Consider the following 63,605-nt stretch of genomic DNA (forward strand, 5'->3'; position numbering starts at 1 on the left):
TTGTTGTGGTTGTTCTTGTCTCTGTGTTTTAATTTGAGCTGTCTGTGTTATATCTGAAATATGAAAACTGCTGTAACATTTTACTCCCTCCTGTTTTTATGGGAATAACCTGACCAAGAAAGAGCTGTTATTAAAGAGAGGTTTTTGAAGCACAAGGAAACTTATACATGTAGATTCTGGTTTTAACTTCTCTAGCTCTTTTGTAAGAAAAAGCATAACTAGGCCAAAAGGCAAAGCACCTTGTTTTGAAGCAAGTTCAAAAGCAAAGACTAATTATATATATATATATATATATACCTGTAGCAAAAACACATGTTCTGAAAATAATACAAACTTAATGGGTTAAAGAATAAACAAAGCTGCTACAATTGGGCCTACAGACTTCACTTTATCCTTCTCTTTCTGAATGGGTTTAATAAAGCGCTATTTATAGTCTGGAGAATGTCCAAACCCCCTAAGAATCTTACCAAACTTGGTTTAAACATTGGCTTGCACTGTTCTTTTATGAAAGCACACCCATTTAATGAAATACAGTCACTGCATTGCATGAAAGCTAGTTTTTAATCAGGCTTTTAATCAGGCTTACATTTGTGCAGAGACCCTTATACCCTTTTCATTGATTTAGTCCAACTTAACGTAAAGTTACACCACAACACTATAGAGTAGCCCTGTCCTACACACCTGTATTACACTCCCCTCAGTGTACTCTCTGTATGTATTACACTCCCCTCAGTGTACTCTCTGTATGTATTACACTCCCCTCAGTGTTCTGTGTGAGAAAGAGAATGCCATTTTATTTTACTCAGAGGAAATAGATAACTGTCTTTACAACAGCTGCAGTACAACAAAAGAAGGAAAATTGCTCTGAATGGTATGATTGGGCTTTTCACCAATAATTAGGTAATTGTCTCCCTCTCGTGGTTAAATGCATTTGTGTTTAATGACACTTCTAGGCATACGTTTTCATTATGTGACATTCCCCCCTGATTCCTTTAGTTCTGTGTGTGAAGGAGTCAACTGGAACATTCGTAACCTTATTGTTTCCCAATCAAGGTTATTGTACAGCGTCCTGGTACAGTGTTGGATATATATACCTGCAGTTTGTGTCCCAGACTTTGCTCTGGTAAATGCTCAATGATGTAAAAGCATATTTGAGGTAAGCCTGCCCCCTGGTGGAGGTGAAGGGTTAGGTTTTAAAAAGACATGACAGGTCTTTCCCAATATGGAATTCTTCATCTTTCCCTGGATTCCCTGGAAGCTGGCCTTCACAGAGGCTTGGAAAGGTAATGAGGGTAATCGTTACATTGTGAACTGCCATGTAGAAACTCCACTGCACTGCACTCAGAAGGACGAGCTGCGAGAGGCTAGGCCAGTGTGTGTGCTTCACTATATTTACTACAGGAGATGAGTGTATATTATATAATGGAGCACTAAACTGTATATGAAAATAATAGTAACATATTTAAGAATATTCTTATGACCCTTTGTTGGAAATACCAGTTTTCAGACCTTGAAGATAGATTGTTAATTATATTTTTTATTGATGGAAACAGTATACTAACAGAATTTATTTTTTAGGACAAAAGGTATAGTTTAAAGTGCATTATTTTAATTTACGAGAAAGATGAATAAATATACAACACACAATACAAGAGGTCACTTTTACAAAGTTATAACTTCAGTATTTATTCTAAAAATAAAATACAGTTTGCTATTCAACTGCAATGAAAATGTTCTTGACTGTTGTTAAAAAAGCCAACAACAGGTCACTTTATTAATAAACATATTATTTAAATAGCTATTGAGTTAAAGGAATACAGTACTATATACATTCTAAATGTGTACAAGACATTTTTAAATCTGTTTAGTACTATCCTACGATAACTAGTAAACATCGTTTGGGTATTTGGCATGTTTAATAAAGTCTAAAGTCACTCACATGTTTGTAGGGAGAAAGACATTCCAGATGTAAATCCCGAGTGGTAATTTAAACAGTTACAGAAATACCACCATACACAGGCTTGCTCAGAGGCTGCCTGCTTGGAGGGCACATGCAGATCAAGAGGCTTAAAATCTTTCTTAAAACTTTGTGAACTGGGTCCTACATATCATTGTAAGATGGTCAGGTTGCAATTTGTTATTACAATTAAATGTTTGTAGATCACATTAAGGTTCTTCGATGCAGAGAATTTCACATCACCTGTAAAATATGAATGAAATAAAAATAATTAATTATGGTTTGCCAGAGCTCTGCAATAAATTCTGTTTTATTTTTTAACAAGTTGCCATGGGAGATTCTAAAATGCGCAAGATGCAAAACAAAAATGATACTATGTGTCAAGTGCATGCAAAGTTTGTATTCTTTATGTTGATGCTCCCTGTTGTCACGAGGTCAGTAGTTTCCATGCCGGCCCCCTTACTGCATCCTCCATGGCTGGATTTGTATAAATGGAAATGAACAAAAACAAAGCATCCCGGGGACATGGTGCAAGGGGAACGTCATATCAGATGAATGCTTTGTAAAATGCACAGACATGCTGAATGAATCACAGAAACACGAGGTGTGATACCCCAATAGGAGTCATACAGCCCTTCTCTTTCTCACAGGCAATACATCAAACATACTGTGTACACTGGGGCTGTACAAAATCAATACAAACACCTGGTAGAACATTGACAATAGGACTTTGGATAGCACTGGTTCAATGTGATTAGTTTGCAAGGTGGAAGTGTGGAAGTGATTCAAGTGAAAATAAGAATAAAAGCTCGGTCACTTACATGGTGTATGTAGTTGTGGTTTCATCATCAGCAGGTTTCCCTTCTAAAGAGGAAGAAAAAGAAGGTCTTGTCACATATTCAGTGCAGTGGCACTTCACATTACCTTTAGCCTCTGAGGTCCTCAGCTCTACCCACAAGCTCTAACCACTACCAACCTGCACTGCTTACCCGTTGCTGTCCTTTGATGTCACACGCTTCTCTCCCAGTCTCTAATTTAAGTCAAACCACAAATGAGCATCCTAAAGATGCCCCTGGTATCCAGGAAGTATCAGCAGACTGAATCCTGCTTACTCAAAAATATATTTTACCGAATAACACAGGGAACAGCAATGATATTTCTAGTGGTAAAGAGATAAGAAAATGAAACCTTTATGACCACTGCCTATAGAGCTGGAGTCAAATAGGTAGACTGTACTCACTCAGACACTTCTGGAACCTCTCCGACCTCTTCAAGAGCAAGTAAGTGAAGCCGAAGACGATGATAATCCCAAAAAAGCCTCCGATGGCGCAGCCAACGATCGTTTGATTGTGGTTATTATCTGTGAAGAATGCAGCAACTCTGTTCAATCAGCTGAAACATCTTGGCAGGGACGGAGTCAGGTAATCATAGCAATTAAAGCTGCTGTTGCTTGTGCATTTTTTGCTGGTTACATTGCCCCCAAGCATTAACCACTATGCCACACTGCTTACCTCCCAGTCCCTCAGCATTAACCACTATGCCACACTGCTTACCTCCCAGTCCCTCAGCTTTAACCACTATGCCACACTGCTTACCTCCCAGACCCTCAGCTCTAACCACTATGCCACACTGCTTACCTCCCAGACCCTCAGCTCTAACCACTATGCCACACTGCTTACCTCCCAGACCCTCAGCTCTAACCACTATGCCACACTGCTTACCTCCCAGACCCTCAGCTTTACCCACTGTGCCACACTGCATACCTCCCAGACCCTCAGCCTTAACCACTATGCCACACTGCTTACCTCCCAGACCCTCAGCTCTAACCACTATGCCACACTGCTTACCTCCCAGTCCCTCAGCTCTAACCACTATACCACACTGCTTACCTCCCAGTCCCTCAGCTCTAATCAGTAACCCCCAGGAAAAGTAATAACCCTACCATATACAAAAAGGTAGGCTGCAGTGTTTTTTATGCCAGGGGCATTGCAGATCACCATGGTCTCGTTGTCAGACATCAGAGCGATTGCGATTCTCCAGCTGGCCTCCAGCGTGTCACCATTTTTCTTGCATCTGCCTTCAACGTTAGACACCATTGTTACATCGTTAGTGCCACCCTGGCACTTCAACATGTTGTAGTTTCCTGCGCTCTTGCTTTTGAACCCAATAGCCAATGAGTTATTCGTCTGGGAAGCTTTCACAGCACAGGTGAAAAGAGCCGTGGTGCCCCTCGCTATAGTCATGTTCTGTGGGCTGTTCAAGAAGCTATTCTCTGTGAAACGACAATAAAATAAACAAACTGGTCAAATTAAAGATCATGTGCTTTTTCAAATTTGCTTTTCGTTTTGCTATTTTGCTGAATAAGGATATATATATATATATATATATATATATATATATATATATATATATATATATATATATACTATTTATTTCTTAGCAGACGCACTTATCCAGAGCAACTGGACGGAATGGCAGTGGAGTTACTTCATGCTCTCTGGTGATAGTAGTGCATTCTAGGACTAAATGTGTCTCATATTTAATCATATACAAATAAAACTGGTCCCTTTTGTTTAGCACAGCTCTTTAGTGTATGTTTTGTCTCTTAAATGTCAGGGGTAGGGTCTTATTTTTAACATGAAAGATTTACCACCATATTGTCTCACATAACACAAGTTCAATTTCATCAGGATTCAAAAGCTACATAGGGTGTTTATCTTAAAAAAGCAGAAATAATTAAAATAGGGCCCAGTTTTCCAAAGGAAGTGCATCTTGCAGGAAAAGCACACATTTGCTTTAACCTTCTCACCTCTCCAGCAATGTCTTTAGCAATGACTTCACTTGTCGCTCTCTCAGACTGACACTCTGTATTTGCCAGTGAAATGGCTGATTTGTGCTTCTACAAACTTAGGTTAGGCCATCTGAGTTAGCTCTACAATACCCTGACTCGAATCGTATTCCTATGATACAACATTGCATTTCAAACTGCAAAGAATATTAGGCAATAAACCCTTTGAAGATTTTAATCTTTTTTCATCTCAATGCTATCTAATAAGAGGCATGGAAATTGATTGGTTTAGCACTCCTTGAAAACTACCGAACTGAACTTTCCAGTTCTACACAAAACAATCAAGGAAGTTATTTTATTTTTAAGTTTTCATATTTGGGCACTAGTTTATACTCAAATTTCGCCACATGTGCAACTCCAAATAAAACAGTGTCAAAGTGAAGCTGGATGCTTCTCACTGTGAAACATTCAGAATTAAAGTGAAGCTGGAAGCTTCTCAATGTGAAACATTCAGAATTTTAAGTGAAGCTGGAATTTTCTCATTGTGAAACACTCAGACTTCAAAATGATGATGGATGCTTCTCATTATGAAGCACTCACAATTATTTGTAATATATTCAATTGATGAAATTCTAATCAGAATAGCACATACAAAATGAACTCCAATAGGGTAAGCAAGGGGATGATAAACAGCACACAATGCCCTGTATTTGGACAGAGGAATGAATGCAGAATGACCGGTCTAGTATTTGTTTCTCTCAGACCCACTTTAATTTAACATCATGTGTACCTTAAAGACAATGATTTCCATCTTCAAATGCATTCAATAAATTATAATAAGCACTCTGCTCCACATGTGTGATGGTGGTACTAATTTACAAATAACTACCAGCGACTGAAGGGAAAGCATTATATTTTTTACATTTCTGTACGGACTGCCCCACAATATACATTATAATGAAGCGGTCCACTGCAGTTTAGAGTATATTTCTTTCTGCACCCCTTTAGCCAGATTGACACATTGATATCAGGGCTAAAAAAACACTCCTATATACTGGTTCAGATTTATTTTTATTACTAGTGTGTTACAAGTTATAGTCAATTGATAACAAGTATGTTTTAGTGCCTATTTTAAAAACCCATTTAAATGAATAATAATTGCTGCTGCTCTTACCTGCTGCACTGCCAGCACTGTAGAGAAGCAGGGTGGAACAGAGGGGAAGCCAGAGATCCAGAAGAGGGGGTACTGCCTTCATCTTTGAGCTCCCAGTCCAGGGGTTACAGCAATCTTCTTGGCTGAGAGAACAAGAGTTATTGATTTCACCCAAGAGAAATTTGCAGGAGAGCTGAATAATTCAAAACCAGCCCAGCTGTTTGACAAGAGGAAGCCTCCAACATGCGCTGACCAATCAGTATGTTGAGGTGACAGAAGGAGGAGGAACCAGGCAAGCAGGATGGATTCCTCTCATAGTTTGACTGCCACAGTTCAGATTAGAGCCAATACAAGTTTGTACCTTGTACTCTTCCTGTTATTATTTCTTGCAAATAGGCTCATGCTGTTGTCTCTTTCCCAGGGTATTTCCCTTACAAATTGACTGTGTTTTGCTTACAGCTGCCAGATGGTAACTCGTTTTGTTTGTATTTTAATTGTTCCTATTTGTTTGTGGGAGTTTACCACATGCCATACATACTGTAACCCCTTTTGATAAATTAATGATAAATAAAGCCACTGTGTGCATTGATGAAGCTAACTCTAAATCCAAGCCAATGAATTTCAACTCAGCCCAATCTCTCTGATTCTATTTATTAAAATAGTGTGATCCACTGTATCAAAAGCTGTATATACTGTACAAGAACAGCGCCAGGACTAAGAACCATTTCTTACCATTCATTTTATAATGTAAGCCCTTGTATAAGTAAACATTTAAGTTCAAACTTAGAACTAATAAACTAAGGGGTCAATTTTATCACCCAATGTCCTGCTGGGAAAAGTTCTGCTGTGTGTGTTATAACATTTCACAGCACCAAGGAAACTACTTATTTTTAGGGATAATCTTGGTATAACCTGGCTAATTGGTTAGTGCATTCCAAGGTGATTCCCCAGCGCTGTATGTTTTTCTCTGAACCAATGTGTCATCCATTACAGCTGATAGTACTGCTGGGTTTCTTCGCAACATTCACAGGTACTGTGCTTCCACCTGAGTTCAAGCCTGGGTTAAGTCATATTAAAAGTATTCATATTAAAGAGCTGTAATTTCCTGAGCAAAGTACAATCTATATTAAATGTCATTTCTTTTGCAAACATCTTGCTTAAATGTGATCATATTGCTTCATTCTACCACCAATATGTTAGTGGAAATAGGCTGCCTTTTTTGCATCGTTGAACTTTCAATGACATTTAGTTTTGGTTCATTCAAATAAAGGGATTTGCATTGTCGTAAGTTTTAAAAAAAAATTATATCTATATATCATATGCATACCCCCGTTATGAGACCCTCCTCAGAGGTTTCTGTCTTCATGGGCCGCTAGTGCACGCGCAATTTCTTCTTTGTTAAAGATTTGCAAAGGCCCTTTTGATACTAGCATAATTACAGAAAGTCTCTAAGCAAGCTCAGGCTTGCTCAAGGACTACTCAAAGGATAAAATGACTTTATTAAACATGCTAAATATCCATGGATGAGGAAAGAGTAAAACATGAGAATTATGGACACATGTAACAGAAAAGAGTGTAGAGGTATGCATTTAATACTGTTTTACACTTTTATACTTTACACCACAGTCCAGCCCTGTATCCCATTCCATTTTCTTGCAAGTAAAGACGCAGGACACATCTCATGTTTAACAATTTAATTAAATTGGTATGGATTTAAAATACAAAAATAATAATAATAATAATAATAATAATAATAATGTGAGAGTACATGATGTCCACAATTAAAATCACACTGTGTAATAACAACAGGTTTGCAGAGACACACCCCACAACATCAAGCATAGAGAATATTTACATGAAAAAATAAAAAACAAGGTCGAGTGACCCAACATCCAGTGTGCAAAACGTGCTCCATTATAACATTCAATCATTTAATTAAGGTTTGTTTTAAAATAAATTAATTGCATAGCAAACTTTGTTTGGTCCTAGTCATAAAACAACATTGTACTCAAAATGTAGCATTGTGTAGATAAGGCACTTCATATTTTTGTTCATGTAATAAAAGAGCCCTAATATTTATTGTATCAAACAGACAGTGGCCTGGAGTTCATTCTCAGATGAGGCCACCATTTAAAAAATAAACAGGAAAAGGATCAACATTGAAAATGGAACACATTTTGTCATCCATGAACACTAAGAATCTAGTAAGAAGTTGATCTTTTTATTTAGATTTTCAAACTTTTAGCCTTCTTGTTTTGTCTCTACAAACAATTTAAAACATATTTTTATTGTACAGGTTTGGAGGCCCAGCTAATGTTATCTAAGTATTGTATTAAAACTTATAATTGGTCCCTCCAATCTAGTCCGTAATAAACATTCTCACAGGAAAGACAGGGGGCTAGCTAGCGTCTTGCAGGGTTACCAATCCAGAACCTTTCATGAGCACCAGAATTCATCCCAGAAGTTAAACAAACAACACTGCTAGCATTGTGTAAATATTAATAAGAATAGCAGTAAAAACAGTGAACCTCAGAATTACCTTATTTAATAAGTTAAACAAGATACTTAATATCATCTACATTTACATACCTTTGCAAGTGTAATATATGTGTTTTCCAGCCCATATGTTATTTGTATCAGTGTCTACTATAGTTTTAAGCAAAAGCAAGAAGTAAAAACACCACAAAACAGCTGGGCTGCTTCTGAAAAGACTTCCAGAGCTGTTGTTCTGAAGGGAGTTGGGGACGTATATAAGTGTGGGAATCACAGCCTAAGCCCCATTGGGGGTGCATCATTAAAATACTTCCCCTCATTCCACAAGCAGCCCATGTGGCTGTAAAAAAGGATTAGAAATAATGGTTTAAGCAAAAACAACTGTAGAGGATGTACAGAGCACACGTGAAAGGATATTGAGAAAGGAAATATTAGAAACATCAATTGTTATCAACAATTATACCTGTACATATCTCACAGTTGAATTGTACTTTGATCCCAGCCCTTAAATTCAACTCCCTAACCATTAGAAAAATCCTCAAAACTCAATGCTGGACAGGTAAAAGAAACTAACACTATAAAGAAGTTTCATTGGTTCCCCTCAGCTTGCTTTCTCACACGCTGTCCTAAATTATATTAATCCTACCAGTCTGTGGAGAAACTGGTAGTTTGTTAGGCAGGATCCTTTCATTACCATGACCTCTCCTGATTTCAGTTCAATCTCCTTTGCAGAGTAAACTCTTGATCTATCAAGCACATGCATCATATCAGTCAATCAGATGCAACCAATTGTCTCTCTAATTAAAACACAAACCATAAGATCTTGTTCTTAGTACCTCTTACATTATTGATTGTTGCTGAAACTGAAGATGAAAAGAAAAGAAAAACAGTACAGCAGCAACTGTTTGATATCCTGCCAGAGACATGTAGTGTTTTCATTCTTCTACAGCATTGTACTGTAGGTGCTGTCTCTCAATGGCTTTAATGCCTGGGGCTATGTGAGGGAGCTTAAGAAATAGAGTGAGGAAGCTCTGACATTTTCTCCCTTGTGATCTAAAATAAGGAAATGACTCATGCGGTAGGGTATGTCACACAACCGGCCTTGCAATATAATGAAGATGGAACAGACCATGGCTCAACAAACACACAATGAAAAGAAAGAAAAGAAAGGTGATAGTATGAATAAAAGGCACGAGATCTGAACATGGAGATGGCCGCAGAGAACTGAGATTCTCTGTAAATCCTTAATTTCAAATTTGAAGTCACATATGAAGTTCCAGCTTCTTAATGGAAGTGGCCATTGGTTTCATTGTGCTATCCCATGCTAAACACTCCACTGCTTTGAGAGTACGTCTGAAAAAACAAAATACAAATGTCACAACATAAATCTGAATAACTGGTTGCTTTCAGACTGCAAAGGACTCACTAATCTGGCCCCTTGTAGTCCTAGTTTACAGTACCTGTATTTCACACCATTCCAGCTACCATAATGAAATGCATGCTGATAGCAGCTGCAGAAACTCCTTCCCACACACTGTTGAATTGAAATATTACTGAAAATAGTGACCTTCACATCTCTAGTACAGTGCAGGCCATCATTTGAAAATGAAAAAGCTAAGAGCCTTTACACTGCTGAGAATCAAATGCAGAGAATAGATGAGGCACTGTTAGAATGGTACAGGTCAGCACATCCCAGCGAGTCATTCATCTGCACAGAGTCCACTCACAACTGGTTTGGATTGGTGATAGTCTCCTGTATAATAACATTTCCATGCAATTTTTATCATGGCACATCAGAGGGCACCTCTGTTCATTTACAGTGGTCATCAAATTTGCTGTAGTTTGCTGAAATCGAACTGTCAGGTGCAAATGCAATGTTGCCATTTTTAAATGTTCGTAGTAAACTTTATTCAAGATCAACATTAAGGAGTGCTTACCCGCATGGCATTGGAGAGCCACTGGTGGAACTGGTTGACCTGGGTGTAAACTCCTGGTTTCCGGGGCAGAGCACAGCCGGTACCCCAGCTCACCACCCCGCACAGGCGCCATCGGCTCGTCTTTGAGATACTGTCCTCACAGACAAAGGGACCGCCACTGTCACCCTGACAGAGAGACAGGGAGGGATGGAGGGAGACAAAGACAAAGAGAGAGTCACAGAGACAGGGAGAGAGAGAGACAGAGAGATACAGAGAGAGACAGAGAGAGGGGAGAGAGATACAGAGAGACATGGGCGAGAGATACAGAGAGACAGAGAGAGACAGGGACAGACAGAGGGGACAGAGATACAGAGAGACAGAGAGAGATGAGAGAGATGCAGAGAGACAGAGAGAGACAGAGAGGCAGAGAGAGAGGAGAGGGAGATACAGAGAGAGACAGATAGAGAGACATAGAGAGGGGAGAGAAATACAGAGACAGAGAGAGGGGACAGAAATACAGAGACAGAGAGAGGGGAGAGAGATACAGAGACAGAGAGACAGATAGAGAGAGACACAGAGAGAGGGGAGAAATACAGAGACAGAGAGAGATACAGAGAGATAAAGAGAGACAAGGGAGAGACAGGGAGACAGAGATAGGGGAGAGACATACAGAGAGACAGAGACAGGGGAGAGAGATGCTGGTAAAAATAGGCATGGCAGTAAAATACATCCAAGTCCTGGTGCTATAATTATAGTATCATGGCAGTAGATCCCCACAACCTATAGTCTGTGACATGGTACGTCCAATCCGGTCACACATTTAGTGTGACATTTACATGCAAGGCTGAGACAAATGTGCATTTTGATTTTCGAAAGTATTTTGAGGAACGCCATCAAACGACGCCCTTAAATTGGCCTGAAGAATATTTTTTCCCCCTTCATATAAAAGTTTGCTGATTCGATCTGAGAGATGATCCAAACAAAGGTGACCAACAGATTTACCCTGTAATGCCATTCCACTACCAGTAGGTGGAAGACAAATTGAACTGCCTCTTAACTATGGCTCTGGACAAATGTGTTTCAAAGGGGGGAGCACTGTCGATCATAAGCCTCCACTGTATGTACCTGGCATGCATCAATGCCTCCGTCTGCGAAGCCTGCACAGAACATGGAGTTGCTAATCTGGTTCCCATAGTACTCATCCCCATTGCAGACACTGTTACTGATGACCGGCACGCTGGCTTCCTGAAGGATTACAGATGGCTGACCTGCAGATACAATGAGATGCTGTCTTATTTGATTTGTGCATCACCTGCTATCCTGCACAGATTCCCTCAGTATCAGGAGTACATGCTCTCAGAACCTCCCACCACGTTCTCATGGATATCAAGTCTATCAAGCACTACAAGCTTTCAGCCTGTCCCCTATTTGAGATCAGGTCTACCTTCCAGTATGATATAGAGGGAAAGACTGCTGCTCAATGCTGTGGCATAATTGGCCAAAAAGCAGAATAAAGATCCAAGCGGTTTGCCTTGATTCAGTTTTTATTCAAATAATTTATTGGTATGTATTAGGGACACTGAAACCCTTGTTAGTAAGAACCTGTCTGGCAGATTGAAGGACACACTCACCATAGTACTTCGTGTTCCCCCACCCTGTCACAGTACATACTTTCCCATCAACCAGGGGCTGCCTGTGGGCAGGGAGACAGATTGGTTGAATGTAATCTGTAGCAAGGATAAAATAAAAATAGACATTTTAGTATGCACTATCATATGAAACTAAATGTAATTTGCAATGCATTCTGCTGATCACAGTGATATATACAGTGGTCAGGGTTCAGGGGAAATCAGTGCTTGAATGTGCTCTTTATTCCACTGTGCGAATCCCATGTTATTCTGGGATCTGACCACTAGATGGCACCACATTAACTCTGCAGCCTCCACAGCTGGTAAAACAAGGTCTTTGTTCTGAAGCTTAACATGAAACCTGAAACCTTGGTTTCTATGAGTCTCTCTGTTCTACTTGGTTGGCAACTATCCACATGTCTTGAAATTCTTTCTCTTTTCGTGTTATCAGTTGTAAGTTCCAGGAAGGTATGGGATTCCGAGTACTGCTCACTCCAGGCTTCTCTACAGTTCACATTTTAAATTCGATTGTCAGTTTACCAGGTTTTATAGTGTGGTCATGCAAACATTGGCCTCTGTATTATGGACATGTGTGGTATTTCTTTACATGTAAATGTTGTTTTTGACAGACAACACAGATGTTATGCAGCAGGGGGTGTCATGTATATTTTGGCTGTACTGAACATTTAGCCATTCACAATACATTTATCAGTCACATATCAGTCCATTAATTTAGTGCATCCTGCATCAGCTTTTAGTTCATTTGATTGCTGGACATGCTGGGTGCCACTGAGTGAAGTAGGCTGATAATTACCTGAGAAGTTCAGGGGTGTGGCCAGGTAGATGACTGCGATGTCGTTGCTGTTGTCATCGATATTTGGGTCTTTGAAGGGCTGGTAACCTGAATGGTAGACGATGGTCTGAACTGGCATGGAAACCCCAGAGGAGGCCTGCGAGATGGAGCCGGTGAACACCTGCCACCTGCTCGTCACCCTGTTCCTCCTGATGAGACAAGAAAGCAGGCAGGCAGCTTCAGCCATACTCAAAATAAACAGGATGCCTCCAAACCGGTTATCTCCCTGAATGACATGCAAACCAGTTATCTTGGACTTGGTCTTGGTGGTGCCAGTTATCAATACATATTGAAGCAGTGCTTGTTCACACATCTCAGCTCTAATAAAGCAGATCCAAGCTTGACCTGGGCCCCTTTCCCCTGGCTTAACCTGGCCCTGCATACTCTGGGAAGCAGTGGGCGGCGGTGATGATCCAGCGGTCAGAGATGACCGAGCCACCGCACAGGTGGCTGCCGTCGTAGCGCAGGCTGGCCTGCCACGGCCACTTCCCCAGGCTGGCGTCCTGTCCTCCTACGATCCGGTCCACGGGCAGCCTGCGCCGGCCACAGTCTAGGAAGAGAGGCCAGGGTTAGAAATGGAGGAGCTAGGGGCTCCCAAGTGGCACATCCAGCAAAGGCATACCACGTGGACTGCAGGATGCACCCTATAACCTGGAGATCACTGGTTCGAGTCCAGGCTATTCCACTGCCGAACATGGATGGGAGTTCTCAGGGGGCGGTGCACAATTGGTCGAGCTTCGCCCAGGTGGGGAGGGCCTAGGTCGGCCAGGGTGTCCTCAGCTCACTGCGCACCAGTGACCCCTGTAGACTGGCCAGGCGCTGCGGGCCTGCTTGTAAGTTTCCCAGAGCTGCGTGCTCCTCTGACAAAAAGAAGCAGACGGCTGACGGCACACATTTCAGAGGATGCGTGTGTCCGTCTTCGTCTCTCCCGAGTCAGCGCAGGGGTGGCAGCAGTGAGCCGGGTTGAAGTAAAAAATAATTGGGCTTTCCAAATTGACAAAATGAGATTATGATAGCTGATTCCAAGAAAAAAAAAAGAAATGGAGTAGCTTCCCCAGTGCTATCATCCATAACCTTCAAATACTTAAAAAAATACATAAAGAATTCCGCAAATTGACAATAAGTAACTAAAGGGTGCTTTTTGCTCCAATCCATGGCTGGTTAATCCTGATATTATATGATTATTTGCAACTATTAACATTCCCAACATGTATTTTGTTGCAAAGTGCAAACTTGAAATAAGACCCCTTCATTTCTTTATACAGCAAGCTCACAATACAATATTCTGTGATATTGGGTTCAACTCTTCCACTTTGATCTGAACAGCTTGAAGGGATTTGCTTACCTTGACAGTTGACACTCAGAACCCTGCCACTCTCGCAGGCACTGCAAAAAAGAGAAACACAAAGCAGTTAGGTTACCCAATCCTGTCCAGTACATGCAGATACGAGCCGATAGCTTCCTGTAGGGCTGGGGCTGGCACATGAGATTTACTGTCCAGTACATGCAGATACGAGCAGACAGCTTCCTGTAGGGCTGGGGCTGGCACATGAGATTTACTGTCCAGTACATGCAGATATGAGCAGACAGCTTCCTGTAGGGCTGGGGCTGGCACATGAGATTTACTGTCCAGTACATGCAGATACGAGCAGACAGCTTCCTGTAGGGCTGGCACATGAGATTTACTGTCCAGTACATGCAGATACGAGCAGACAGCTTCCTGTAGGGCTGGGGCTGGTACATGAGATTTACTGTCCAGTACATGCAGATACGAGCAGACAGCTTCCCGTAGGGCTGGGGCTGGCACATGAGATTTACTGTCCAGTACATGCAGATACGAGCAGACAGCTTCCTGTAGGGCTGGCACATGGGATTTACTGTCTAGTACATGCAGATACGAGCAGACAGCTTCCCGTAGGGCTGGGGCTGGCACATGAGATTTACTGTCCAGTACATGCAGATACGAGCAGACAGCTTCCCGTAGGGCTGGGGCTGGCACATGAGATTTGGCAGGAGGACCTCTGACATGTTAGGGTGACACAGCCTATCACACAACAAATCAATGGACAAAGGAAAAGTAAACAAACAGTCAGGGTGTTGCCCCTTTAACCTCAAACCAAGTTTGCTCCCCTAAAAAACAACCTGATATTCTCAAATAGGCACGAAACACACATCAGGTAGGCTAAGTTAATACATTTGCAGCTTTCTTGTTCAAATATTTTATTAATTTCAGACAAATAGGTCAAATTTTGTGCTTGCTGCAATAACAGACCTAATAGTCATTTAATCTGGTTGCCAACAGTGGCTCTACATGCAGTTCCTGAGTGCTATTGGTGACTGGAGAACGATCCCTCGATGATTCCTAAAATAAATTCAACAGGCAATGTGTTTACTGAGACCAAAGTACAACAGCACAGGGAGAGAACAAACAAGCCTGGAGGTCCAGCGATAACACACGCTGTTAAAACCCAACAGTGCAAATCAGGGCCATGAACAAACAGGACCCACACACACACCAAACCCACAGGCGGGCAGCCAGGCTGCTGGGTCAAAGGTCAAGGTCAAGGCAATGGACGACTGCAGCAGACTGGGTCTTGCAGCTTGTTCAAAAAAAGACATGTATTGTACAGCTGCAGTTATTATACAAATGAATCTGCTTTTCAGACAGGCCAAACAATGAGGTTTATTTGTTTGTTTCTTTTTACAATTCTTAAAAATGTTATCCAATAAGACCATTGTTATTTCCGTGATCAATATACGACTGTGCCTTTGAAGTCATGTACGCTTCCAAAAGGAAACACACACATATTACACATCTGGATCCACATTGTGCACATTGTGAGGTTTTTGGGGAATTCAAAGGGTTTTTAAACAGATACACAACATACCCAGAACACAACTGAGAAATCAACATCGGAATGAAGTGGAAACACTAATGCACAGCAATGCAGTGGAGAGCACAGCTCTTACCAGGCTGATAGGACTTCAGTGGAAACACTAATGCACAGCAATGCAGTGGAGAGCACAGCTCTTACCAGGCTGATAGGACTTCAGTGGAAACACTAATGCACAGCAATGCAGTGGGAACACAGCTCTTACCAGGCTGATAGGACTTCAGTGGGAACACTAATGCACAGCAATGCAGTGGAGAGCACAGCTCTTACCAGGCTGATAGGACTTCAGTGGAAACACTAATGCACAGCAATGCAGTGGAGAGCACAGCTCTTACCAGGCTGATAGGACTTCAGTGGAAACACTAATGCACAGCAATGCAGTGGGAACACAGCTCTTACCAGGCTGATAGGACTTCCTGGATCTTCCTGCCATACTGAAGCTGCTTCTCATCGACACAGAAAAATCCAGCAGAGCCGTTAGCCGCCACCATACTGCTAGGGCGTTCAGAATAGGAGAGCGATCTGTGAAGAGGGAACAAAAAGTATACAGGGATTCTGATGAGGAGGCAGAGAAAGGGTCTGCAGTTTGTAAAAAGTGATGTTCTACCACACTAGGTGATGTGAACTCAAGAAAACCTTCGGTTTAACTGGAGAATGCAGAGGAATACTTCAGGGGAATACATGACAGTCCTGTATGAATAATACCTGACGAATCCCATCTCCTCACAGCTGATCTTGGCAACGAGCTCGTTGGAGCTGGAAGAACAGACAAACCTCCACTTCCCCTCGCTGCGGTCAAACACAGACAGGCGCAAGTCTGCTGAGTTAATCTGGACTGGAGAGAGAGGAGAAAGTTGCACTTTCCAAGCTTTTAACTAGGATCCAAAGAGACATGGATTAAAGAGAATTGCAAACCTGCACAGGTTTTCTATAGCTAGTACTTCAAAACTGTATCTGAGACCCACAGCATAAATAGAAGTGCACAAAAGGCAACGCCTACACTGAATTTAGAAATCTGTACTGCACTGTACAGCTAAAACTGATATAGCAATTCCCAGAGGGAGAGAGTTTAACACACCTAAATAAAAAACACACCTACCATCATATAAGCCAGGATTTTCAGCCTTGAATAAATAAGCAACTGAAACAAAAAAAAGTTAGAAATTAAATAGGTTTTTTTTTTTATATTTACAAATCACAAAAAATTAAAGAAAAAACTGAGGTTAAACTATAAATGAAGTAGACACATGTTTCAGCCAATCCCTACACCAGTGTTCACAAACACACACTCTCAGCAATGTTTACTGTAATATACATTTAGAAGCATTACAGTACATTTAGAAGCATTCCAGTACATTTAGAAGCATTCCAATACATTTAGAAGCATTACAGTACATTTAGAAGCATTCCAATACATTTAGAAGCATTCCAATACATTTAGAAGCGTTCCAAATCTAAATAAAAGTCTCCTATAATAGACCGTTTTACAGAAATACATTATCATCTAAAAAAACTGACTTAATAAACAATAACAAGTTTAGTTATAGGGAGACGCAACCCACTCCCTTCTCAGCTCACTCCAACAGCTAACTCACTCCAACAGCTAACTATAGCGAGTAGCAACCCACCCCTTCTCAGCTCCTGGCAGTGATGTGAATTTCTTACCAATGGCCCAGGCAGCTGCTCCGATCCCCCCTATAAACACCAGGATGCAGAGTGTGAGGACAGTTATTTTCGTGGGAGACAGGCAGCTCAATTTGGGGCTGTCTGGAAGAGAACAAAAGAAAAACATCTAATTACAGTATTTCTTATGAAATATTCACAGGGAAGGTCCTCATTGAGATTCACAGTACCCCTAGCCCCTGATGTTACAGTATTTCTTATGAAATATTCACAGGGAAGGTCCTCATTGAGATTCACAGTACCCCTAGCCCCTGATGTTACAGTATTTCTTATGAAATATTCACAGGGAAGGTCCTCATTGAGATTCACAGTACCCCTAGCCCCTGATGTTACAGTATTTCTTATGAAATATTCACAGGGAAGGTCCTCATTGAGATTCACAGTACCCCTAGCCCCTGATGTTACAGTATTTCTTATGAAATATTCACAGGGAAGGTCCTCATTGAGATTCACAGTATCCCTAGCCCCTGATGTTACAGTATTTCTTATGAAATATTCACAGGGAAGGTCCTCATTGAGATTCACAGTACCCCTAGCCCCTGATGTTACAGTATTTCTTATGAAATATTCACAGGGAAGGTCCTCATTGAGATTCACAGTACCCCTAGCCCCTGATGTTACAGTATTTCTTATGAAATATTCACAGGGAAGGTCCTCATTGAGATTCACAGTACCCCTAGCCCCTGATGTTACAGTATTTCTTATGAAATATTCACAGGGAAGGTCCTCATTGAGATTCACAGTACCCCTAGCCCCTGATGTTAATTAGACAAACTAAACAACTGGTGGCCTGTATAATTACATTGGCATAAGGTCATGTTTTTTGGCAAAGAATACGCATATAAGAAACACACACACACATGCCTAAACGCTACCACAGAAGAATAAAAAACAACGGTTCCCGTTAATGACACGTCTAAACAGTTCAATATTAACACGACATCCCAAACTTGGTTATTGCATTAGCAAGGATGTCACACAGATAACAAGGTTGGAACGAGCGCGACCTGGTGCTTGGGTACAAATGCGTTTTCATTTAAGATCGTATTACTGGAGGCATGTATAGTGGTCTGAACCCCCCCCCCCCCCGCAATACCACCTACTTCAAGCAATTTTCCTGCTGACTGACATTGTATTAAATATATGTATTCTTCAGTCTCAATAAGACATCTCCATTGGAGCTAAACTTTACATTGTTAAAGTATAGCTCCAATGGATACATTCTTAATACCCCCACACATTGGAGCTATACTTTAACAATGTAAAGTTATGCTCTTAATACCCCCACACATTGGAGCTATACTTTAACAATGTAAAGTTACGCTCTTAATACCCCCACACATTGGAGCTATACTTTAACAATGTAAAGTTATGCTCTTAATACCCCCACACACTGGGAACTCTGCTGCATTCACTTAATAATAGCTCAAGGGCACCCAGGTGACTGACATAAGGTGATTGACACCAGCAGGCATATCATTTGCACTTCTGATCACATCAGAATCAGAATTCAACTTCTTTATATATCCAAGCATTTTGTTGGCCTTTTTTATAGAATTTTCTTTTACCCCATTAAACCTTTAGGAAGCTTCTGCAAAGAACATCTAAAGGTGTAGTAATATAAACACGCAGTAAAATGCTATTACTAATATATATGTGTGTGTGTGTGTGTGTGTGTGTGTGTGTGTGTTTATAATAAGGAGTTTCAAGGGCTCCTTTCCAAGTGATTGAAGATTGACTCCCAACTAGCAGAGTGCAATGCCAGGAAGCTTGAGAGGGAACACAAGTCTCAATTGTTTCAGTGAGGAAGGAGGGGCTGCAGCTCTGCAGAACTCAGAAGAAAGCAGGGAGCCATCAGTTGTAGAACAGACCAGCTTAGGTGTGTCTTATTAAACTCACAGTGAAACCAGGAATAGATAAAACTGCTATGCAATGGGAGTTTTGATTTCCATCCCTGAGCTAACATCCTTTTAAGAGTGGATTTGGTTTGTACAATTTTATAGAACACAAGACAGCAAGAGCCGACATGGAGCCTGGGAATAGAAAGATGCAGGATCGGCCTGTTCCTGCATCCTCACAATCTCCAACCTGAGTGTGATGCTGCTGGGCGTGGCCAACCGACCGAGTCATGTTGGAGGAATGCCCTCCCCCCCCCCCCCCTCCCAATGAATGAAGCTGAAGAGAAGAAAGTCAAGAGCACGAGCAGAAGAAACACAGGTGAATGAAGCATCTCAAACAATATCACCTGCCTGAACTGAACTGCACAACAACAGAAACAAAGCAAAACTGAACGCCATTCAAACTGGACCGAGGGGGGGTTACCCATCGACCGGTATGGGGACCGTATGAATTCAAGTGCAGTCTGTACACTGTGTGCTATTCGCTTGCCCAAGTTAAATTCCATTAATGTTTAACTTAAAAGAGTCGGTTTGATGCTGTGAGACCGTTCTGTTGCACTCACCCTGTTTCTCTTGCATGTCTCAATAGTTAATAATCCACCCAAAGCACTGGACTTAGTATCCCATGGAAAAGATTGATTCTTTTTTCTGCCAAGTTCTGGATTTTGCTATTTTTTATTTATTTTTTATGTGACTTTTTCCAAATCTGTAAAACAACAACAACAACAATAATAATAATATTAATAATAATAATAATAATAATAATAATAATAATAATAATAATAATAATATTGTAAAAATACTCAATGCTGCAATTTCAAAATACATGGGTTAAGTACTTTTAAAAAAAATGTATATGTATTCCTTTGGTGTTTGTTATTCATCATATTTATAAAATACTCTATACTTTCTAAATCACTCTATTAAAACAACCATCTAAACATTCATCTAACCTTTACTTCTTTTTAAATAGAAGATCCTGTTTTACTCACCTTGGCGATCAGAATTCAACTTCAGCCCAAAATGTAATTCAATTCTGTTTAAAAGTTCAGAAACAGGAGAGGTTAAGAAATCCACCTCCAATACAAAGTGCCTGCCAGACAAACAGCCAGCCGTAGCCAGAATTGATCAATAAATAACAGGCTAAGGTATAATTGAAGTAGTTCGTTATTTCTCCTAACCGAGCGTTGCCTTTTGAGTGAAGAGAGAGAGACGACTTCAGAAGGTGAGCTGGCAGCAGATTGTTTCTTTGTTCTTCAGAAATACACCTTTAAGCTCTCTGAAAAAGTGACCGGCTAAAGCACTCGATATATTTTATTCTTTATTTTACTGTACTTAGCGTCCAATGAAGCAGGATTCATCACCTTCTGGTAAAGGGCTGTTTGTGATTCGCTTTGACCCAAAAAAGCAAACAAGAGACAGAGAGGCTGACGTAATTCAATCACCACAGCCGACAGATAAAAGCCCCCTCCCCCCGTTCTCCTGTCTCCGGAAAACACTGTCTACCTGGAATAACCGGGGGCCCCTTCACTGAATTCACTGCAGTCACCTACAGATCATGTCAGAACTTAAAGCGAACCACTTCAAGTGGACGTGGAAATATACGATCACAACTAGCCAACTAATCGTGTTATTCCACACATGTAGCTTAACACTTGATCTTGACCATAAACAGTCAAATGGTAAATTGATAAAGAAGACATACTTTATTTTGCTGCCGTGTAGTGCTTTGAAAAAACGCTAATAATACTATGACTAATAAAATAATAATCTTTAGCCCCTGGATAATATAAGGTTGGCACGTCATAATGGCATTAATGTTGATAATATGCATGAAGTTATAGTATAAAGCCTTGGCTAGGACTTCATCTTCTTCTTCTATTATAATAATATGACAGTTTACAGTATGGACAGAAGTAAACGGCTAGACTGCAGTGTACGCAGAGGATTGGGCAGGATGAATATTCAATGCAACAGCATACCACTTCCCACCTGGGAAAACTCGTGTTATATTCCTTTGAAGGGCAGATTCAATATCTTGGAATATCTGAGCATTGGAGTTGATAAGCTGGGAATAGACAGTTGAAAGCATGGAACAATGTTGGTGATTGCACTGCAGTACACTGTGAAAGTATGCCAGTGTTAGTGATTGCACTTCTTACAGTACATTGTGAAAGCATGGCACAGTGTTAGTGATTGCACTTCTTATAGTACATTGTGAAAGCAAGGCACAGTGTTAGGGATTGCACTTCTTACAGTACATTGTGAAAGCATGGCACAGTGTTAGTGATTGCACTTCTTATAGTACATTGTGAAAGCATGGCACAGTGTTAGGGATTGCACTTCTTACAGTACATTGTGAAAGCATGGCACAGTGTTAGTGATTGCACTTCTTATAGTACATTGTGAAAGCATGACACAGTGTTAGGGACTGCACTTCTTACAGTACATTGTGAAAGCATGGCACAGTGTTAGTGATTGCACTTCTTATAGTACATTGTGAAAGCATGACACAGTGTTAGGGACTGCACTTCTTACAGTACATTGTGAAAGCATGGCACAGTGTTAGTGATTGCACTTCTTATAGTACATTGTGAAAGCATGGCACAGTGTTAGGGACTGCACTTCTTACAGTACATTGTGAAAGCATGGCACAGTGTTAGGGACTGCACTTCTTACAGTACATTGTGAAAGCATGGCACAGTGTTAGTGATTGCACTTCTTACAGTACAGTACATTGTGTTTATGCATTTTAATCATTCTGTGTTGGCACTAAATTAATATTTGCTTTGGGATAGTTTCAAAATTGGGATGTTGGAAGTGGAAGTAATTATTATTTAGACTAATATTGCACTAATATCATCTGTTTTGCTGAATTCAGCTAGTTCACTACTTTACTTTCTCATTGAAGTAATAAGAATACCTAGTCTCACAGCGACACCTTGTGGAAGAATGGAAAAACAGCTTTACTATTGTAATGCAGGATTATGAAACTGGTAAGAAATATTGTACTGTATATACTGTACCTGAATATTTAATTGGATCCAATTAAAGTTCTGTAACTAAAATACTGGGTTCCCAAATCAGTTTTTGTGTGAAATGTAGCCTAGATTAGACCATGCTTAAATAATATAAAACCATTTATTCAGTATTGGTAAATGATCTTTAATTAGTATTTCACAGGATAGGAGCAAGGGCTGTGTGTAGGACACAGCCCTGTAATACAATCCTCTACGACTTCAGAAGGAAGGGAAAGCCTGTTTCTGTGTGGAGAACCGCCCTGCAGAACATCCTCTGCCTACAGACATACAGATATGTATAAGCCTGGACCTACATTATTAAAACTGATGTACAGTATGAAGGCACTTGGATGGATCAGTGGGAAGCTTTCAAGACATCCTCTCCCTGTCCCCTGGGATTGTGTCACCAGGGGGGGCAGTGGGAGATATGTCACTGGCTTCTTGTGCTGGGGAATCCGCCCCCGCTGGTGGATCAAGCTTTTCCGGAGGAGTCAAGGTCGAGTTAAAGTTCTGTATGAGATGTTGAAGGTACCCGCTCATTGTGGTCCCTGTTAGAGTTCTGTATGAGATGTTCAAAGTATCTGTTCATCATGGTCCCTATGCTCCCAATAGCCTGGACAAGAGCCTGCCGCGTCTCTAGCTCTTCATTCTGCCTGCTGGCAATGGCACCCAGGAAGGCGCTCTGTTTCTCCTCCATTCTCTCCAGGACTTGGCGGATTGCACGCAGTTCCTGCAGTCGAGCCTCCTGGATGGCCTCCATCGTATAATTCCGCTCCAGAAGAGAGCCTCGCTCCACTGCAGATCCAGGGTCATTCTGGTGGGGTTGAGGGCTTGATCTCTTTGCTCCCAGAGCCCCATGCACCCCATACCCCTCCTGGCCCTCACCTGATCCCCTGACTCTGCCCAGAGAACTCTTTTGTTGGCTAACTGTTGCTTGCGCAGATTGAGGTCTTGCTGCAGAAGGCGGGTTGGGTGAAATCGTTGGTTGCGTCGGTGTGTTCCTGGATGGAGGACGACTTCTTTTTGTCTGTGGTTGGCCTTTTAAGTTCCAAGCTGGTGTTTTGTGTTCCTCTATTTGTGATAGGCATTGCCTGGGGTGATGCGGCTCCTGCATTAGCTCCTCATTGCACAGACTCGGAGCCCGGGTGTTGGGGGAATGTGGGTTGTGAGGTGCATCGTTTACACTGGTGGCATCTTGGTGTGGTGCATCCATGGAGAAGCTGGTGTAAAAGTTAGCAGGACTGCCCAGTGAAGGGGGTGGTGGTGGTGGTGGTGGTTGTAGTCTCAAAGGGGTATCTGTGGAACAAGGACAGAAGAGAAAGGGAATGGCTCACATTAGGAGGTCATTTATTCTGCAGCACAAACATATTGCTGCCAAGGACATAAGAAACACATAATAAGTTAAGTAGGTCATAATGACAGTCATTCACAGTGTGTGGAAAAGCTAGTTGTAACAAATGTCAATGCAAAAGTTACACATTACAGCAAACAGCCCTGAAGATATAACCTTGCTTGTTTCTTCAGTAATTATGTTACTGTGAATAGCTTGTTCGATACAAAGTCTTATCACAATTGGATGCATAGCCAAGTGTGGCACGGAACAGGTTAAAACATGTTATAGCACACATGCGCACGCCTCCACAAAGTAAAGCTGCCCGTCAAACGTTTCTGACAGTGCAAAGCAATAGAATTGTAGTCTGCTGTAGTAATGTTTGCATTTGAAACTCTTCTGTGACAGCTGTTCCTCACCACGCCACTCCGTGAGGATGTCCACAGCATTGGAGACTCCCATCATCAGCTCTTCCTCCAGGGGTGTCAGCTCATCAGAGGTTGTGTCTGGAGACCTGCGGCCGTTGGGCACAGCGGATCCCCGACTCACTCCTCCCGTAGCCAGACACCCTGCTCTTGACCGCAGTTTATTTCTTATAAATTCAAAACGGCGCCGGACATCATCTGGCTTGCGCCGGTGTTCGGCCACATTGTTAACATGGCTGGCAATCTCCTGCCACAGCTTCTTCTTTCCTCCTCTCCCCAGCCGGCAGCTTTCCCTGCCATACAGCTGATTGTGCCGGAGAGCAACCGCCTCCTTCAGCACGATGTCCTCTTCCTCGGAAAACCTGTGCCGTCGCTTCAGATCTGTGGGCAATAAACCGGAAGAGCGATATTCACAAGAAAGCTTTGAAAACTGCAGAAAACAAATATTCAAGTATACTGGTCATTAGTCAACAGAGGCAGGAAACCGCCAACTCCTTGCCACAGATTCAGCAGGACATTGTATCAGATAGCTGCCCATTCCCAGCATGCTGCAGCTCTCATAGAGCTCCTCGTGGGCCTCTCAGGCACTTCAGAATAAAAACGTAAGAAACATGAAACAGAATGTAACTACCTGCTTTACAGATCATCAAGTAAACTTTATAAACAATTAAAGTAAACATGTTGTTACATAAAACACATATCTATATGCACAATTTAATATATATATATATATATATATATATATATATTAAAAAACATTGTAAATGCACAAATATCACTTTGTAACATAACTGCATTTCAGCTTAACTTGCCCTTTATATTGCTCTTGGGAGTCACTGCTCTTGCTCTCTGATCACTGGCAGCTGTCAAGTTTCCTCTTCTCACACACACGTCAGGGAGGAGGCGGTTCCCCTGAGCTATTCCCAGTTCAGGCACCTCCTTCTCAATGGCAGTGCTCACGTCTCCACTCAACTCTTCCTGTTCAATGCGTGCTGGTTCCAGATCAGATTCCTCTTTTTTAATGAACACAGATTCCCACTCAGGGGCTTCCTGTTTAATGTACACTGAATCCATTGCAGGACATCCTTTGTTACCCAACAAAGGGGCATTCACTGAACCCTGAAAAAGAAAATACAAAAAAATAAAATCAAATAAAAACACACACTCTCAGGCTTGCATTCAGACAGCGGGTTTTAAATATCTGGTTATGGTTTATTCATGTATAATCCCACCCCACGCTGACACACAGTAATTACATACAATTCTATATTTGTATATTGCAGTTTTAATATCCTAAATTGATACTTTACATCGCTGACATTTTCACAATTTTCATAACAGTTTGATATCCTATTATGTGTCGGTTCCCTATCATTCTGAGCTCTATGGAGTCTACCTGTGCAATGCATTCTGCACTCAGAGTTGGCCTGTCATTAAAAACACACAGCAAAGAATGCCCCGATAAGGAAATAAACAAACATCCCACAACGAAATATGTGGCACAAGTATATGGAGTATCGTAATCTAGGTAGATAGAGTAATACACAGCCTGCCCTCCAGGTACATGTCACATTTACAATATTAAACTACAAGTAGCGCTACAGCAGGGATTGCAGAAGACCGTCATACCCGCCTGCTGCTACAGTATTAGCGGTTCATTTGAATTGAAGTCAACTCCAGTGTAGAAAATCTGTAAATCATAGTAACAGAACCTACCTGTAATCTAACAAGAGCAAGCTAACAACTCTAACGTTACCCTCTAATGCACACGTCACATATGAGTGTACCTACAACTAAAGCCGCAACACACATCGATCGGGGCGTAGTGTACACACACCAGTACAGTACTAGGTCGATCCCTGCTTACCAGACACTCATAGTAATTACACTCTCATTTTATTGTGAACACCATGCAGCGCTCAGTTGCGACTACGTCAGATCCGGTGCAACAGAGCCCTAGATAAAACTAGTATGCCAAGCCATCATGAAATCTATCTGACGACTTTTGCTGCATGCCAAGTGATCTAAACATAATAACAATACATCCAGAAATATATAGAGTCCAGTTCAGTTGTGAGGCGGATTACCTGCTCGGCGCTGGCTGCTGTCCTCCCGGTTTGATGTAAGAAGCGCTCCGAGCATACAGTCAGTAGGGTTTAACGCTAGTTTTACAATCTGAGTCTCATTTCTGTATTCTAAAACGTATAAATCAAAAAACGCAGTTCAAATAAATATATTTATATACCCAGATGCAATGTTTTCTTCCTCATTGTCTCGCAACACAGGACCTGCCTGAATACGCTTTAGAGCGACAAGACTAACAGCCAATCGGGATTTCCAGATACAAAAGTCTTGGTTTTTGAAGGCTTTGATTGGTGGACATCGGTTTGTCCTCTGAGCCATAGCTGGAAAGGCAGTGTTCATTATTGGCTGAAAGTTTTATCCTAAAAGCCTGATTGGATGAGCGCCCCGTCAGTAGGTGTAGATTAAGGTTGGTCAAAGTAAAGATAGCGGTGACGCAGTGAAAGCTGGGGTTGGACAAATTGTTACTGAAAGCTACCCAATAGTAATATAATTGGATATTGTAATCCAAAATAGCTACCCTGTGCAACTGTCATATAAAAACTATGAGAATTGCACAGCTGGAATTTAGTAAAAGATGATGCACAACTGGCTGGTTAAAGGTTCAAACGTGATCCCTGGGTAGTAAAACAATCTGGCGGGTTTGAGGTTTTTGCAACGTTGCTGTACATAGCTTTACAGTTTCTAACGACTTAGCGCCCTCTAGAGTGAAAAGCTGGTTAGCTAACGGCATTCGAACCAACCTATTGTGCTGATAATTGTGACGACTGATTTCGCGTCACTGCGGTCGGAACGTGCGGTTCTGCACTGAAACGCCAGTTATTGCTCCACTGCTTTGAAACAGTTCTGATTAGCCTTTCTGCAGAGATCTGTCAGTAATTAATGATATTATATCCTGAAATTGTGACTTTCAATTAAAATCGAAGTAACAGGTGAGCAAATCAAATGTCTCTTTACTGCTTCAATATAAAGGTGCAAATTATATTGCAGTGTATATTGCAATCATATTGACTCGGAGTGAAAGAATAAAACACCGCGGAGTCTGCTTAATGAATGGAAACAGCGGCGGACCGAAATGCAGACACTATTTAAATACAATAAAATAGAAATGTATTTGTATATAGCGCCCTACACGCCATGGCATCCCAGAGTGCTGTGCAAAGTTTAAAACAAAACAAGATAGCTCATATATATATATATATATATATATATATATATATATATATATATATATATATATATATATATATATATATATATATATATATATATATAGCACAATATGTTCTGACAAATGTACAATTAAAGATACACACGTATCTGAACCAGAGACACGGTGCTAGAAGTGTGTGCTCTGTGCTCGTCTCTTGCTTCGGAGTGATACGCTCCGCTGTCACCAGAACTGACTTCCACAAACACACGCAGACACACACACTCACAAGAAATCTCTTGGCAATTTCATAAACTGTGTATTATCCCCTGTGCGTGTGACTAATAATGTGGAGAAAATGAATAATTATAGCGACAATAGTTTGAGAAAAGAAGAACGACAGTAATATTGTTATAAAAAGGAAGTTTCAACATTGCATATCTGCGCAATCACATGAGGAAATTAACAGTTCCCAAACCAGACAAAGACTACACACAGTAAACTGGCTACACACAGCTTCCCCTTGACCACACCACTGAGAAACCCTTTTACCCTCCCCAGCATCCTGTTCATGTTCATGTTTTCTGAGCTCAATCCTCACCCGAACACCCCCTGCATGACATTCAGTGTTGGGTTTCTCTCATGCAGCAGACATGCTACAGGTGTCTAATTTCTCAGAAACTTTCAACACTTCACAAGATGCACCTGTTTCCACTCCAGCAATGCACTGGGAGATAAGCATTTGCAGGTTTGATACTCCAATCCCGTCTGCAGGAGGACCAATGAGTTTTTCCAGGCTTCCAGAGAAGAAATCTTGACCAAAGCTAAATGTATTATAATGATACCATGCCATGACTTGCCCTTGGTCTCCCTTGCGCATGATTATTATTTGTTTATTTAGCAGATGCCTTTATCCAAGGCAACTTACAGAGACTAGGGTGTGTGAACTATGCATCAGCTGCAGAGTCACTTACAACTACGTCTCACCCGAAAGACAGATCATAAGGAGGTTAAGTGACTTCCTCAGGGTCACACAATGGGTCAGTGGCTGAGGTGGGATGATGACGTGTTTGTCATACACATCGACGGTAACCACTTTGGCGCAGGACACAGCTTTGCTCCTGTCACGGGTTTCGTTCTGCACTGTAACCAAATATTTCAAATAGGGGGGGGGGGGGGGTAGATATTACTATCAATGTGTGGACAAGATTTGAGAAAATGTCCCCACAAAGATAGTAACTCCTGAAAAAACGACGTTGTGGGGACATCCCCACTTTGTAAAACACTTTTTAAAGAACTAAACATGCCTTTAAAAAAAGTGTTTAACAACGTCAGGCTTTGGCATAAAGTGCAACAGCATCCTAAAGACCTTGGCATATTTCAATGTGTCTGACAATTTTGTGTTTGACATCATGCATTACATCTTGGAGGGGGTAGGACAGTATGAAATAAAAATGCTCTTTGAATATTTGGTTAAAAACTTCATCTCAAGGGAGAACTTGCTCTGTAGAATTTATGCATTTAACTATGGCTATTTCGAGAAAAAGAATTGTCCAATAAAGATAAACTTGCAGCAGGCTGGCAATGGTATTGACCTTAATGCTACCCAAACAAGTGTTTAATTACAAACCTCTCTTATATTTGGAGATATTGTGCCTGAAGGAAACAGACATTGGCATTTACACCACACTGGGGCAGCAGTGTGGAGTAGTGGTTAGGGCTCTGGACTCTTGACCGGAGGGTCGTGGGTTCAATCCCAGGTGGGGGACACTGCTGCTGTACCCTTGAGCAAGGTACTTTACCTAGATTGTTCCAGTAAAAACCCAACTGTAAAAATGGGTAATTGTATGTAAAAATAATGTGATATCTTGCAACAATTGTAAGTCGCCCGGGATAAGGGTGTCTGCAAAATAATAAATAATACTATTGTTGTTGTTGGACATAATCAACATTGTGTTCTTCCCAAGTGTTACAGAAGGAACGACTATTTACCTTAAGCACCTTATTCAAGAGCATCACAGATTGTTTAAAGAGTTGTACCCTGTCAATAACCTAATTCCAAAGCATCATTTTATGATACATTATCCAGAGTGCATACGCAGAATTGGTCCTTTGCTACATGTTTGGACCATGAGGTTTGAAGCGAAGCACAAATTCTTTAAGAACAGCATTAAGAATTTCAAAAACTTGACCAACTCGCTTGTGAAAAAACATCAAATAGCCTTAGCCTACCATTGGGAGTCAATGGCCATCAAAGGTATTGAGTGTGGGCCAGTTAAAACACAGCGGCTGAATGAGATGGATAACTGTGACTTGATCTCCGAAAACCTACAATTTGGTCTTTTAAGCGAGATACGTCTTACATCCTGGGTCAGATGCAATGGAGTTGAATATCGCATTGGTCTTGCAATTTGTACAGACATTAAAGATGAAATGCCGGTGTTTAGCAAAATAATTGATATCTTTTTGCAAAGCGATCAGATTTTTTTTGTGGTATTTGAGCTGAAAACTTTTTTGTTGAGCAGCTTCATGCATTTAATGTTGTGGAAAATGAGGAGAAACAGGTGTCAGTGGCCAAACAGGTCAACTTGAGATATTATAAACCGTCTGATCTACAGATGTCATATAGAAATGACTCATTTTTTATGTTGTTTCAGTTTGTTGCCTTGTGTAATATTCAATGTACACTAAGGCCTGGATTCAAACAGCCAAATTTACAGAGAAATGTATTTTTCAATTACTCTGAAACTAAGATTAGTATTCTAAGAATGATAAGTCATATGCTTGTTCGGCCAATGAGGCCAATTTGGTCAAAAAAGCAGTTTAGGTTAAATAGGAAGCCAGGAAAAATGTTGGTCTTAACATTTCCCTGGGAATTTGGCTGTTTTAAATCCAGGCTTAAGTTAATTTTACCATTGTGGCTGATACCCTGATACCTCACCATTTATTTGAGTGATCTCTAGAATGCTATTGACTCGCTGTGGATAAGTGAATATGGTCAAAAGCACTTGAACTGATTTTTAAAAATGACATTTGTGCAGACATTGTAGATATGGCTTAAAATGCAGAATTGCAAAAAATCAGGACTTAAATGTCCACCATCTCATGTCATATATTTTGAGGATTAGTGCACCCCAATGATCTTTTGTGCAGACTCCGTTTTGTGTCAATGGAACTTCTATGTTATGTTTCAACATGACATTTTATGCAATTCTGCCACGGTTCATAATAAATGTCTTAATTATTCCACTTGTCAGTTTTCTAAATTGTAACTTGTGCAGTGTTTTGAACTTAGCTTTTAGAATATCATTGACCAACTGGCAAAAGGTAACATGAATAAGGTATTCACTTTGCTGGTGTTAGTTACACTGGAATTGAGTAAAAATGTAACTACAAACAGTATTGAAAAACACGCCATATTGTCACTTTATTGGTGTTGGCTACACGGTACAGGGTAATATTCTAACTCAATGTTCAGAGACATGCTCATTTTTCACTGTGCTAGTGTTGTTTACACTGGTACAGAGTACATTTTTGACTCTAGCTAGTGTTGGGAAAATGCTGTGTTGCAACACTGAGCATAGTGCTATTAGCACAGATGTGGTGTTTATGTCCAACACTCAGTGTTAGAAAATGAACTCTGAGATGGTGTTAGAATTTCAACACTTTTAAAAGTGTTGTGTAAGACAGCAGGGAGTGGGTTAAATCCTCCCTGCAGAAAACATGTGCATAGGCACATTTGTTTAGTCTAATTGTTTATTGTTTAATTTTCAGTTAATTATTTGATTGTTAATTATCCCCTGCACCTGGTGGTAGTTGTAAATCAGAACCAGGTGCAGGGTATTTAAGAGAGGCAGTCACTCTGCTCATGATTGTTGTTAGAAGGAAGCAGAAGGTGGTGTGCTGTGTTTCCAGGCAGTCACCCTTGTATGAAGTGGTTAGAGTGTATTCTGTTGATGCCAGGTAAACGGCTTTGCTGTCCTGCAGGATAATCAGGGACCTGCATACAGTTTAGTTAGTGCTCCAAAGGAGCTAGGTGTTTGTTTTTTGTTTGTTTTTGTATTTGTTTATTAAAATTAGCGCAACTGTGTAGTAAAAATGCATTTATTGTGTAGTAAAAATGCATTTATTTATTACAATTTTTAAAGGGGCAGCGAACGACAGTGAGTGACAACTCGTTTACAGTTGATTTAACACTTTTGTGGTGGTTCCCATATATACACTTCAAAAGTGTTGAATTTAACACTGTGTTAAATTCAACACTTCAAAAGTGTTGAATTTAACACTCTGTGTTAAATTCGCGGATTCAAATTTGCTGTGTAAATTGTTTTAGGAAATGGAGAAATATCTGCAAACCACTTCAATCCTGAAGTAGTTCTACAAATTTGAGTCGGTCAGCACTGACTGTCTATCCAAAGATATCTAGCAGGAGTGAGCCTAAGCCTTGGTTATTGCTCTTCATCTCAATCAAACTGGTGAGTAACATTCCCTTGTAATGTTTCCATAGTGTCAAATAACATGGGGCACTTTTACATGTTGCATATTTTATGTTTTCTCTTGTTGTTGGTATTGTGATTTATGTATTATTGCACAAAGCAGCACGAAGCCTGCCGTCTCTACTGCACTTGGACACAACTGTCTCCTTTGCAAGGATACAAACTTTGACTAGCCTTGGCTTGTACTCCCTAGGGCAGGGGTCTCCAACCCTGGTCCTGGAGAGCTAGTGGGGCTGCTGGTTTTTGTTTTAACCATTCTCTGTTACTTAATTGAACCAATTATTGGCTTAATTAGTTAAGATGAACAGGTGTTCCTGGTCTTTAGCCACTGATATAGCAAAAGACACCCATAAAACCTGCTGGTTAGGGGCTCTCCAGGACCTTGTGCACCCTATATTTACTGATTTAAGTACAGATGACATACAGTATGGGGGGAAAATGTTTATTTATTTAGGGAAGGTAAATGCTTACCACAACAGAATATAAAATTCAATAGGATTTAGACTAATACCTGTCACCCTGTTTAGGGCTTTTTAAATTGTAGTAAATGTTTATTAACTTGCTCACTTACATATGAACACATGTTTATTTGAGAAGTGTTGGCATATATATAGTAACCTATGTACATTAACATAAAGTCCCTTTTTTGGAATTGTCAGCTCCAAGTACATGATATCATTGAAATTGGGTTAGTTTTCAGCAAATTAGGTTTTTTTTTTATTAAACATTTTTTTTATTGCTTTGCAAATATGTTAATATAGATTTACTAACTATTAACACCAAATGAGCATCCTCTGTTGTATTTGAAATAAACTGTAACGGTGAATAAACTAAACAAATTACTCTGAAATAAAGTAGAACCATATTTGACTATTTTAAATATACATTAATACAGTATTAGACTACACAGTATTAGACTATACAGTATTTTACACTTGCATTTCATTAAGGGTATATTAGGAGATATATTATCATTTAGTGATTTTGAATACAATGTTTAAATATAAGATACATACAGGAATGTACATTCATTGTATTGGTTGTGTAATTACATTACATTTCTTTTGTTTCTCTATCAGAATGAAAAAACAATACACATAAAAATCACAAACTGGAACAAGCAGCAATGTTTGTCAAAGAAATATTCTGCACATTAGTGACAAGTCTTTTCATTGTGCCTGGTAAGCCTACTACTTCTATACAGTATGTATTAGAATATAATATTAAGGACAGTATTGTGTGTGAATATTTAAAAACAATGCAATAGAAATGTATATTGTATTGAAGGAACATTCTCGATATGCAAGTGTTTAAAACTTGGTTGTGCCACAGTGTTTTTAATAAACTCCATGTACCTGGTGTCTGTTTAGCACCCCCTCCGCAGTGCAGCCTCCACTGTTCAAACCCGTTCACACTGACACTCTGTAAGCCTGTTGAGCTGCAGGCAGCTCCTGCTAGCACTAGCGCTGTTAAACATGTTTAAACTCAGTAAGAAAAGCCCTCATTATCATGGATCTTGGTTCATTGACAATGTTACCCTGGCATGGCACTGATCATCTTCAATTAAAAAAGAAACCCATTGAAAAGCAGGATGTGAGTCCTGCCTTCAAACAGCGGACAGCGTGTCTGTGGAATACACACAAGAACAGCACCCATTTAACACATGCAGTACTGTCTTGTGCTGTGGAGCTTTACAATCAAAAACAGACATAGCATTAGATTCCTTGAAAACACGACTGCATTAACAACAATGCTGAAGCTTTGCTTTACCATTGAGAGCTTCCCTAATCTGAAATGCACACATAAACCGCGTGAGTGAATATCAACATGAAACAAGATCTCAAGCAGCCACTGTATATCCTTAGTGTTTGATTTTAATTCCCTGGCTTCAGATTCAATAATGTGTTTATGAATAGTCTTGTGCAGGCAGTAGTTCTCAGCAATGAAAGATAAGTCTGGAAATCTTTCCTTTATCCAATTGATCTGAATTATTCTACTGTACTAGACGCACACAACAGTGTTTTTTTTTTTTTTTTTTAGTAAGCATGTTAAATGTTATTCCATGTTCGCAATGTAATCTTTTTCAGCTGTTCAGGGTGATGACTGGGGAGTGAATTATCCTCCGCAAGAGATGTGTGCATTGAGAGGATCCTCTGTAGTCATACCCTGTACATATGATTATCCTGAACGCTTTACAAATTTAACTGTAGAAACTGTGAAGTGGTTCAGGAGTTCTTTTCCTGGTATTTCTGATCGAGACACATACGTGTATCACAGCACTGGGATCAATGTGAGTCCTGAATATAAACACCGGACAGAGTATCTGGGGAACAAAGTGAAGAACTGCACGCTACAGATACGTGATCTGCAAAGCAGTGACACTGACCGATATTATTTTAGATTTGAAACAAATCTACAACATGTTAAATGGACTGGTGTCTCTGGTGTGTCCCTTTCAATAACTGGTGAGTGTTTTTGAGAAGTTTCCTCCAATAACATGTTTTAATAAACTTTGCCCCAAACCATACTGAGCATGTATTCTGTTTCATATCACTGAAAATATCTTGTCAATGTGTGCTTACTGGGCTGAGATTTCTTGATCTGTTGTGTGTGTGTGTTTGTTTTTTTTTTTTGTTTTTTTTTTTTGTTTTTTTTTCTCTGGTTTTAGAATTGAGTGTTTGTTATTTAACCAACATGTCTTTTTATTCCATGAAGAGCCCAAGGTTACCCTGGACCCTCCTGTTCCAGATCATACTGTGAAAGAAGGATCTTTCATTCACCTGACCTGTGGCTTTGACCGCTGCACCCTGAGTGAGAGCAGCTTTGTCTGGTACAGGGAGGGGCAGCCAATCAGCAACGAAAAATTAAACAAACTTCAGTTTAATGTTTCTTATGAGCATTCTGGGAAGTACTGCTGTGCTGTTGCTGAGAACAGCAGCATTAAATCTGAAGAAATTAACTTGATTGTGAAATGTGAGTATAGTGAACAAGGGCTCTGAGGCATTTTAATGAACACTATGATATACTGTATTGAATACTTTCAATAAGTCATATTCACACACAGTATACTCCAACAGCACTGTTATTAATCCATCAATCCAGCAATAAAAACAGTAACCAAGACCAGAAAATGAAGTTTAAAAGCGTAGGTCCGGAAGGGAAGACTGCCCCTGACGCACATCACTCATGCAATTGTAGAAACAGCCTGCTAACTCACGCCTCTATTGGGTTTGACTCATTCACATCCCTCTGGCTCCCCGTTATCTCTTCCATGTCTCATGTTCTTTGTATTACTTTAGCACCTACTGCTCCACTGCTAGTGCTGTGCACAGGATCAGCCTGACATGCACAAGTCATTGCTACCCCTTTAGCTCTCGCACTACTGCAAGAAAACAGTGATGCTTTAGAATATTGAGAACCTGCTCCTGAAACACACTTATTAAGTATTTAATCATAAAGATCTGCTCATTCTGTGCTGACTTTCAGACTCCCCAAAGAACACCTCTGTCTCAGTCAGGGCTCCTGGTGGAATAGTGGAAGGGAGCTCAGTGACGCTGACCTGCACCAGCAATGCAAACCCTCCAGTCAGCAGCTACACCTGGTTCAAGAATCAAAGTAATGTCATGAAATCAGGGAGTGAACAGAATCTCATCTTTGCAAACATCAGCCTTTGTGACAGTGGAGAGTACTACTGTGAATCAAGCAATGAGATTGGAAGACAAATATCTCCGGCAGTGCAAATACGTGTAAAATGTAAGTACTGTCTGTTTGCCTGCACAAGGACTGTGTTGCACTTTGTATACACTATGCGCTCTTTTTTTAAAAAAAACAAAATACCCAAGAACAGTTTCAGCATTTGTAAAAAGTGTTATCAGCTTTGGCGATGATGCTCTGTTTAATTCAAGTACTGTTTTTTACACTGTTTTTTACACAATAAATAAATAAATAAAACATACATCAGTCTCAATCAATCCTCTTCCTGTTGACTAAATGGAAGGTAAGTTATAGACAAGGTACCAGTATTGGTACATTGAACGTTCATTATCAATCTCTTTCACTACAGATGGTCCAAGGGACACCTCAGACTCCAACCCTGGTAGGCTATTCCATATATTTATAACTTTGTGTAAAAAAAAAAAAAAAAAAAAAAAAAAAAAAGTGCTTCCTGACATTTTTCTCCTTCCGTTCTGAATCTCAGCAGAGCAGCTGGTCGGGACATGTGCTCTTTGTTATGTAATGGTGACTACCAGGACTGGAGACGCATTTAGGGCTTAGGGTTTAGTGTTTAGCACACCAGCATTAACAATTTATTTTCCTCTTTTTTTTTTTTCTTTCAGACAAAATGAATACTATATTAGTCGCAATAGTGGGAATACAAGCAGCCATCATCTTTGCCCTCCTGGTAGTTATTTGTGTCCAATGGTAAAAATCCAAAATATATAATCTGCAGACTTATACATTGGGATAATGACTGGAAAGGATTACCTAAAACATCAGTGAACTCATCATCCATTATACACTAGACAGATCCGATCTACATTTAAAATTAACACATACATGTTGATATTTATTGCAAATTGTACATATTTATATAAGTAAACCTATAGTTAAGTTTGGTAAACACATTGCTTACCACTGTTGCCTCCTGTATTGTATGCACTGTATCTCACAATCTTTTTAAATGTAAAATGTCTTGATACGTCACAACATTGCTCGCTTGCACCCATGACAAACCTTAGACCAATTGCAATACAAAATACTGGCAATGGGTGTGATCGAGGAAGCCATCAGTGAATACAAGAGAATGTTGCAAGGATTGTGTCAAAGATGACAGATGCAAACGGCAATGCAGTGGAGCATGATTTACATGGCAAGGATCCTATGTGGAAAAGGAGGTGTAAATAAAGATATAAAATACATTTTATACACAAAACTAATGACCTTCTTCTAATGAAATAGTCCTTGCAGCAACCGTGATTCAATCTACAGTTAATACAGAATTAAAACAAATACTTTTACTTTTTTTTTTTTTACACTATTTTTACATACAATTACCCATTTATACAGTTGGGTTTTTACTGGAGCAATCTAGGTAAAGTACCTTGCTCATGAGTACAACAGCAGTGTCCCCCCACCTGGGATTGAACCCACAACCCTCCAGTCAAGAGTCCAGAGCCCTAACTACTACTCCACACTGCTGCCCTAATGATGTATACATCAATTTATATGTTATAACTCATGTACACGTATTGAGTTATGGGTTTAAAACTTAAGACTGTCTGCCAAACATTTATCAAAATCCATCTGACGTTTTTCTTTTCTCTAAAAGGTTAAAATCAAAATCACCACAAGAAAACAGCCAGGTACAGTAAGCTCTTACATTTACAAAGCCAACTTACAAACAAATAACTGTGCAAACTAAACTGTAATAAAATAAAATCATAAAACATGTTTTTGCAAAAATAACATGCCCCTTGTTTTTAACCATTACATGTTGAAATTGGACTTGGCTATGGAGTTAAAGGGTATTCTGTCAGCATTGCAAGTTAACATTCAATACATTGTATAGTATGTGTGCTGTTTTACAGAATATCCAGCCCAGCAGTGGAGGTGACACCTACGCTACTATTGATCTAAAAACCCTCAGCTCAGATTACGACACTTTACAGGTGAGCCCAATAACAAACAAGAGAATACCAATGCCCTGCTTCTATCAAATTTACTAGAAATCAGTCCAGTCTGAACTGTCCACCCCATGTAGGATTGACTCATTGTGTGACCCTAAGCAAGTCACTTAACCTCCTTGTGCTCTTTCTTTCGGGAGAGACGTAGTTGTAAGTGACTCTGCAGCTGATGCATAGTTCATACACCCTAGTCTCTGTAAGTCGCCTTGGATAATGGCATCTGCTAAATAAATAAATAATAATACAAGCACGTTTCACGAATGAGCTGGATGAGCCAACAAAAATAAGTGCTTGATGCCAGTTTCATAACTCGCCCATAGAGAACTTATTTGTTCAACGCTCAACTCTACTGCTCCATATGTTGAGGCTCTTATTTTATTTGTCTCGATGTGTATTTCTGGACAGTGTGTGACAGTATCACAAACAGTTCTCAGTGCAGCGCCTTGATTGCACTTGGATAATAGATGACACGCTTACAATCTGTATGAGCCTTTACCATTCTAGTCCGGGGTCTGAGGGATGTTTATATTTCCCCCCCAAATGTGTCCCCATCCCCACCAACATGGCAGATTTATATATATATATATATATATATATATATATATATATATACACACACACACAATGTATCACTCTTTATTTTTCAGGTAAAACATCGAGCTGATTACAAGTGACAAGGAGTTGTGAATGAACTGCTATTTAGTGGCAGATGGAAATTAACTTTGCAGTGTATGAAAGGGCGTTATTTACAAAGTGGGAAAAGGGTTTCTGTGAGAGGAGGAAGAACCCTGTTTGTTTTATTATTATTATTATGTTATTTCTGAAGTCTAGGTGTTTGACTGTAAATAGTTTGTTTTTATGAATAAAATACCAGTAACAAATACCATTGTATGTAATATTGTGCTGAAAGTTTAAAGTGTGATGTTCTATTGGCAATCAATGCCTGTTTGTACTTGTGTTGTATATTACATAGTGTATCAATACCTGTTTTTACTTGTGTTGTATATTACATAGAGCTTGTGCTGCTCCCCGCTGTCTTTGCTCTTTTATTTGTTTTATATTAATAACATGTTTAGTGTTTTGTATTTATAATAGTCAAGCGTGTGTGCCGGTTTAATGTAAACACAATATTTACAAAATAAGTGGTGTAGTAAGTGGCTGTAAACCAGCAGTAGGAAATGGTTTGAATATCAACACAGATTTAAGAATGAATAGAATAAAATGAGTGGTTATAGCAACAGTAGTTATAGAAAACAAGAACGACAGATGCAGTTTTATAAAGAGGAAGTTTCTACATTGCATATCTGCTTACAATCACATGAGAAAGGAAATGAACAGAAGCTCCCAAGCTACACACAGTAAACTGACAAGACACAGGTTCCCCTTTACCATACCATAGAGAAACACAAGGGTCACAAAAAGCACAGCGACGCGTATTAAGAATAATACTGTAGCGATCTTGGTTCCCGCAGGCAGGCGATCCATACACAGCTGATACCGCTGTACAAAAGATCCGGCTCCCTTGTAAGGAGCGTATATCGGGCTTATGTCTTTGTGTGTGATTACGTCACCTACCAGCCCTACGTGCACATTACAATACATTTCTATCTGAGACCTCCTTACCAGCCACATGATCAGAACAGACAATTCTGAAAGAAAAAAGTAGAAATTAAGTTACAATCATTGCATCATCTGAATGATATCGATAAAACTGTATTTATAATTTAGGGGGTGTATATGTCCTGGACCTGAAAGATACCTGTGTCCTATAACATGGTATTAATCGCATGGAAATACAACCACCAAGCCCCTCGACGTCTGTGTGAAGTTTTCTTGCTTTTGCAGCCTCTTTCATATTAAAAACTATGAGAAGTGCACAGCTGGAATTTAGTAAAAGATGATGCACAACTGGCTGGTTAAAGGTTCAAAAGTGATCCCTGGAAGGTAAAACAATCTGGCGTGTTTGATGTTTTACAACGTTGCTGTACATAGCTGTACAGTTTCTAACGACTTGGCGCCCTCTAGCTTGCAAAACGTGTAATTGGCTGGCAATATAACGCATTCTAACCAACCCATTGTGCTGCTAATTGTGACGACTGATTTCGCGTCACTGTGGTCGGAACGTGCGGTTCTGCACTGAAGCGCCAGTTATTGCTCCACTGCTTTGAAACAGTTCTGATTAGCCTTTCTGCAGAGATCTGTCAGTAATTAATGAAATTGTGACTTTCAATTAAAATCGAAGTAACAGGTGAGTTATATATTATTTGAACAAAAACATGACTGCTGAAGAGCAAATCAAATGTCTCTTTAGATCTTAAATATAAAGGTGTAAATTATACATTAAACACAAAAACAGTGGAATGTAATACAAAAAAGGATTCTGCAGACCTGGTAGCCGCACAGTCACACTGGACTGTATGTATCAATGTGTGTCGGTCCCCACAGAGGACTGACACACACTGATAATTCCCTTTATGATCGATCACTCGTCCGTCTGGGTGATGTAATAAAGTACCGGTATGTTACCCGTCTGAGAAAGTTTAGAGACAACATCGCAGAATCTATTGAATTCATGCCGAGATTGTGTCTGCAATCAATTCATGTAACTAAAGCAAGTCGTATATTTAATTTATGTATATGTTTTGTCATGTACTATTGTACAATAATAATACAGTACATGTTCTAGTGCATGCATCGTTTTTGAAGTAATTAAGGCTACATTGTTCTTGCTCTTTGTCTTTTCTTTATTAACATACCTTTAACATTTGCAGTTCAATTGCAGCATGTTGACATGACAGCGTTATGTGTTGTAAACGTGGGCATTTCAAAATGAAAGGTTCTGCTATAGTTTACGTGTGGGAAGGTTCATGGTAAAACCCGGCAGCGTAGAGCTCCCTTAATCGTTAGTGAAGTAATAACGAATCACTTCAAACTAATTGACAGAGTTAATAATGCGCAAACTGGAAGAAAGATGCGGCTTTTTAGAACTTGCTTGGAGTTTTGAGAACCTTCGATATTCGAAGACATGATACTGCGCTCGGAAAGGAAAGAAGTGTTCGGTGTATCGCAGACACTCAGAAAACGTCCCTTATTGAGACATTATGGGTCTGACACATTAATGAATACAGATCCCAATGTGACGTACGTCTCGACGAGCTGAACGGGACTCGTTCAAAATGTGTATTGCTTTTTTGAAGCTATTGTTGTTATTCATATGTATGGAACGTGTATTACTGCGTATTGTGTCTAATTATATGTACAACTGGCCACATATTTATTTTTTATGTATTATATTTAAAAAGCTACATTTTAAAATAGATTCAAAAGTCAAGTACATTAAAAACAGTTGTTTTTTTTATGATCGCCTTCTCTTTTGCCACTTTTCTTATTGCATTGCATCATGGCTCAGAAGATTGTTTCTCTCACATCTCCATTGATAATGTCATTCGCTTGCAAACCAACAAGAATTCATTTGGGATTGCATATTGTTTTAAACAAGAACGAGACTTCTTCCAAATACATTGATCGTGATTTTTAAACTGCACCTAAATATAATGCAGACTAAAAGCCAGTCGAGTTGAGTTCACCTGTCTTATGATGAGTATGGTGTTGTGCAATAAGATATACATTCATTAAAAGCACAAACATGTGTTCGGAGCAAACTCGTAATCTGAGTTTTAATAATATTTAACATGTTAATGACCTAATGTTCTGTTAATACATTTGTTACGTAAAAGATGATATGACATTTCTATTTCCCTATTAGTAGCTCTTGTGAGTTGCTAATGTTTGAAGACTAAAAACAAAAACAAGAACTGGCAGCTATGCTGGTCAAAGGGATGTTCTTCATTTCAGTGACAGCTCTTCTTCTTGTGCCTGGTAAGAATGTATTATTATTATTATTATTATTATTATTATTATTATTATTGAGGATGATTGCCCACATTATCAAACAGGTAACACATCAATAACAATTCATGTTGTGGTACGGAACAGAAAAGCCAGAGCACTTGTTATGTGTTTTTTTTTTTTTTTTAATCGCTCTTCCTGCAGTGATTTAGAGGACAGATCTCAAACCCCACTACACTGGAGCTGCCCCTTTGAAAAGAGCTTTGAAACAGATTTGAAAGTTAAAAGTGTAAAATATTTACAGGATGTTAAGAATAAAAAGGCAGATTACGTGTTCGTTATTTATAAACAGTTGCAGCAACACGTGGGGATGTATAACGCTATATATTTTTTCGTAGCCGCGCTACTTACTCTTGAACCTTTGTATAGTTCAATCTCAGTAAACACACACAAACAGCACACTCAATCTGGGTTCACTCAGCTCGTAGACGTCTCTTTATTGATTAGCTCTCCTCTTTCTTACCCATAAACCCGCTGCTTAATCTCTACGTATCTAGCGCTCTAGCTCTACCTAGTGGCTTTGCCTTGCACGCTAACGTGACACTACACCCTCTTTCTCCATTGATTAGAAATGTGTGTGTGCAGTACTTGATCGCTGTGTCATTTAAAAACCTATTTGATTGCTTGATCTTTTCCAGCTATTCAAGAGTTGGAGTTTAAAGTCCATTACTCCCATGATCAGATGTGTGCATTGAGAGGAACCTCTGTGGTCATACCATGCACGTATTATTATCCCGAGCGCAGTGGGAACACAGAGGTTTCTATACAAACTGTCAAGTGGTTTTGGTTGCCTGACACTGGTCCCATATCTGCTGATTCATCCATCTATGCTTACCATAGTACTGAGAGCCTTGTGAGTCCTCCATTCAAACACCGGACAGACTATCTGGGGAACAAAGTCCGGAACTGCAGGTTAAAGATGCGGGATCTGCAAAGCAGTGACACTGGCAGATATTATTTCAGGTTTGAAACACATCCCCCTCAAACTAAATTTACTGGTATCCCTGGAGTGGACCTTTCTGTAACTGGTGAGTTCTAGCGGCACACAAGTAGTAATGGCACCACTTATTTTATGTTTATGTTAATCATCATTGAAACACTTTGTAACACACACACACACACACACACACATACATATATATATATATATACCATGCTTACAAATCATTCTATCACAGATACAGCACAATGTGACTTTTTATTTTATTTTCCTGGGAGGTTTTGCTTTTCATTCACAAAAAACACTGATGTCTGGTTAGGGTTGTGCAAACCATAAGTGCCATGAGTTATTAGTACAGTAACATCAATGTTTAGAATGCTGTTGTGGCAACTGACAGAGCCCCTTCTTAAACAGGGTACCCTGGTTCCGGAGAGCTTGAGTGACATGCCAATTAGAGTACTATAGTAATGATATTTCACTAGCAGTAATAGTCTCAGTTTAAGGCAAATGGCAAAACACAGTCTAATAAGGGAGCAATGTATAGACTTTACCTTGGTTAACAGCAAACAACAAACAAAAAATGATTAGCAAACAATGTTCATAGTGCCTTCTTATCAACTGGAATTCCTCTTCACACTGGGCACGGTGCACTCACTGCAACATCATGTACAGTAATTAAAGGAAACTCAAACTTACAGTATTGGCTTGTGACAGTCAAGTCTCTTCAGTTTTACTCAGCTTTTTTGACTGAGTGTTTCTAGTTGCAGATGGAGTTCTTACAGATTCTCTGGTGTTTGTTAATTAACTAACATGCCTTTTTATTTCATGAAGAGCCAAAGGTTATCCTGGACCCCCCTGTTCTATTTAATAATGTGAAAGAAGGATCTTTCATTTCCCTGACTTGTGGCTTTGACCGCTGTCCCCTGAGTGAGAGCAGCTTTGTCTGGTACAGGGAGGGGCAGCCAATCAGGAACGCAACATCAAACAATCTTCAGTTTAATGTTTCTTATGAACATTCTGGAAACTACTACTGTGCTACAAATGAGAACAGCAATATAAAATCTAAAGCATTCAAGTTGAACGTGAAATGTGAGTATAGTGAACAAGGACTGATCCATTTTAATGAACAGTATTATATACTGTATGATATACTTTCAATACGAAGACACTTTTTTCAGGAACCGCAGCTTGCAAATGGTTCCAAGAGACTGGGAGACAAGTGTGAGGCAGCTTTGCTGTATCAAACCCCTAGTCTCCCCTGGTGTGCCATGCAGTGGCCTGAAACCTATTCTCCTGGAACCAAGTTCCAAGCCACAAATTGCCATCATTTTCCCTCAGTTAGTCATAAAGATCTGTTCATTCTCTGCTGACTTTCAGACCCTCCAAGGAACACCTCGGTCTCAGTCAGTCCTCCTGGTGAAATAGTGCCAGGGATTCCAGTGATTCTGACCTGTAGCAGCAATGCAAACCCACCAGTCAGCAGCTACACCTGGTTTAAGACGAGTAGAAACCATGTCGTGAAGTCAGGTCCTGAACAGAGTCTCATCTTTGAAAACATAAGCCTCCATGACAGTGGAGAGTACTACTGTGAATCCATCAATGAGATTGGAAGGAGTGTATCTCTGGTAGTACCATTAACTGTAAACTGTAAGTACTGCCTGTTTGTCTGGAATGGGCAGCTTAGTCATGTTATTGACATATCACATGGGAAATTAAAAAAGAGCAAGATAGAGTATTTCACAAGAATAAAACCAGCCAGGTTAGAATAAAGGGCTCAGCTCAAAGAAATGAGGATTGACGAGGTCCTTCTGATCAACATGAGCTTCAGAACCTTTCGACACGTGTTTTGAATCCCCGCAGAGCAGCTGGGCGGGACATGTGCTCTTTGTTACGTAATGGTGACTTCCAGGACTGCAGACACATTTAGGGTGTTGGAAGTGTATGTAACGGTGCATTTATCATTGGTCCCTTACTTTTTAAAGCATGCATTTAAGACTGGGGATTGGACTGAGATTTTGCTGTGAAAGACAGAGTGAACAGATACTAATACATTTTTTTCTGTCTCATTTTCTTTTATTTCAGCCACAATGAATACTATAATAATTGTAATAATGGGACTAGTAGCAGCTGTCAATATTGTCATCCTAGTAGTTGTAGTTAAAGTCAGAAAGTAAGTATTATATATATATATATATGCAGACGTATACATGTGACAGTGACTGGAATGGAAGACCTAAAGCTGAACTCGCCATCTGTTTCTAAACATTAAAAAAATATATATCTGCATTTAAATCGTTTGCATGTCACATAGTTCATATTTATTTCCAATTGTACATCTCTCTCTCTCTCTCTCTCTCTCTCTCTCTCTCTCTCTCTCTCTCTCTCTCTCTCTCTCTCTCTCTCTCTCTCTCTCTCTCTCTCTCTCTCTCTCTCTCTATATATATATATATAATTTGTTTATTTATAGATATCCCCAATAACTTTGCAGATATGTATTCATTTTTTTCTTATTTTACTTTTCAGGTAAAATATTGAAAAGGAATGCGGACATGATCTGTGCTCTCTAGCTATTTAGTGTCAGATGGAAATCTACGCTCCGGTGTATTATCATTTCTGTATTAAACAGACGGATTGTGCGTGCAGGTCTCGTTTCCTTCATGTATCTGCTCCTCGTCTCTTCACACTCGTTTATGTCACTTTGAAAGAGTCAGAGAAAACAATTAGACACGCCTGCGTATCCTCATATAGTTTTTAATACCAGTTTCGTGGCATTGGGTTTCAAACACATTGTCCGCATTGATTTACTAATGAACATTCTAGCAGTTTCCATTTCTGGATAATAATGAGCTTTAGAAGAGACTGAGAAGAATGGCCAAGATACCATGCTTTTTAATAATACAGATTATGAAAGGGCCGCATTTGCAAAGTTATAAACTTATAAAGAAATGTAAAAGTTAGTTTTTTCTGAATAAAATACCAAACTAAAGCAAGTGGGTTATATCACAAGATACGATACGTGTCGTGAATCACCAAGAACAACACACAAAAGAATGCGCTCGAGATTAAACGCGTTCCATTGAATGTCAGTAAAACTAACAGAAAATAATGGCAACTCGGGGCTGCTGACGACGTCAGGGTGGAAATGTGTGTTTGCCTGGCTTGGTTTCTTTAGTCTCATCTCTGAAGTGTGAAGGGCTGCGTTGCTTTGTTGTTGGAAACGGGGTCGCGTGTGCGCCTCAGCTCTGGTGCAGCAGCGTACTCAGTGGAGTGGTCGCGGTCAGCCACAGGTCTGCAGGGGGCTCTGCTCTGCAGCTCCAGCGCTGCGTACACGATGATCTCACTGGCCTGGTCGTTTCCGTCCCGCATCCTGACAGGCGAGTACACAGTCTCCCCATCACCTCGCTCCTGCTTTGAGCTACATTGCGGTTTCCTGTTTTTTGTACTGGATGTTAGTGTAATGTAGGTCATCTCCACACTGTGACTGGAAATAAATAAATGCATGCATAAGTACGTACATTTAGAAAATAATGCTACATGTACTTATATAACATGATATATAGCTATATAATAGGCCAACCAATTAAAACGATATCTATATCTGGTGTGGAGCCGATATAAATCATAGAAATCCAGAAATGTATTACAGGTTTTTAACGAGTATTAACATGGAACACCACTCTTGACTGGGTCGTGGGTCCAATCCCAGATGGGAGACACTGCTGCTGTACCCTTGAGCAAGGTACTTTACCTAGATTGCCCCAGTAAAAACCCAGCTGATAAATGGGTAATTGTATGTAAAAAAATTATGTACAAAATAATGTAATTGTATGTAAAAAATTATGTGATATCTTGTAACAATTGTAAGTCGCCCTGGATAAGGGCGTCTTCTGAGAAAATAATAGTAAATTGAGCACTATTGAGTGCTTAGTGGTTATAGGTGGTTTAATGCAATCGCGTGTAATGGATGCATTACACGGGGTGTTAAAAAGCAATTTTGAATGCGTTAGTTTAAAACAACTTTAAAAACAATACAGTTCCTTAAACGAATAGTAACATATTCTTATAACACATATGGTTTATAGCACATTCGTAGATGCATTATTAGATATCTGGATATCTACTAGATATCTGCTTGTAATTGTGGTTACAGTAAACGTAGATTTTTATAAGCACGTATAGATTTCTATTTTATATTGTAGTAGATGCCCCCCTACCTTCTCATCTCCATTGTTGTGTCTTCTGTGGGGTTTCTGATCTGCTTTAAAAGACAGAGGTGTTTAATTATTACACAGTTTAGAGTATGATCAGTCTGGGTTATTTTAGGAGGTTGACCCACAAGCGTCATTTAGAAAAGCGGACGAAGAGCTGGTTTCATTCCTACTTGATCAATGAACTGAGTTTTGTTCTTTTGCTGAAATGCAGAATTATTCGAAATATTTGTGACAGCTTTTTCTTTGTGTGATGAATGGATAAAAAATAAACACACCAGAACAAGCAGTAGTGTGGAGTAGTGGTTAGGGCTCTGGACTCTTGACCGGAGGGTCGTGGGTTCAATCCCAGGTGGGGGGCACTGCTGCTGTACCCTTGAGCAAGGTACTTTACCTAGATTGCTCCAGTAAAAACCCAACTGTATAAATGGGGAATTGTATGTAAAAATAATGTGATATCTTGTAACAATTGTAAGTCGCCCTGGATAAGGGCGTCTACTAAGAAATTAATAATAATAATAATTACCTGGCAGGCGTTTCAGAGCACAGACCATCAGCAGCATCACAAACAGGGAACCAACCAGTACAATCAGGAAACGGTAATACCATTTGCCATGATTACCTGAGCGAATATACAATAGTGCAGAATCGGTTCTAAAATCGAATCTCTCGTAGAGTGAAAACAGCATGAAAAACTTTGAGTTTTTACATCCTTGACTCAACTAAACACTCTGGAACAGTTTCATTAATCTCTGAACTCGCTAAAGTAATTTTCGAATATTTGTCAGTTAACAAAATTGCATTGGTTAATTCTATTCTCCTAACATTTGTGCCCCTCTTTCCTTGTAAATGATGGCTAAGCATCTAAAATATTTCTGTTGCTGTCAAACCTTTTAACGGAGTGTAAGTAATTTTAACGGAGTGTAAACTGGGAATACAGTCAAGCGACACTTTATGAATTACAGTATATAATTCAAACAACAGTAACCACCTTGCTAACTTTTACAGATCCAGACCTAATTGTAAAGAATCAAATAAAGAACGGAAATTTAAAAAAAAAATCTGTTTCACCGTCATCGATGATTCTCTCGTCGCTTAGCCTTGGCTTCAGCACACATGCAACCTCAAAGCCATCGTCCCAGCGAGACCGTTCAATCTGCAGGCTTGCGTTTGTGCTGTAAATGCCGTCCTGGATTAACGAGGGGGGTCCCCGCTGTGAAGAGCGGGGTCCACCAGGAGGTGAATCCCAGGACAGGGTCACGCGTGGAGGGTAGGGACTCAGAGTGCTGCAGGTGAGGGTCACAGAATCACTCATTTCCGTCTCAGAGCTCACTGTGAGGATGTGAGTACGATGCAATAAACAGATATGAAATAATTGCACACGTGCGTAAAATTAATACATACCTAAATAATAAAGACATAACTTAATGATGAATAGATAGTTCGTTGTATATATTATTTTACTTGTGAGTGCGAAACGTATTGATTGAAGGCAATGATTTGAAGAGTGGCGTATACAAAGTTTCCATGTCTCTGTTTTAATGTTTGGTGCTGCAACAACTATTACTTCTAAACAACGAGTGTACTCAAAACTAAGACGCTGAAATGCATTGCAGAGGAAGTAGTTTCACAGGTGTACTCCTCTTGCATTTTTAGGATGTTTTCAATCATTTATTTTTACAATTACTCATGTATTATTATTATTGTTCTTCTAAGTTTCAGGAGCTGCTCTTCAGCTCAGATATAAAACAGGAATTGCTTTAAACCACTCCGAATATTTGAAACAAAATGAAGTAATCACAAAACCTTGAGACTTATTATCAGCATTAGGAGCCTCTTGGTTTAAGAAGTGGCTTGTTAGCCGCCCTGCAGTGTGCTTTTCTGATGTGTATTGATGTCATGTAGTTATCTATAAACTTCAGCAGATTAGCTGATGATATTTCTGATAATACTTCCAAATCTATTTCACTTATCGGGACATATTTTTAAAGACTTTACTACTGTTTTTCATTATTTCCTGTTTTTGTGAAGGATGAAAATTCAACAGTAATGTACAACACTGAGAAACAATTTGAGTGTGATTAAGAGACCGTCAATTGCATGACTTAGATGTAAAGTCAATCAGTGTGTTTCTGCTTTCAGAAAATAGGAGTTAAAGACTGGAGCGAATTATTTGAAAATAAGGACCGTAGTTGACAAAAGCGCCCCTACCTGCATAGCTGATTCTTTGAACATGCAATGTGTGATTCACTAGACATGTGATTTCAGTGCCAGTGTTCCACATTCCCTTTTCAAACTGCAGGCTGGCGTTCTTGCTATAGGTCCCGTCCGAGTTCAACATGAATGATCCTTGTTCCTCAGGTTCCTCAGTTTCCTCAGGTTCCCCGGATGGGGAGTAAACCCAGGACAGGTTCAGATCACGAGGGTAAAAACCCACGGCGCTGCAAATCAGGGATCGTCTCTCATTCACTGAACGAGCGAGGAGTCGGATTTCTGGGGTAGCTGATAAGAATTTATACAACAACATCAATATAGCATATTGGTCAATAATAATGAAGAAATGTAGCTCCACTCAGAATATATCAGCACTTTAATTCTACGTGCCTTTTTCCCAACTCAAAATGTTATCTATCAATTATCCAATCAATCAATAAAAAACAAACAATAAATAAGATTAGCTCAATTAATTAATTAAAATGCATATATATATATATATATATATATATATATATATATATATATATATATATATATATACATATTACTTGTTTTAAGAGATTGCTTAACAGATGTAATAATGGAGAATGGTGCTTAATAAAAAGCATGACCAAAGTGTTTGTTCTGTCACTATATGCAGGGTTTTCTATATGCTGAACATATCTTTCACGTGTGCTGTGTTAGTTTAAAATGCATTCTGCTCATAAGAAAAGCTTCGATGGCAGGTTTATACATTTTATAAAGGTTTATAACAGTATTTTGCTGGCTTTTCATAAAGCAAGGGTTAGTTGCAAAGGGGAAGACTGTACTAAGTTTTTGTTAACATGGTTGTGTGAAAGTAATTTCCAAATATCTTCAATAAATCATGTCTGGTTAGTAAACTGAAGTCAAACAACATTTTTTGTAGGTCATTTAATTCACTAGAAGTAATATTTACTCCTCAACGTAGCATTACAATGGGGCTATAGTGTTAAATAAAATAGTCTGTTTGTTTGTTGTTGTTGTTGTTGTCGATGTTGGAAATACTGTACAAACAAACACTGACAAATAGACATGAAAAACCACCACTGACAAAGCAGTTGTATTTTATACAGATAGATATTTACCTTTCACAAAAAGTAATGTTTTGTTCACAATCTGCTCTTCCGCAGCTGTGTAAAAATACGCCTTACAGCTGTACTCTCCGTCATCGTACGTGCTGACATTATCGATGGTGAGGATTGTGTAGCTGTGATTTTCACGCTGGAAATGAGATATTCTGCTGGTGTTTTTGACAGGCTGTTCTTTGTAATCTCTCTTCGGGTATGCTGGTTTCATGTACCAGTAGTATATAAACCTCTCCAATCCAGTCTGGTTCTTAAGAGCGCAAGTAAGGTTCACAGTCTGTCCTGGAGCGACTGTAAGAGACTGCTGGTACTGAAGAACGTGTACAGCGATACACGCAGGGGCACCTGTTAATAATAATAATAATAATAATAATAATAATAATAATAATAATAATAATAATACACGACGAATATTTTGATTTTCAATATTTTCTGATAAACAAATACGTAATAAAATTGAATATTGTATTAATTTAAAGAAATATTGAGAACAGCAATAGCCTACAACTAGAAATGTGAAATAATAATACTATTAATAATACTAATAATAAAATTAATGAATAACCTGGGTTATTTTGGTGATCAATAACAAAACATGACCAATACATTTGATTTGTGTCATTATTTGCAGAAACACTTGAATAGGGTTTATGCTGAACATTAACATAAGTGCGCTATGCTGGTTTAAAATCTGCAGATAGGAAAAGGGTCCATTTGATGCACGTTTATAAATGAACGCTAATGATGTGTGATCAACGTTTAATAAACCATTATTAATAAAATGCGTGTGCCGTAAATGCGTATTAATAGAATCTGAAACAAAAAGTGTATTCATGGTTTATAAATTATAAATTATTGATCCTGATTTAAGGTTAATTTAAGTATCTATATTAATAAACAATTAAATTATGAATGAAGTTCTTGTCTTTTGTAAATCCTAAAGATCGTTTTATAAGCAAATGCTGAACTGTAAAAAAAGAAAAAGGTTTGTCTGCTTTATCATACAGTGGTGTGTAAATTTATTCGAACGCCCCTTTGCTTCTGTAGTTTATCGGACTCCATTCTTGACAAAGTAGCAACTATACAAAAGCAAGTCTGTGGATACAACGTCATGAAAATTTGAATCAAATTACACCGGAGACTTTGAGAAAGTACACAGACACAATGCCAAGAAGATGCCAAGCTGTTACTGATGCCAAAGGTGGCCGTACTAAATATTAGCATTAAAGACATTTTCAGACATGGCTGTGTTTTTAGTTCCTAATTAATTTCATGTAAGATGTGTTTGCAAAATGAATAATGTCTGTAGCAAATTAATTTGTTTTGTGTGAAAAGCTCAATAAATAACTACTGTATATATATATATATATATATATATATATATATATATATATATATATATATAATCATGCACGCAATAGAAACATAACATAAAGGTCATGTTTCTACATATAACACACAAATACTACTCACTTAGCCAGATTAACATGAAAAATAAGTTTGCCGCTTTGTAGAGTTCCATCGCTATGAACCAAGGGTTGAACAATTTTCGTTATAAACTAAAATTAGAATCTCCTCTGAGTCGTATTAAAAAAAACCGTTACCCACTCTTTAATGAGGTGGTCTTCCTGTAAGGCGCGGCTTGCGTTTAGATTCATTTCAGGTGTGAAAATGAAACGTGGTCTAATCAAACGATCTAGAACAGCGGTAGATCTAAATACCAACGTCCGGTAAATAATATAAATAACATCTGTCTCACGTTCACATGTTTCTACATACAAAACGCACACTAAAATACATTGTAATTTCAATTTCCCATAAAAGGAAGTGACCTTTAGAGTGTATTTCGTTTCAGCAAACTTAAGTTAAGATTATGAACCTTTTTTTGTAGTTTTCGTTTTAGCATCATGACTTGTGAAAATGATATATCTGAAGTTTAAAGAAAGTTTTTTCTATGGTCTGTTAATTGCATTGGAGATGGTTCTCTTCCCTGTAATTGGGTACAGCTATCTATTATCTCCTGGACATGCTTGTGCGGTAGCTCACACAGGGTAGTGTTGCGTGCAGAACTCGTAATTTACGTAGTGTTTTGACCCTCAACACCCCTACCAGGTGACTATAATACCCCACGAACCTTAGGTTTAGGGTTAGGTTATTGTCAAACAATTGAATTCGTTTTAGTACTTATCATGTGATCGGGCTGTAGAATATAATGGGGACCTCTATTACGAGTTGCGCACGCAGCACTACCATGTGTGAGCTACGCTGTGGGGGCCTGCTTTCGGCAGCAATACCCCTCTCGAAAAGGTGGCTTCGTATTCCCTCAGTTTTAGAATATTATTCTCAACAGACACATTTGCTGCTAATAACTGGCCTCTGGTCCACAGCCTCTGGCACAGTGTGTTAAACACAACCTGCCTGGATAAAAACACGGGTCCAGGTACAGTAGAAACAGTCTGAACACACCTACTTAAAGTACATGTTATGGTTTGAGGAACAGGAAATGTCGTGTAGGCTACTGGTACAGTCAACAGCAACAGCACTGCCACTGTCACATCTAGTGTTTAATTCAGCACCTGATGCTGTGTACATCTGAATAGGTTCATGCACCTAATGTCCAGGAGTTTTGGTGCATGCACTTACACACAGTACAGGACATACTATACATGTTTTTATTGCAGAGCAGCCGAGCAGTCCCTGTAATAGCGGGTGCAGGGCCCCGGCTCGCCCACCTCCTGCGTGTTTTCTTGTAGTAACACAAAACCATGAATAAAGCTGCGTTTGTAAGTTCCAAGCCGCCCTGCTGTACCCTTTCTCCTTCCTGCAGTGTCGGGAGCCCTGCTCCGCCCGCCCCTCTCTGCCCTACTCCTCTGCTAAACTTGACTTGGAGCGGATCCATAACGGGACTGAATTACAGTAACAGCTGCTCTTGACACAGGCGCACTCATAACATACAAACAACGAACAATATACAATAAGTGGGCTGCGCACAAGAAAGAAAATAGTCTCGCTTTTTGGTTTCCAGTCTCACAGAAAGGGGATCTTATCTTTAGGTAAGTACTTTTCTTTTTTCGAAGTTTTTTTTTTTCACTTCGCCGCCCACACACACGCAGAGGTCAACTGTGTAGCAGTTGTTGATCTGACTGGATTGTTTGCTTTTCTCAGTACCGTTATAAACGAGACCAGGGCAATTACAAACATGTCGGGTCTTTTAAAACGTGAAGCTCTGTATAACACAACTTACTACGCACGGATCATTTACTTTTATGTCAACGTTGAAATGTTGGATGTTAGCATTTTTCATGACGCATTAAACGATAAATACACATATACGCGAACAATCAATCAATAAATAAATAAATAAATAAATAAATAAATAAATAAATAAATACATGAATCGTGTTCCGAGTTAGGAGAATGATATCATTGTACTCGGCGGTTGGGATGACTCCGCCCTGTAAATCAAAGCGCTCTAACTTTAACTGTAATATTGGTGCAACATCTGTTTTCACTTTTTTGCCAGAAATGGTTCTGTACTCCCCATTTATAGCAATACTTTTTTTTTCAAATATTTTCCTTCCACTTGCTTCTCGTGCCGTGTATGTCTAGTTCCGAAAATAACCCAAAACAGCTGTGCGTGTAACGGAGCTGTACCCAAAGCTTCGCCAGAGAGTAATTTTTGAACTGCTCACTACGCACTCTTTCCTGGTCTGAGGCGGCAGTGTCTGTCTGTTTGTAGAAACTTAACTTTGGCTTCACCCGTGCACTGAAATGAGATGCATTTTTTCCCCAAAACTTTTTTTTTCTAAAAAATAATAATAAATAAATAGGCCTCCTGTTTATTTATTTAAACTTCCAATGTTGTGAACTGTGGATTACCAGAATGCGTTTGTGAGTATTCCTTCCACCGCACTCTGTATTGCATTGCTATTGTTCCACTCGTCACAAAGTTTGTACTCGTACGTTTTTTAAATATTTTTTTTTTCAAAGTCAGTGGATTCATTATATTTAGTTCAATATTAATAAAATGGCTCTGGACTGTGGTGGGCATCTCTCACAACAGTCTAGAACAGCTGTGTGCATTTTATTCTTTTAAAAACCTCGTGAATATGGCCCGATGTTTTAAAGTATGGACTGGACTTCTCAGAAGTACTTCCAAAGATATTACAGATACATTCCTGTCCCTCTGGGCTGTGTTTCTGTTCTGTAGGACCATGGACCTCCCTGTGCTGCTGGCGATCTGCAGCTTTGGAGCCTCAGCTCTGGGTGAGTCACTGCTGCCTGTTACAAATATTAGAGGAGAGCAGATAGATCTGTTAGAGCATTTTACAGCAACCGGGAACCCCCTTGAATTACACCAACCACTTATTTTTAGTGGTAGCCCTTGTGATTCTCCAGTGCTGTAAAATGCTTCAACATGTTTTTTAAAGAGAAATGACTGTCCCCTAAAAGACTGGTATCTGTTATAAATGCTTACGTACAGTTCACATTGTCTCTTATGGTAAAAGTACAGTGGGACTCTCATTTTATGTAACTTGCACTTGAGACACAGCACATTAGATAGATTAATAGCGGGATGGTGGCAGCCGCTCCTGTATCCCAGGCTGCAGTGTCTGGAAAATTATTCCTCCATTTCTACGCCTGAGCTTCCCTGAAGAAATCAGAGGCTGATTGAAGAATCTTCAACAATTCAGAATCTTCAACAATTGCTCCAGAACTCTTTAGAGACACTGCAGATTCTGAACCAGAGCAGCACTAATGTGTCTTTTAAACACGTTACAGTTAATTTAAGATTTGTCAGTGCAATGGGCCTCAGTTCTAAACCAATCCATACATCAACTAAACAATCTGACTTTCTTAACAACATCTAAGAGTGTATGCTGTAAGTATATGTACTTGAATTCATGTGATGAGGGGGCGTTGATTAATACACAGTTTTTGTTCTCCCTCAGTTAGCAGTGCTGCTGACCTGGAAGGAGGTAAGATAAAGATTTCTGTGTGTTTAGTGAAACTACACATTATCTAGAGAATTCTAAAGAATTCCTTTGTATTTTCTATAGGCATCCCTTTTATTTACTGATATATTTTTGCATGATATGTTGTACCCTTGAAGAGTGATCAGAAATGCTCCCACAATGTGTATCTGTCCCATTAATAAAGGAAAACGAAATGAACCTCGCAATAATTCACAGGTATTTTTAACCCATGTTGTTTTTTTCTCTCTTCAGACCAGTCATTGAATGAAGACGACCCTTTTTATTATGGTGAGTTAAAAGCAGTATTCAAAGTATATAAAACCTGCTGATTAATGTTACATTAACATATTCAATTACATGCTGCTTTGTAGTTTGCCCGTATCCTTAACAAAAAAACAGACAAAATTAGAACAATTTGACATTTCAAAATCTAACATGAAATACTGTAGTATTATGGCTTCTGATAGACTTTTGCGATTTTGTAGTTTCTTTGATTACATGATGTTAAATAAAAAATCTAAATTATGTTCATATAGATTTTTTTAATTATGTCTCAATCCTAAAATTCTAGGTGATGCAAAACTTTTTTTGTCAGAGCTGTGCTTTAGAGTAGTAACTGTCAACAGTTATTGATTTTGGATCACAAAAAGTATAAAGATGTACGAGGAAGTCTGGGATCAGTAAGTATAATAATGAGTAACAATAATGATCTGCTGTGCTTCAGATTACAAGACCCTGCGGATCGGGGGGCTGGTCTTTGCTGTGGTCTTGTTCCTAATGGGAATCATCCTCATCCTCAGTAAGTGAACTGTGGCCCCGGTATGGGATCTGGATTCAATCAAAATGAATGAGCTGCCATAGCCATTATATAGTAAAGCTATGGCAGCTCCATCAACTTTCATTTAATAAGCTACAAACTGTTTGTAGCATGAATGCACGCTGGATCTTAAAGCTTTGTAAGCACACCTTTCATTTTGAACAGATTCCCTGTGTTTTCATTGCAGGCAGAAAGTGTCGTTGCAAGTTCAACCAGCAGCAGCCGTAAGTGACTTCCCTCGGTTTCTGAATCCTCTCTCTTTAACATTCTGTCAGAATATTATCATTGGCAGTTTGATAAATAAATATACATGTAGTTATTGTTACTTTTTTGTCTGTTGAACCTTAAACATTTCGACTCATCCCAACAGTGCCCTCTGCTGGGAGGTATTGGCTATAAGGTCTATATAATGAAAGTTGAATAACATTTTTTTTTTCTTCTCATTTTTAGAACTGGTGAACCGGATGAAGAGGCGGGCAGTCTGAGAGCATCAATCAGACGTGAGTGTCGTGAGTAAAGCAGATATTGAAAACAGGAGAGTCTGAAAGAGATGCATTATTACTACAGGCTTGTGTCGTGGGTACAGCTGATATTGTAAAGAGATGCATTATTACTACAGGCTTGTGTCGTGGGTACAGCTGATATTGTAAAGAGATACATTATTACTACAGGCTTGTGTCGTGGGTACAGCTGATATTGTAAAGAGATGCATTATTACTACAGGCTTGTGTCGAGGGTACAGTGGATATTGTAAAGAGATGCATTATTACTACAGGCTTGTGTCGTGGGTACAGCTGATATTGTAAAGAGATGCATTATTACTACAGGCTTGTGTCGTGGGTACAGTGGATATTGTAAAGAGATACATTATTACTACAGGCTTGTGTCATGGGTACAGCTGATATTGTAAAGAGATGCATTATTACTACAGGCTTGTCCCCTGTCCTCTCAAACAAGACACATGGATTTGCATTTGTTTTGCTTCCTTGGAGCTAAGAGAGCTTAAACATAAAAAACCTCCTGCTGCTGGAAGTAGTCACCGGAGCTTGCCTATCATACTTGGACTTGGATACAGTCCCTCTCAAACACTAACATGGAACTGTATGTACTTTACCCAAAGTAACACTAGGTAGTCCACCATTAGTGCTATTTGAGGTCTGTAAAAACAGATGATGGTGGCTTGTGGTAAAACTGACTTTGCAGGATGTTAGCAGACTTTATTATGATCTCTTTTAAATGCATGTTCTTCCTGCATTCTAACCAACCTTACCTCCCTTGTCATTGATAGGAATGTCTTCTAGGAGGCAGTAAACACTGGACAGGTCTCAGGTGAGTCAAAGAGGCTGCATGGTCATTGCTGTGCAGTCCTATCCTATTTGTCATCACCCTCCTAAATCCCTCATGTAGACTTTAAGAGGAGAGAGAGTGATTTAGATTATTATCTTAAGAACCGTTTGTTCTATTCTGATTCCACTCACTGTGGACTTATCTGGGCATTACTTAACCCTGAAATGTGCAAAGGAGCTACTCAGACTGACTTTTGGGCTTTGTCGTGCTACCTGTATCATCCAGCAGGGGAGCAGTGGTGCTTCACAGTTTGACTGCAGTCATGCAGTTCACCCGCTCTGTTCCTAGCATGCAGCGTCTAGTTATCTGACCTCCCGTCTCTCTTTTCTGTTTCAGAAGGCGTCCCTGAGATTTAAGATGTCCCAGACAGTACACTACATATACAGGGTGCCCGGGACAGACGACTGCTACTCATACATATAGTAGATCGTTGTGCTCAACAGCTTGAATAACCAACTTCAAAACGTTTTGATGTGGTGCCTAATAATGTAAAAAAAAGGAAATATGTTTGTTTTAATATATCGTTCCAGCAGTGACAGGCAATAAAGTTTTCAGTCATCTCTAAACCTGTGATTTATTAATTTGTTGATTTATTGATTTATATGTATCAGTGACTTCATACACAGTAAGAGGCTCGTGAATAAGAAGACAAATATGGATTTTCAGCCCAGGATTCCCAAACTAAATCTGAGTTGTTTCATTGTCCTTAAATATTGGTTAACAAGGCATATCAGCTTGGTATTATTGACGTTATAGGGCTGCCAAAGCTTTTACAACGTTACAGATTCGCTTGCTCTACAAATCCATCCCTGGCCCTCATTCTGTGATATATAGAAGCTGCATCTATCTGCTGTAAATCAGTAATATCTGTCACTCGGACCGGGCTTAACTGAGTGACTGGTCTAATGCCAACATGCTTTTAAAGTAAGCTGGTATAGTACACTGTTCCATATAAAGTACGTTTTGCTTTAGAATAGGAGGATTGTAATGTTGTAACCTTTTATCCAAGTACTGTAGTCACGACTAGCCAGTAGACAGGCAGGCAGACAGACAGAGAGACAGGCAGGCAGGCAGGCAGACAGACAGACAAACAGGCAGGCAGGCACGCAGGCAGACAGACAGACAGACAGACAGACAGGCAGCCTCTTCTCCAGAGCTACCCGTCACTTTTCACGCATTATATAATTTATTTGTAAAATCACAATAACTTAAAATATGAATTACTTAAGACCAGTCCTATACACAATGTACTGTGCTGTGCTATAGTGAAGAAATGCGATAACCATCCTCCGCGCTTCCTGTGCAGGTGGCTTTGTTCAAACCATTTCTAAATTATTAAATTGAACTAATTAAACTCCTGATCAGATCATTTAAGCAGTTAATCATACCACTGTTAATCCTCCAAAGCTAGAGTTACAGATGTGTGCCCATGGTCAAAATCTAGCTAGTCTATACAGCTCCCGTACTGTATCTCGTTTACTGCAAAAATAAAACGTTTTTTTTCCCTTTTCATTTTTCTAAGGCTTTAGCTGCAGTGCACACGGTGCTGCGCCGCATCGCTTTGTCTCAACCCCGCCTCATGCCGCAAGACAGTAGCACTGCGAAGTATTGTCTAGGCTATCCAGGCTTTGTAGCAAAGCGAGGATTCCCCTTGCAAGCAGAAAGCTGGCTGGTTTCTCATCAATTCTATCGAGTGTGATGTGTCCCGCCGCACCCGCAGCATCTCCAAAAACCATTTTGACAGGATTTAAATAATGGATTTGAAGGGGAGGGGCTGCCGAGGTGGTGATTGGCCAGTAGGGGCTCCCCACGGCCCAAGCTTCGTAAACTGCAGATTCTTTTTTTTTTTTTTTTTTTATCAGAGGGAAATCTAGCTCACAAGAGTTCTCCATCCCTGCAGCGCGCAAGAGAAGACTGAGGAGCGAAAACGCGTCTCCCTTCGAAAGGCAGTCATGGCGACAAGTGGAGGTAAGCAGCTGAAAAAATTGTTCTTTCTTCCCAAAACCAATAAATTAATTCATGTATCTATTTAGGCATTCATTATTTCATTAATGAACCATTTCTTATATAATTCGTTTTTTAAATGTCGTCGTCTTCTTCTTCCACTTTCGGTTTCTCAAAAAAAGAAAACTCTTCCTTTTAAACCCGTTGTAATTAACTGGAGAAATTGCCAGGTATGGAAATGGAGCAAACCTCGCCCCAGCTTCAGTCTACAATGACCAGCCGGCTAATGCGGGTTTAACATCATCGGTGTGAACAATTCTGGACTAGATCTCATGTATACCTTATGCATAGGAGAAACTATATATATATATATATATATATATATATATATATATATATATATATATATATATATATATATATATATATATATATATATATATAGATATATAGATATATCAGATATGTTTGACTTTTTTAAATGTGTATTTTCTATTTGAGGTGAGTTTCTCAATACCAGTAAAGAATATGTACTATTTTTTTCTTTGCCGCAGCAGTTAAAGTTGATGCTGTTGACGGTAGTTTTTATGCAGGGAATGCGGTTGCCAGAACTACCCCCCTCCACCTCCCTCCTCCTCCTCCTCCTCCTCCTCCTCCTCCCCCGCAGCCCCACCAACGCTCTAATATTATGAGTATCTGCAGTGGACCGCTTTCCCATTCAATGAATGGCTGACTGATTGCAATCACGGAAGAAAAAACCTAGCACGCTACAGAGCAGAGTGCAGCGCGAGGGGTCTTGCTGAGATCAGCTCTGCTCGATTAATCAGAGTTTTCGGACCTGTCAGTCACCGCACGCCTCGCGCAGCTTATTGTATCTCCCGCGGGATGAGCCTGCATTGCACCGCACACCACCATCCGGACAGCGACCCGCTTACATCGCATCGACCCATTTCAACTGAACTGACTCGTTTTAATGATCATCGTTTTATCAAGTTCTCACCATCAAGACAGTGACGGAACCGGTTTAACACAGAGGCCGTCATTAGATAAATACATAATAATACACAACCCAATGCAAATACTGTACATGATTCAATACTGGTAAACAATACAGCGAACCCTTCCTTTGTAATTTATGAAAGTGACTCGATTACGGATCTAGTATCACACACTATGTATGTATGTATGTATGTATGTATGTATGTATGTATTTGTGTAAATCTATATATGTAGGTAGGTTTATTGATTCGTCAATAATACGCATGCATGACAAAAGGAAGTGTCGATACAATTATTTTTTTCCTTCTGCCGTCAGATTCTCTGATATGGTACTCTAACTATGAGAACAGTTGCAATTGTAACAGACTTCTCTTCACTGTGAAGTCTTTATACGCAGCTAACGATGCTGGCGAGCGACAGATCGGTGCAGAATTTGGTTGTCAGAATAAGGTTGCCTGTACAGATGTGCTGAGCGAGACGCCACGCCGATGCTGTTAACAGAACATATCCTGCCTCCGGGAGGAGAGCAATGAAAAACTCCTGAGTGATTGGTGCCGGCGTGCTGTGAAAAGAGATCGCTTTGATGTATGATACATATGAATAATACATAACCTTTGCTTTAACCAAATACTCGTCGTCATCATCGACCACATGTGCTTGCTTAATTACGGGGTTCATTTTTAAATTTCAGTCTGCAACATACAGAACAGTCTGCAACCAGCTCTCGGTGCTCTGGTATGGGTGACAGACAACGAGAGGCCCCCTAGTGGTGGGTAATGGTAGGGCGGTATGGTAACCTCGCCTCTGAGATGACGTGTCTGCGTGACCCGGTCCACCTGAATGGGTCAGTGTGTCTCACTCTCTCAAGTTGCCTCTTGTCTCTCTTACAGAAATGATAACTCACGACCAAAGCCAGTTTGAATATGGTGAGTTTGATCAACAGTAAGACCCTAACCCTAATTCTAACCCTAACTCTGTCCGTAAGGGAAGTCCAGTAGTTTTACTTTAGTTCCTTGATGCTTCTTTCTGTTTCTTGACCAGTTCAGCTCTGCTGCTTATGGGTTTTAATGTTGTTTTTTTACGTTTATTTTATTTTATTGTATTGTACTTAAAAACAAAGTGACATTAATGGTAATGCATGCATGGTTTTTTCTCCAAAAAGAAAAAAATCACTTTTTATGTTAGTCAAAAATTGAAAAAAAACAAGCAAAATTCAGTATCGTCTATTTGCCCTGAAATGTGTTTTGTTTAGCTCTGCAGACTCACCGCAAGGGGCAGACTGCCTCTGCGAGACCGCTGTCTTACCTTGTGCCATAGAGACAGGGAGTAATCTGTACAGACGCGTGATGTCAGTCAGTCAAGCAATCTTTAGTTAAATCGCCTCAAAGCACTTAACCAATCAAAACAAATAAAAACAAATACTATACAAAACAATTTAGAGGAAATACCCCTATGAATAAATCAAAGTAATCGTGCGTCTCGTCCTTTCTCAGACTACGATACGCTCAGGACCACCGGCGTGATTCTCGCCGTCATCATGTTTGTGGGCGGGATCCTTATTGCTCTGAGTAAGTATGAGGCCGGGTCCGTCTCCATTTGCTTCAGTCGATCTCTAATGATTTATACTTTCTGAGTAAATGCAGAAAAGTATGTCTGCTTTGTTTCAAGTTTTAACACTTAACAAAAAAAGTGCAGCTGTGAGACGAATAGAATGCGAGTAAAAAGATGGAATGTCACTTTCTTTCTTTCTTTCTTTCTTTCTTTCTTTCTTTCTTTCTTTCTTTCTTTCTTACAAAAAGTACTCCGGTTTTATTTTGCTTTTCATTTTTGTAATGTAAACGTTTATTTTATTACATTTTTTTTTAACAGGTAAAAAAATGAAATGTAGGAAATCTTCAAAGTAAGAGCGCCTCCTTTCCTTTCTGCGCCTGCGCATGCCGAATGCATGGTCTCTCTGAGAATGATAACCGTGCGCGAGCCCTGCGATGCACTGTCCGCCCTGCTCACTACAGCACTACCCTTAGCCCTCCAGACTAACAAAACAGCGACCCCTGGTGGTGGAGCTGGGAATGGAGCACCAGCAGAGGAACAATAGATCGGCTTTTACACAGTGGGCAGATTGCTCACGTCATACATCTGCTATGTGGGCCTTTTGCCTGCAAGTTGCCCTTCGTGGAACATAAAGGCCAATCGGTACATTGAGTCAATGGCATGCTGCTTGTCAACGATATTATCCCTTTAATGCTCAATTCTAAACCCTATTGGACAAAAGGTATTTTTCAATATTGTTATTTTGTGCTTTTTAGCTGCTCTTAAGAGAGCTGCGCACACATTCCAATTGCATCTTGCAGCAAGTAAATCGACAGCTTTCTGTAGATAGTGTGCATCCCCTGAATTTGTTGCATGTAAAAAAAGGACTTGAGAGAAGGGTACATAGAGAGCAGTTACACATTGTAATTATTAACAGGAAAATATGCAAAAAGCGTGTGCACGAACTGCAGCCTTGTGTGGACCTGTCTGATTACGTCATTGTGTTTTTTTTTTCTTTTTTTATTTGCATTGTGGCAAAAAGTCATTAGACCAAGCTCCATTCCTGAGGCGCTTCACTTGCTTCTCTGCTATAAAATGTATTTTCTGTTGCAGCGGCAGTCCAGTGGAGGACAGGCAGGCTGCAAAGACAGAAGGTGAGTCGTTGAGCTGAGAAAACAAACACGTGTGAATGTGGGCCGATGTATCATGTAAAGGGATCTTCACACAGGAGCAATAGTATATTCACAGCAACCATTGCCTATCAAGTGTAAGCTGACTATTGTACAGTAAATCTTTGTATCCACTATGTAACCTGTTTCTGTGCTTTCCCGTTGCTTGTTTTCAGTTCCGCCTCAGACTGTATAGGCAAGGGGAGGAGAGGAGGAATGCCAGCCAGCCACTGGTGCACAAGAGACAGAGGGAGAGAGGCGATGGAGGGCTATGAAAAACTGAATCAGCGCAATGTTTTATAGGATCTTGATTGGACCTGCTCACAGCACCTTAAAAGTGTTGACTTTCGAGAAAAATACTTTATTTGTGAGAGAATAAAATCAACATCTTCTGTGCAATATATATATATATATATATATATATATATATATATATATATATATATATATATATATATATATATATATAGTGTGTGTGTTTCAGCGATTGTAAAGAAGATTTGAACCTGGTTACTTTATAACACATCGTTTTCATACGCCGGCACCGGCCACCCAGTCAATAGCTTGTCTGTCGTTTGTAAACTTTTAGCACAGAATATCGGTGGGTCGAACTGCCTCGTGCACTTGCCAGCATCATCCTCTTTGCAATTTGTCCAAACAAAGCGTAGCTTTTTAGACCGGAAGCTCTGCCTGGATCTGTGAAACAAGCCGGCTCCCGTGCATGACGGAAACACTTTCTGAAGGTACTGCTTAGTGCTGAGAAGTTACTTCCTTTACTGTACCACAGCGCTACAGCCAATGATCACATCAGATACTTAGAAGCGCTAAATAGCGCTGCTGCTAGTTATTAAGTTATACACCAGTAATATTGAAGTAGTGACACTCAAGGAGGGATTATCAAGGCTTTATAATCCGTTATTTTCCTTGTTATTAGTGAAAGCAATCTTTTCACTGACCCCATTTCATTGTGATGATTTTTTTTAACATTTATGC

General features: G+C 39.7%; 6 protein-coding genes across 14 annotated transcripts; 3 read left to right on the top strand and 3 right to left on the bottom strand.

The window, feature by feature from the left end:
• Positions 1–7,577: 7,577 nt before the first annotated feature.
• On the bottom strand, positions 7,578–20,822 carry LOC131709149 (serine protease hepsin-like). Its single transcript, XM_059011224.1, has 13 exons — positions 20,256–20,822; positions 19,827–19,969; positions 17,348–17,449; positions 16,782–16,823; positions 16,388–16,517; positions 16,082–16,204; positions 14,134–14,174; positions 13,173–13,338; positions 12,750–12,937; positions 11,939–12,034; positions 11,433–11,575; positions 10,329–10,493; positions 7,578–9,744 (listed from the first exon to the last, which is right to left on the bottom strand). The coding sequence occupies exons 2-13, from the start codon at positions 19,840–19,842 to the stop codon at positions 9,706–9,708; spliced, it is 1,251 nt and encodes a 416-aa protein (XP_058867207.1). The 5' UTR covers positions 19,843–19,969; positions 20,256–20,822; the 3' UTR covers positions 7,578–9,705.
• A 1,581-nt stretch (positions 20,823–22,403) lies between these two features.
• LOC117433929 (myb-related transcription factor, partner of profilin-like) lies at positions 22,404–27,896 on the bottom strand. The gene is made up of 4 exons (XM_059011205.1): positions 27,872–27,896; positions 24,851–25,157; positions 24,033–24,419; positions 22,404–23,579 (listed from the first exon to the last, which is right to left on the bottom strand). Exons 2-4 carry the CDS (start codon positions 25,110–25,112, stop codon positions 22,786–22,788), a joined length of 1,443 nt encoding a protein of 480 aa, XP_058867188.1. The 5' UTR covers positions 25,113–25,157; positions 27,872–27,896; the 3' UTR covers positions 22,404–22,785.
• Positions 27,897–30,964: 3,068 nt separating this feature from the next.
• LOC117433852 (B-cell receptor CD22-like) lies at positions 30,965–38,331 on the top strand. 7 transcript variants are annotated; one of them, XM_059011226.1, is made up of 11 exons: positions 30,969–31,233; positions 31,604–31,745; positions 32,846–32,947; positions 33,854–34,231; positions 34,482–34,739; positions 35,253–35,519; positions 35,830–35,862; positions 36,104–36,188; positions 37,096–37,129; positions 37,355–37,435; positions 38,098–38,331. In XM_059011226.1, the coding sequence occupies exons 3-11, from the start codon at positions 32,893–32,895 to the stop codon at positions 38,122–38,124; spliced, it is 1,218 nt and encodes a 405-aa protein (XP_058867209.1). In that variant the 5' UTR covers positions 30,969–31,233; positions 31,604–31,745; positions 32,846–32,892; the 3' UTR covers positions 38,125–38,331. The 7 variants fall into 7 exon arrangements, 5 of the variants coding, with proteins under 5 accessions (XP_058867211.1, XP_058867209.1, XP_058867210.1 ...); XM_059011227.1 differs by having other exon boundaries at positions 30,969–31,197; XR_009311390.1 differs by having other exon boundaries at positions 30,970–31,233; positions 34,044–34,231.
• Positions 38,332–39,347: 1,016 nt separating this feature from the next.
• On the top strand, positions 39,348–44,473 carry LOC117964960 (B-cell receptor CD22-like). The gene is made up of 4 exons (XM_059010602.1): positions 39,348–39,394; positions 43,252–43,388; positions 43,677–43,946; positions 44,382–44,473. The coding sequence occupies exons 1-4, from the start codon at positions 39,348–39,350 to the stop codon at positions 44,471–44,473; spliced, it is 546 nt and encodes a 181-aa protein (XP_058866585.1).
• Positions 44,474–44,803: 330 nt separating this feature from the next.
• Positions 44,804–50,041, bottom strand: LOC131709011 (uncharacterized). Its single transcript, XM_059010603.1, has 6 exons — positions 49,831–50,041; positions 48,719–49,009; positions 47,579–47,839; positions 47,034–47,129; positions 46,514–46,557; positions 44,804–45,780 (listed from the first exon to the last, which is right to left on the bottom strand). Exons 1-6 carry the CDS (start codon positions 50,039–50,041, stop codon positions 45,715–45,717), a joined length of 969 nt encoding a protein of 322 aa, XP_058866586.1. The 3' UTR covers positions 44,804–45,714.
• Positions 50,042–52,709: 2,668 nt separating this feature from the next.
• On the top strand, positions 52,710–57,536 carry LOC117972149 (phospholemman-like). Of its 3 annotated transcripts, none has more exons than XM_059011261.1 (9): positions 52,710–52,883; positions 54,041–54,096; positions 54,783–54,809; positions 55,059–55,094; positions 55,531–55,605; positions 55,811–55,847; positions 56,074–56,123; positions 56,912–56,952; positions 57,307–57,536. In XM_059011261.1, the coding sequence occupies exons 2-8, from the start codon at positions 54,045–54,047 to the stop codon at positions 56,932–56,934; spliced, it is 300 nt and encodes a 99-aa protein (XP_058867244.1). In that variant the 5' UTR covers positions 52,710–52,883; positions 54,041–54,044; the 3' UTR covers positions 56,935–56,952; positions 57,307–57,536. The 3 variants fall into 3 exon arrangements, with proteins under 3 accessions (XP_058867244.1, XP_058867243.1, XP_058867242.1); XM_059011260.1 differs by lacking the exon at positions 52,710–52,883 and adding an exon at positions 53,697–53,721 and having other exon boundaries at positions 57,310–57,536; XM_059011259.1 differs by lacking the exon at positions 52,710–52,883 and adding an exon at positions 53,698–53,721.
• Positions 57,537–63,605: the final 6,069 nt, after the last annotated feature.

The sequence above is a fragment of the Acipenser ruthenus genome, chromosome 41 (genome assembly GCF_902713425.1).
Source record: "Acipenser ruthenus chromosome 41, fAciRut3.2 maternal haplotype, whole genome shotgun sequence".
NCBI classification, from domain to species: domain Eukaryota; kingdom Metazoa; phylum Chordata; class Actinopteri; order Acipenseriformes; family Acipenseridae; genus Acipenser; species Acipenser ruthenus.

Coding starts and splice junctions, on each gene's coding strand:
- LOC117972149 (XM_059011260.1), top strand. Junction 55,095..55,530: donor AGACGACCCTTTTTATTATG/GTGAGTTAAAAG, acceptor GCTGTGCTTCAG/ATTACAAGACCCTGCGGATC. Junction 55,606..55,810: donor GGGAATCATCCTCATCCTCA/GTAAGTGAACTG, acceptor TTTTCATTGCAG/GCAGAAAGTGTCGTTGCAAG.
- LOC117964960 (XM_059010602.1), top strand. CDS start 39,348: ATGATGCACAACTGGCTGGTTAAAGGTTCAAAAGTGATCCCTGGAAG. Junction 43,389..43,676: donor ATTCAAGTTGAACGTGAAAT/GTGAGTATAGTG, acceptor GCTGACTTTCAG/ACCCTCCAAGGAACACCTCG. Junction 43,947..44,381: donor AGTACCATTAACTGTAAACT/GTAAGTACTGCC, acceptor CTTTTATTTCAG/CCACAATGAATACTATAATA.
- LOC131709149 (XM_059011224.1), bottom strand. Junction 14,175..16,081: donor CAGGAAGTCCTATCAGCCTG/GTAAGAGCTGTG, acceptor TCTTTTTTGCAG/TGCCTGCGAGAGTGGCAGGG. Junction 13,339..14,133: donor TCTGAGTGTCAACTGTCAAG/GTAAGCAAATCC, acceptor CTCTCTTCCTAG/ACTGTGGCCGGCGCAGGCTG.
- LOC117433929 (XM_059011205.1), bottom strand. CDS start 25,112: ATGGATTCAGTGTACATTAAACAGGAAGCCCCTGAGTGGGAATCTGTG. Junction 24,420..24,850: donor TCCCAAGAGCAATATAAAGG/GCAAGTTAAGCT, acceptor TATTGCCCACAG/ATCTGAAGCGACGGCACAGG. Junction 23,580..24,032: donor CATCCTCACGGAGTGGCGTG/GTGAGGAACAGC, acceptor CTTGTTCCACAG/ATACCCCTTTGAGACTACAA.
- LOC131709011 (XM_059010603.1), bottom strand. CDS start 50,041: ATGAAACCAGCATACCCGAAGAGAGATTACAAAGAACAGCCTGTCAAA. Junction 47,840..48,718: donor TCAAAGAATCAGCTATGCAG/GTAGGGGCGCTT, acceptor ACATCCTCACAG/TGAGCTCTGAGACGGAAATG. Junction 46,558..47,033: donor TGCTCTGAAACGCCTGCCAG/GTAATTATTATT, acceptor TGTCTTTTAAAG/CAGATCAGAAACCCCACAGA.
- LOC117433852 (XM_059011226.1), top strand. CDS start 32,893: ATGTTTGTCAAAGAAATATTCTGCACATTAGTGACAAGTCTTTTCATT. Junction 35,520..35,829: donor AGTGCAAATACGTGTAAAAT/GTAAGTACTGTC, acceptor CTTTCACTACAG/ATGGTCCAAGGGACACCTCA. Junction 35,863..36,103: donor CACCTCAGACTCCAACCCTG/GTAGGCTATTCC, acceptor TTTTTCTTTCAG/ACAAAATGAATACTATATTA.